The sequence below is a fragment of the Rhineura floridana genome, chromosome 1 (assembly GCF_030035675.1).
Source record: "Rhineura floridana isolate rRhiFlo1 chromosome 1, rRhiFlo1.hap2, whole genome shotgun sequence".
Lineage (NCBI taxonomy): Eukaryota > Metazoa > Chordata > Lepidosauria > Squamata > Rhineuridae > Rhineura > Rhineura floridana.
Genome location: NC_084480.1, coordinates 149,564,467 through 149,625,414, shown reverse-complemented (window position 1 = coordinate 149,625,414; position 60,948 = coordinate 149,564,467). Strand labels below are relative to the sequence as shown.

The following is a 60,948-nucleotide window of genomic DNA, read 5'->3' as shown; positions in this document are numbered from 1 at the left end:
AGAGAGGCAAGGGATGCATACATAGAGGAAGCAGAAAGGGGGATATGTGAATGAGGGGAAATATTGAAAAGAATAAGGGGGGAAGGAAAGCTTTGATCTCAGGACAATGTGAAAAAGTATAGGAAAAACTGAGGAAGGCGAGGATGACAAGAGAATGGATTATGTGGGAAAAGGAAGGTGTTAAGAAGAGGTGGCAAAAGCCAGGCTTCATACATAAGAACACACATCTGAAGAGCATTAAGTGTGCTTCCTGCCCTTTTCAGCATCCTGAACACCTATCCTAGCAGGAACATCTTTTTTTTAAAAAGGGGAAAAAAGAAAAGTGGGGGCCTGATTTTTTGTCATCTCTATAAAGGTGACCTTGGCTTCAGACTTCAATCACTTGCAGTTACTCACAGGAACTCACTTGCACACTCAAACTAAGCAGAAAAGGACTGAACTCACCGCTGATTGGCTCATGAAGTTCAATCCTGCTTGATCACTATCTCCGCCAGCCCAAGGGCCAGCTTTGACAGGTGGGCAGGACTACCCACCTGTCTACCACATGATGTCATGATGATTGACAGATGGGCAATCCTGGGTTGGGGAGGAGATAAGGATCTGGCCCACTGGATCAAAAAGACCCCCCTGCCTTAAGTGAACCCTAAAAACAATAAGATGAAGCTGGCTTTAAAATATTGTGGGCTAAGAACAGCTCACTCGCACTCCCCAACCATAATACAGTTACTGCATCCCTACTTATCCAGTTTACTTTGTTCCTCTTCATTTACTCCTTACAAACTGCTTTGCGCTCTGTTTCTACTTCTCTGCAGTCATTTTCCCTTCTCTGGCTGAGCTACACTTTGCAGTTTAATAGTGCTTGCCTCACTTTACCAACCCATTTTTCTGACCCCATCAATTGCGGGCAGAAGTCAGCAGCTATAAAAAGGTTGCCATGACAACATCCTGGGGGGCTATAATTCAGCTGTGATCAATACCAGAAGCAGTTGCTTCAGCGTTTTCATCAAGGAAAATAAACTAATTTTAAATGGAATAATTCTGTCCCTCCTAAACCACTCAACAAAGGTGGTGACAGATGAGTGGGGCAAATTTTGAGGAGCCTTCAGCCAGCAGCGTGAGGACATGCACAGTTGTGGGATTTTTCTCTGGAAAACTGAACACTTTTCCTTCAAAGATTCAAAGTCCCAACCTTTAGAACAGGACATACTCTAAAAAGTACTAGAAGATATGTGTGGGTATAGAGGTGCCAACAGGATTTTCTGGACCCATTACACTGTTGGTGGATTGGGCCTTCTGACCCACTTGCAAAAAAGGACACAGATTTGCATGAAGTTTGCTTATACTTTGTGTCCTATGCAAATCTATGTCCTCTTTTGCAGGTGAAGTCAAGGACCCAAAAATAAATCAATGGCCATAATTGTATTTCCATACTAGAAAGGGCACAACCTGTTGAATTTCTGCCTGCTACACACCTATTAAAAGCACAAGATCCCTGCTTCCCCCCCCCATGCCAACCCTAAACCAAAGTTGCAATCTTGCAGCCATTTACTTGGAAGTAAGCCTATTGAACACAAAGACTTCAGAGTGGGCATGCTTTTGTATTGTAAGTTAATTATACAGCAAATTCTTAATGAGTGCCTGGTCTTAATGTCTGCACAGTAGGAGACAAACCTTTGCAAGTTTTCACATTTGCATTTGCCATTTGGTGTGTTTGTATGTGGGATTCTTTAACACCCACCGACATATAATGTCTAGTAATATTTGCAGAAAATAACTTCTTCTAAGGAGTACTTGAGCTCAGATGAGCCTACTACAGAAAGAAGTATCTTGGTTGGGGGGGGGGGGAGGAAGAGAAAACCGGAGATTCCAAGGCCTAGAAAATGAGACAGGAAGGAAAAGTACATTAACTAATTGAGAGGGGAAAAACAGTAGTTCTTTAGGACCTCAGTGAGGGATTACTGTTGCCTGGCGTACCAAAAACACTGAAAGGTAGGAGCAGTCAGTCTGGCTCATCTCACAGAAATGGCTTTGAAGGGTACCTGCACATTTTGTTTCATAACTTATTTTCTAGAGACTTATTACTTTTAAAAAATGAAAGCTTGGAGTCTGGGGGCCCTGCTGGCTGCGGACCTGGTACATCAGTACCCCTATGCCCACCTTGACTGCTTGTATGGGTGTATGTACGGATGTACCCTTCTTAGTGGTTTCATTAGCTTTTAATTCAATTCTAAGCGCTGCATTTTATATCTACTCTTTTATATCTCCATGGCGCAGAGTGGTAAGCGGCGGTAACGCAGCCGAAGCTCTGCTCACGGCCGGAGTTCGATTCCAACGGAAGGAGGAAGTCGAATCTCTGGTAAAAGAGGTCGAGGTCCACTCAGCCTTCCATCCATCCGTGGTCGGTAAAATGAGTACCAGGCATATGCTGGGGGGTAAAGAAAAGCCGGGGAAGGAACTGGCAATCCCACCCCATATATACGGTCTGCCTAGTAAACGTCGCCAGACGTCACCCTAAGAGTCAGAAACGACTCGCACTACAAGTGCGGGGCCACCTTTACCTTTCTGAGTCAGGACAGGATAGAGAATATGACATAAAAACCCACCCTCAGTACCAAGTTCCTGGGAGCTTTCATTCCGTTTATGTATTTAGAAGATACATGCTTCTGTTAGTTCAGGTGCTAGTGTAATTGTACCCTATTTAGATTTCAAGAAGGCCAGGCAGAGAGGTGAAGCCCAGTGAATAAAAAGAGCTTTTGGCATCAGAGTACTTCTTGGAGAAGGCTGTAAGTCAGTCTTAGACATCCAGAGAGAAATCCAAGAACTAGGTGAAATTATATGCTACCACCTAAAGATAGGATTTTTAATTTATGGAGAAAACAGCATACCCTCCAACCACCCAGTTTGGCTTCTACTAAATTTCCAACGTTGTAGCTATGTTAGTTGCAAAAAACCCACAAAGAGTCTTGTGGCACCTTAAAAATGAACAGATTTATTAAGGCATAAACTTTTGAGGATTAGTATCTGCTAATGCCATACTAAAAGCTTATACCATAATAAATTGTTAGTCTTTAAGGTGCCACAAAAGTCTTTGTTCATTTTAGATGCTGCACTAGACACAACCTCCAGCTTTATCACTTCCTGCTCTCCACTTTACAAAGCAACGCTGCGAGTCTTGATTTGTGCTAGAAGCAGCTCTGAATAACTGCTGGCTTTTATCTTTCCAAAACGAGAGCGCCCATTGTTTCTTTGTCCCAGCATGCTTCCATGCAACTTGCAACCATTTTTTTCTGGGCCTAAACTATTTCAGTCTCTCTCAGAAACACCATCTTAAGGTTGTCACAGACCATAGACCTCTTCACCTTTACCAGCAACATATTTACTCCACATTTTGTTTTAACATCTAGCCTGAGTCCTGTGAAATTCAGAAATTAGCTCACTGCCTGTCAGTTCAACCTAATGATGATGTTGCTGCTACTGCTGATGGGATTTTCCCTTTGATCAAAAGCTGAGGTAAGGCTTTCATTGATTTTTGAAGTTGTATTCAAAAGTTGGGTCACAGACCATTTCACATTTTTCTTTAATTACAAGCCAGTAGGTGCACTGACTGCATTAACTTAAAACTCATTTTATTTAGAAAAGGCAGTGATAAGACTACTGCTAAAGAAACCCTCCCTGGACCCCAAGGCAACCCTGTAGCAAATGGATGCATCCTCCCACCCAAGCTGTGCTTTGTCCGTGCCCCAAGGATTTCCCCCCCAGAAAATTGTCTTTTTAATATGTGACATAACAGAGAATGACAGCTCCCATTTAAAGAATGGCAGGTTGTTTTAAAAACAGGAGCAATTTAAGAATAGGACCCTCTGAAAAATTCAGTAAGTAAAGCACAGTGAATGTACAATAAAAGTCTCATCTGGAAGAGGCCCCCAAAGTCGGCTCACTCAAGACTTTCCCTGAGGGTGGATTTTTCATGATCAGTCTCCCTATAATTACCTAAGTGATCCTGGGGGAAAAAATGACCCTTGAGGAGTTAAATATTACAACTTTATCTTATGGGCTAGAGTTCAACTCCATCCATTGGGCTTTCCTCTGCTTTTCTGTTTCAGTTGTGTTCTCTACCCAGCCAGCAATAAAGAACCAAGTTTGCCTGCAGTAACCAGCTCTATTTCTCATTTTCATTTTATACAAGTGTTTGAAATGTTGAATGGACTGGATGAGGGCCAATAAACTGAAGCTCAATCCTGACAAGATGGAGGTACTGCTGAAAGATAGGTCTGACTGCAATGGCATTAACCTGTTCTGGATGCCTCTCTAAGGGGATCAGGTTCATAGCTTGGGGGCACTGATCATCCTCCAGATACAAAGCTCGATCCAAGTGAGCTGTGGCATGAAGCATTTCACCAGCAGAGGCCTCTCCCGGTCAGCACCTGGCCCCAACTGTCTACCCTATTAACATTCCATTTGGGCTACTGCCATGTGTTGTACATGAGGCTGACTTTGAAGAACGCTCAGAAACTGGCTGATCAAAAAACAGTAGCTACTGACTGGGACCAGGCAAAGGGAACACATCTGATCAGTTTGAAACATGACCACACTCAGTCAGTTTCTGAGCCCAATTCAAAGTGCTGGTGGCATAACCTCTTATAATCCTAAATGGCTTGGGACCGGCTCACATGGAACCTGTAGATCATCTTGGAAAACTGTTCGCCAGGTGTGCCTGCCTTCTGATGTTATGCCGGAGGAAATCAGCAAGGATCTTTTTAATTGTTGTACCTCCGGTTTTATTTCTACTATTATGTTGACTTCTTAAACATTTTCTAAAATTGCTTGATTGGGATACCAATTATATTAACTAATTATTTTGTGAACCACCCTGGCAGTAGAAATACTGGAAGGCAGCCTGGTTTTTTTTTTTTTAAACCCAAAACAAATAGTTGCATCATGTATGATCTCAACTTTTTCTTAGCAAGTCCGGATTGCCCAACCAAGTATTTTTTACTACCATGAGCAGAGCTTGGAAAAGCTACTTTTTTGAACTACAATTCCCATCAGCCCCAGACAGCATGGTCACTGGATTGGGCTGATGGGAGTTGTAGTTCAAAAAAGTAACTTTTCCAAGCTCTGACCATGAGGTAGATTCCATGTCTAGAATTTCTTGAAAAATACAAAAAGCCGATGAAGTCAGGGAGAGAACCAACTAGTGCTTCTCTGGTGGGTGGGCAAAAGACAGAATTGATATTAAAATGTGGAGGAAAGAATAGACACACATGCTCAGCATCTGTAGCCACAGGGGGCATGCCTGGTGCACATCTTTTTTGTCTTTTAGGCACAGGTGAACATATTTCTTCTTTCACAGACTTAACTTGTAATGTTATTATTTTTAACTTAGGCAGTTTGATTTTGCTATCTGGAGAGATTATTTTAGTCTGCTAGTTTTCGTGTACTTACTAGGTTCTTCCTACTTTTGGCAACTTCCCTAGGAACTTTATATCAAGTGTGTGGAATGTAAATAAACAAACATGGATAATATAGCCACCCCTTACCTTTTCCGGCAGTATGAAGACAGACTGGAAGCGGTTAGGGATATGTGAGAACACAAACTGCCATTCTAATTTTTAGAAACAGATTGGCATGAAAATAATTTCTGAAGTTTTTTTTTTTAACATTGTTTGCAATGAAGCTAGAGGATGCTTTGATTATAACACCCCATCCAGCCATGCTTAATTGTTAAAAATTCAACAAGACACAAATCCAGTTCCATGAAGGTTGAGGGCTTTTGGAGTTTATTAAAAAAAAAGTAATGAAATTAAATACAAAAAGTTCTAATGCAATATTAAAGTTGGAAATTTAAAATACCCTTCTCCCTCTGGGAAATGCAACATGAACGTTTTAAGAGTAGCTGAAAATTACTCACACTGAACTGATGTGGTAATTTAATGAGGTATGAGCAAAACAGGAAAGTCTCCTTAATATTCAGTGACTCAAATTCCACTGGTATTCTTCTTTACTGAAAATGGAAAAAATACTCAGTAAAGCATGAACACTACCCAGTGCCTTAAATATTTGGCATTTGACTTGGTGTCTTTTCACTGGCTACCTTTGACACTATCTGTGGAGAAGTGCTTTTATATTCACCACAAGCAAACTTGCGTTGTCACCTCAGTTCCCACACTCTATTTCCCTCAAACCACTCCTTTCTCCGGTGTAGCTGAGAGGTGGGAATGCTGACAAAAAGCCCTAAAGATACAGTAGAGGAGAACAGAAGAGGAGTGCCAGCAAGGGAAAATGTTTTTCCTACACAGGCAAATTGCTTGCATAGTCCACACCTGTTTAGACTGCAGTGCTCTTACCCCAACTCATGTCCTCTTAACTCCGAGCACTAACAGGTAGATGTGATTCTTGCAATTCCCCTCAGGCTTTAATATTTGGGTCCATGTGCGGCTCTCAAGCCTGTTCAACACACAATGGCCCACAGCAGATTAAGGACACTGTGTTTCTATGCTTGGAGAACAAGAATCTCAGCACCCACCCCCTTGCCACCCCCTCACAACTTGAACAGCGAGTAGAAAAGCTTGAGACAGCTGCATGGTAAAAGAGGCAGTAAACTCACAGCTGAAACAAGCCCATAAATCAGAGCATGTAAGTCTGCATTCTCACACTCCCTCATTCCTTTGCATCCATCTCCAAGGCACGTGCACACAATTTTTACTCCTCAAGTGCTAAAGCAGCACACAGATAGTATCAGAGACCTGAAATCAGCATACAAAAGCATCACTGATGCCCGTGTGACAAGACACTTTTATACTACCCCTCTGTAGTCAAACAAATTTTCCTGATTAAAAACCTGTCGACCATAGACCATAACTTAGAAAGGGGGGAAGATATGAATATCTGTACCACAGGCACTGACTCTTCTCATACTTTCATGCCCATTTGAGTAGTTATCATCTGTACACCGCCTTAGTCTCCACACTGACCTGTTGGGGAAACCACTGCATTCTTCATGCCATCAATCTAACCTGATGTTTCTCACTATTTGCCAAGTTTATACAAGTTGCAGGAATTGGTGATACTCTTGTGCCAATGCACTGAATAGATATTAAACATGACAACTTTAGTTACTACTCAAAATTATGACTGGCATATGAAAGCTGGTACACATTTCCCCAAGCAGCTCATTCTCAATCATTCCACCTCTGCCAGGCGCACAGAAAGAGAGGACACACAATTCCCGTAACTCCTATAATGCTTTCAACAATGATCACGGACATTAGGCCCAGATAATTCACACCCCAATGAGAAGTGCAGGATTTTGCCAGACATGCGCATACGCACACAAAAGTGCAGGGACACTTTGTTATAATATTCATACCCATGTCTGATACAGAAACAGCACACACACTCTTATTCATCACAGTCCCTGCAGCCAAACCACAATCTTGAAATGTCTACACGCCTTTTAAATTCAGTGGGGCTGTGTATGGTCCAGCTGTGGGTGGGGAGAGGTGGGTGAAGAGGAGATATTCATCAGTCCTGGTCCATCCCAAATGTGCAGAATTATCAGGTCACTTATGAATTTGTCTTCACACAACAGCTGCTTTCTGCACTAAGGGGAGCAGAGCAGTTTGCATAGAAGGTGACTTGCAATATTCCTGCCGAGCTGGATTGCTGGAACATGCAATCCCCACACTCGTGCCTTGGGTTTATGGCTACTGCCAACAATTCCCAGTACCTTCATTCACATAGAAAGGCATCTGAACCAATTTATTTTTATGCACCAGTATGTTTAAAAGCCACAGTCCTTTACAACTCCCGCTCCCGCACCCTGCGGTATTTGCATGCCCACTGTGGATTTTTTTCCCACTTAAATCCCAGAAAATTAGCTTTTTCCTGACTCCATTTTTGTTTCTGCAATCCAGGTCATAACGAGAACGTTGAAATGATGGCATAGGAAACCACAAGATTAGAGAGAGGGGTGGGGGAGAAGAGAAAATGGGAAAATAACTTGAAGATGGAGAGCAAGAAAGGAGGATATAAATCAAGGATCGAAAATAAAAGTGTGCAAGGATAATGCGTTTTATAAACACAGACAGTTACAGCAAGGACAGAGCAGGCTGGATGGGGTTGGGGTGTGAATAGATATATCTATCTATCTGTATATATATATTTATATATATATATATATATATAAATTCAATGGGGGTTTGAGTCTATTCTTGGGGTTTCCCCCCTTCTCATTGGTCTCTGTGCAGGGGTGGCTGTTTCCACCATCTCCTCTTCTCCACTGTCCACCCTCAGGAAGATGCCTCTGATGCTTGCTGTCCAGGGGTCATCACCTCATTCCAGTTTGCCTTGGTGATAAAGAGAGTGACGGAAGCATCTGGATGATGCGTAGCGAGGAGTAGCTCAACAGTTCCCTTTCCCACTGGCCCCTCAAAAGGTCTCCTTTTGGGGTTGCAGCCTGTGGTATTGGGGGAGGAAGATAGAAGGATCACCTCATTAGCCGCTCTCTCTGGAGGAGGGGACCATGTTCATTTTGGCACGCTTATCACCAGCTACGTTTTTTGGTTCAGGCTTTCTATTTATGCCTGCAGCAGGCTTACCATTGCAATGGAGGTTGAACCACAAACGGGTGTGAGCTGCAACCTGCCCTCCCACCCCACCTTCCTCTGCAGTCGGCTGGAAGAAGGGCAAGTAGACTCAACACCAGCCATCTATCATGTTTGCTTTTAGGCTGATACGGGTCCAACCCCAGCAAAATCCCCTTCCCTATGGTTTTGCAAGAAGGGTACATTTGGTGCCTAGAAATGGAGCAGTAATTGTTCCTCTCCATTCATAAGAAGGGGAGACAAAAAGAGGAAATGCTCTCCACTCGCCACCCAAGGGAAATCTTCAGGAGACTCCCAGCTGTGTGCCCTCATTAACTTGCCATCAGTCAGTGCTGAAGCCCCTTCCATTGACTAGCTTCACCTCATTTCTCATCAGCTTACTAGGTATCAAAGGTATTCCTTTCACCTTATAAAGTGACAGAAATGGTGACTTTCCCTTGATAAACCAAAGATTGCTTCCTGAAGTGGAGGGCCCCTCTTGCCAAAAGGAGCTCTTTCCACCCATCTAGGGCATGCTGTTGTGCCTTTTGAGGCACTAATGGTCGATCCAAAGGGCAGCCAACTTAATGGACATAAACCCCATTACCATCCCTGCCCCCAAAGGGAAGCTGTAGAAAAAAAGAGGCCAGAGGTTGTTGCTTGAGGAGAGGCCATCGCACAAGAAATGCCCTTGGGCACAGGTTATGCACAAGAAGTTTTCCATTCCCCTCTGCCAAAGTCTCTAGGAGCTGGAAAGATGCTCCACTTGGATGGTGCTGGTGCTAACCGTGAGACAGATGTCTTTGTGATGTTCCGAAGTCTTGTAAGGGGTAAGGTCAAAGGAGCACTGGGGTGGGGGGTTGGGAGGGTTGTCTCCAGAAGGGCCCCCTGCTCCCCCACCACCTTGTGATTGGAAGTGCTGCTGCTGCGAGGCCTGTGCCTGAGCCTGGACTTGAGCCTGGACTTGAGCCTGGACTTGAGCCTGGACTTGAGCCTGGACTTGAGCCTGGACTTGAGCCTGGACTTGAGCCTGGACTTGAGCCTGGACTTGAGCCTGGACCACAGCCACCTGTTGCTGGGCATCAGGAATATTGTGTTTCCGCATATGCTTCATCAGGTACGTCTCCTGTAATTGAAGGGAGATGGAAAATAAAACCAGAGAGAGACAGGCCAACTATCTCCTCCACTTCAACAGAGAAGCCAGGGGGAGAGGGTACCCCAGTGGGAATCTTGCTTCCAAAGCACTGATGCAGCAGTGCCTGTCTGGTCCTCCAGCTGCCTCTCTTGCAACCCAGGCGGTACTTACTGAGGTGTAAGCCCGATTGCACATGGAGCAGTTGTAGATCTTGGCATGCTTCACCGTGTGGGTGGCCAGATGAACCTCCAACGAGGTGGCATCTGTGTATGCACGGTGGCAATTGTGGCACTTGAATGGTTTGTCTTTGTTGTGCTGCCGTCTGTGAGACTAGAGAGTTTGAGGGGAGACAAAGTGGAATGAATTGGAGGTTAGACTTCATATTCCTTCATCCCCACTCTTGATACTACTTGTGATTCAGCAATCAGGGTGGAACTCAGTACTAAACGTTTGTTGATGAACGGAATCTGTCAGTGTGACAGGGAGGGGGCAATTGTTCATAACCCTCCTCGCCCTGTGCACTCCCAACATCTGGTCAGGAGGGTTGGGGGATCTTCTGGAGCAGATTCAGAGGGGTTGCTCCAGGAGGAAGGAACAATCACAGAAAAATGTTCTCTTCCACATTCTGATATAAGATTATTTAAGTCAGCAGAGAATTCCACCCTTAAGAACAAGCACTAGTCTTGGTATCATAGGCTCACTCAGCCTGCCATGAAGATCACTTGTGACCTTTGTCCAGTCTCTTATTCTCAGTCTCTCCTATCTCACAGGCCTGAGCTCCTCAAAGGAGAAGATTAGTGAAACAAAGTGTGGGGGGTTATGCATGCCACCCTGACCTTTGAGAAAGGTGGGATGTAGATGATATAAATAGCTTGCCTGTCTCATAAACATAAATGTATGCAAATATATTGGTTGACATCACTTTGAGTGCCTTAAGCACAAAGGCAATTAACCAATAGCAAGAGCAAGTTTAAAGTCTCAGATGTGTACGACAAAGGTGGGGAACCTCTGGTCCTCCAGATGTTGCTAAACTACAACTCCCATCATCCCTGGCCCTTTGCCATACTTGCTGAGGTTGATGGGAGTTGTAATTCAGCAAACATTTGGAGGGCCAAGGTTTTCCACACCTGATGTAGGGTTCTGGAGGATGTGGAATCTGTTCCACAAAAGGTGTCATTCCACTGGCCAAGAATGCTGGATATCACCCTTCGGCAGGAACCTTTAACCTCCTCTCAAGGGGATACAAACAGGGCCACAGCAAACAGTTGACCATTACAAAAAGAGAACAGCCAGAGATGGCTGCCAAAGGCTGCTAGTGCTGAGAAGACAGGTGATGGTGGCAGTGGCCCAAAGCACCTTGGAGAAAGAAGGGCAGGGCAATGCAAGGCAGATAAACGGGATCTAACAGCATATCAGGCTACGGATGTCTGTCTGGGCTACGAAGGAAGGAGAGTCATCTCCTCTGTCTGGTTGATGGTACTGGCAAAGAGGCTACTGTTTGAACCTCCAGCCCTCAATTAAAGAATAGTCTCAGTTTAAGTGGACAGTGTGCTGTGATTTCGCATCTGTCCAGGGGAAGACCGGTCTAACAAAATCTTGCTTCAGGTGTTGTGTCCCAAGTTCAATCCTGGGCCAGGTTCTCCTTCTACCCATCTCTTTTCTCATCCTCTCACTGTATTTTCTCCCTTATCCATTTCTTTGGTTTTTAACAATGTTGTAAGTCACATGGATAATAGTTTTCCTGCTCCAAACTCATATTAATGTTCAAGTTGATCAGTATAAAAGGATACAAGTACACCCTAAGGCAGGGATGGGGAGACTTCAGCCCACAAGGCCTTTTTGGGGAAGGCACACCTACCCACCCCACACCTGACATCGCACAACATTAGGTGTGGGGCAGGTAAGGGCGGATTGTTCCAAAGGAACAATCGGGAGCTTAAAGTGGGTTCCCAATTGCTCCCTTACTAGAAACCTCCCAACCACCCAACAGCTGATGGGCGGTAGGAGCGGACCTTCCTAAAGAAGGAAAAGCTGTTTCTGTTCAATGAAAACCACGTCTCCCTCCCAGTGTGCTAACCCCAGTGGCAGTGGCAGCAGGGAGAAATAAGTCTCCACTCCCTTTCCCCCCATCACTGCTGTGACCACAACAACAGGATGAGGGGCAGAATTCTTTCTCTCCTTTGTTCTACCCTACCCCCTGCTGGCCAATCAACCTGTCAATCATGTGATATCATAGTGATGTGATTGACAGATGAATGGCCCCACCCACCTGTCAAATTTGGACCGTAAGGCCAATACTGATAAGGATCTGGCCCATGGAACCGAAAAGGTTCCCCACCCCTGCCCTAAGGCTTATTTTATCTATCTATCTATCTATTTATTTATTATTTGATTTATATCCTGCCCTTCCTCCTAGTAGGAGCTTTCCACAATCCTCAAGTCACTATTTTAATTTTTAGAAACAGCAATATTCTGTAATGCATGATTTCCCCCTGCAACTCATTCAACTTGTAGATATTTATGTTAACAAGCAGATTTCACACACCTCCAAGAGTGGTTCACAATAAGCAACAGCAGCTGTTTTGAATTCAGCACCACTTAAGGTTTGGCACCATTCATACCCATGATAGCCATTAAATTTTCTAAAAGATGTTCCTAACTACCTACCGCAACAGCCTGCATCTACTGATCCTCCTATGATCCAAATCAAACTACACCACAGTAACTGGACAAAAGCCACACATCAGCATCCTTGTCTTGTTAAACACTCAAATTTCTTGTAGTTTTTCAGGCTACCTATTTTGATTCAAAATTGTAAGCCTGTAGCAGAGGAAGACTGGTTTGTTTTATTTATTGTACAATGCCTAGCGAACCCTTCAGACACTTAACGCAGTATTACTACTAAAACAGTAATACTGGGATGGATCCAGCTGTTAGTTGAACTTGGGTCCCACAGAAATCAGTGAGGAGCTGTCTTCCCCCCAACCCCCAAAACAGTAAGTCTGGGGACTTCAATATGTTCACTATTCTTCTACATCTTGATCAACTTATCCTTATACTAAACAAACTCCCTGCTCATTCTATGCTGTTCACACAATCCTGGTCACAACCACATAACCCTGTGTTTCATTCCTGCATTCTCTTCCTCAGCACAAAACCACAAGTAGGTCAGAGCATGATACAAAGGACAGCCACAGTGATACTCCTGCTGCACTGGAGAATGAACAAATAAGAGATGTCTCCTTTTGTAACTCCAATGCTCTCCACGCATGACCCCTTTCCATCAGTCTGCTCTGGGGCACAGAAGTGAGGGACTATATAGTGTCCCACTTCAAACGAGAGTATGAAGCAAGTTTACAACCTTACCTGCAGGTTGGAGAGCTGTGTGAAAGCCTTTTCACACCCAGGGTGAGCACATTTGTAGGGCCGGTCTCCAGTATGAATCCTACCACAGAAAGGAAAAGCACAAAAGGAAGATTAGCAGAATAAAAACCCAAACAGAATCCCACTCCCAAAAGATGCCCTGCAGTTGTGCTAAGCAAGAGATGAACTACCCACCACCAAGCTTATTCATTCACTTCCCTGGTGAGCACCCCCGTCATCCACTTCCTCATTCAACCTCGCTAGCTAAGAGGGAAAGCATGCACGATCATGCAAGAACAAAAGGAGAGGGACAAGCAGCTCATGGGCAAAAAGTAAGCTCAGCTATCACAGTCACCTGTGGCAGGACCAAAGAACAAGACTTCTGTTCAAGCTGATGTCTGCGAGTTCTTTTATTCTGCCCTCCACAACAGTGCCAAAGGACGATCCCACGGATCCATTAATCTGCCTTCCCTTTCCAAAACACCAACACCGCCCTCAATGCCAGGCCAACATTGCTAAAGAAAATTGCACACCTTGCTATCCCCTGAAAAGCCAATGGAAGCTTCCACACACACTTACTCCAAATCTTGCCCCCCCTCCACTGTCCCTTTGGTTGAGACCCTAATGGCCCATGTCTGCCCCCCCTCTCTCTCTGTGACCCCCTGGGGGAGAACTGAAAGGAGAATTTCCCCAGGGCCAGCTCATGCCTGCCTCTGCCCTGGCATGGTCAGTGTCTCTTCTGCAGTCCCCACTCCATCCTCTCTGGTGGGCCGCTTCCTTCCAATTGACAGGGCTGGTCACATCCCCCGCCCGCCCCCTGCATGCTTGGCGTGCGTGCTCCAAAAAGGTGCATGCTGACGGCACGGGGGGCCAGGCTGGGCCCCCAGCCTCCTTGGCCCTTACCGTGTGTGCTGCTGTAGGTGGGAGAGCTGGCGGAACGCCTTCTGGCAGTAGCGGCACGTGTAGGGTTTGACCCCCGAATGGATGCGGAGGTGCTGGGCCAGGTAGGACGTGTTGGCGAAGCTCTTGGAGCAGTGAGGGCACTTGTGCGGCTTGACAATCGCCGTGTGGAGCTTGGAGTGGATCCTGCCGAAGAGGAGGAGCAGGGGCAGCAGTTGGACATGACCGCCAGCGGGCTAGCAATGACAACATGAGGAACAGCACCATGCTGTCTGGCTACAGTGGAGGAAAACCAAGTGGGATTCTTGCCCTACACTCCAACAGAGGGAGCAAAAGACTAAGGCCGAGCTACACCAGGAGGTCAGAGAGAGGAGTTATGCGGTGGCAGCAGTGTGTGCATCGGAAGCCCAGGGCTGGGGTAGCTTGGGGGCTGTTTTTGGCAGTGTGGGGAGGCGGCCAGTCCTCACCTACAGATTTCTGTCTCCAACAGATAATATAATATGAATCCCTGTCTGATGGCTCAACAGCCCCTCATCACAGGTTGCTCTTCAGTAGAGGATCACACACCGAAGGGTGCCTTTGCTTGCTGCACAATCGAAGGGTGGAACCACGGGCAGTAAATGGCAGAGCCGCCCTGAGCAGCCTCTCCGTGGGTGCTTGGCTCACACTAAGAAGCTGGCAGCATGCAGCGCAGAGGCCTCCCCGCCCCCGTCTCCTTGGCCCTTACCGTGTGTGCTGCTGTAGGTGGGAGAGCTGGCGGAAGGCTTTCTGGCAGTAGCTGCAGGTGTAGGGTTTAGCCCCTGAATGGATGCGTATGTGCTGGGCAAGGTAGGAGCTGTTGGCGAAGCTCTTAGAGCAGTGAGGGCACTTATGCGGCTTTGCCTCGGTGTGGGATTTGGAGTGGATCTGCATCTCTGACTTGGAGTAGAATGTCAGGGAACACATCCGGCACCTGAGACCAGGATGGGAAGGAAAGAGACAGCATCACGCATCCATGCCCCCAATACCCTTCACAACCCCCCCCCCCAAAATATCTATGATTCACTTCCATTTCCTAACTAATTTCTGATGAAGCAGACACACAAACAGGCAGATAACAGCCACAATTCCAGTAGGTCAGGGGTGGGAATCCTTTTTCAGCTCAAGGACCACATTTCCTTATGGGCAACATTCTGGAGGCTGCATGAAATAACTGGGTGGGGCCAGAGGCAAAACTGATGGAGCAACAAACGGGCTAGGCTACATTCAAGCCACAAAAACACAAGTGGTTTCTACAGGCACCATTAGCTCAGAACAGGGGCAATGAGAGGTGTGACTTAAGGAGACTGGGGATGGCCTGGGCGGAGTTCCGAGAGCTGGACAGAGAGGACTTGAAGGCCACATGTGGTCCCCAGGGCCCAAGGTTCCCCACCCTACACTAAAATGTAGAGCAAAAGAAACCATGACAAATACCCTAGATCAGCCTTTCCCAACCAGTGTGCCTCCAGATGTTGTTGGACTACAACTCTCATCAGCCTCAGCTAGCATTGCCAATGGTCAGGAAAGATGGGAATTGTGGTCCAACAACATCTGGAGGCACACTGGTTGGGAAAGGCTGCCCTAGATGAATGCAAATTGAGACACCCAGTTACATGCAATTGCTTTCTGGTCCCTAGGGTTAATTGCTCATTTTACCCAACAATGCAATCTGACTCCATAGCCCATAATGTAATGACAGGTGCTTATCTTTCCAAACCATAGAGCTAATCTCTAACCTATTCCTAACACTGCACAAGCATTTAAAATTATCAGCACTTGATGGACTACCTTCAATGTTATCTGCGCAATCCACCACTCCTTTTCAGGTGGTAATAGCCACAATCCCAAGGATGAGAAGGGTTGCCGCTCAGTTGTGCAAAGGATAGCATGCAAATTGTTCCTTTTCTGCAGCTGATAAATAGGAAGCCCATGTACTTAGTCTTCAGTACTTTGGATTTCCCCTAGTACTGGATGGTCAATGTTGTTATGGCTGGCAGTGGGTCCAGTTTGGTCCCAAGATGGGGTTAACAAAGCCTGGTTTAAATTAAAGCCTAGATATTACTGGGCCTCCGAGTAGAAAAGTTAGTAACAAAACTAAATGGGTAGCTGTTAACTATGTCTTAATAAAATACAAAGAAAATTGAAGATTCCACCCCCAGATAAAATAGAAACACAAACCTGTGATTCGTTTGATTTGCATCTAGTCAAAATTATAGAACCCTCATGCCTATAGAAAAAAAAAACCTCAGCAAATACACACTCTCACGTCAAAATCAAAATCAAAACAAAAATAAGACAATATAAAGTTAACAAATTCTGAGATGTTAGGATTAAGCAGCTCACATTTATCTCTAGGAAAACTGGCCTCCAAACTGGGGCTGTCCAAACTGGGGCTGTCCAAACTGGGGCTGTCCAAACTGGGGCTGTCCAAACTGGGGCTGTCCAAACTGGGGCTGTCCAAACTGGGGCTGTCCAAACTGGGGCTGTCCAAACTGGGGCTGTCCAAACTGGGGCTGTCCAAACTGGGGCTGTCCAAACTGGGGAGAAGAGGCAGCCCCACCAGAGAATTGTAAACCCCCTCCAGCTTTGCACAGTTTAAGTGAACACTGAGAAGAGAGGGCCACAGTGGGGATCTGGAAGGAAAAGGGGCAGGCTTCTGCCCTTTCAAGCTCCTGTTTTCCCAATGAAGAAACAGGGCTCAATTGGGCAGTTATCCAGTTTTTACTTTGAACTAAGGTATCCACCTGGAACCCTAAAGACAACTGTTACGTACTTTAAGATCCTCAACTAGATACTCCTGAACTCGAAAGGACATGCATAATTCATGCTAACTCTTGAAAAACCTGAGAGTATGATGTATGTTCATATGCTGGGAGAGCAGAGAAATAGTACCAGAAGTGATACTGGGCCCAGAATTCAAATTCTGAAAGATCTCAGCAGAGTCCAAGCACAGTATCCAGTGAGCAGGTACAGGGGGATCAGTGCCCTAGAAAGATCCTTTCTCCTCCCCCAAGACTAGCAATCACAATATAAAGTATGCAAATAGTGAAAGTTGAAGAATTATGCAAAGTCAGTATGCAAATCTGCTCTATTTGCACAATATATGCACCATCATAGAGCACAACATTTCTTGGTACAGAATTGAAAATGCCTGGGCATAGGCGCTTGCTTTTAAAAAAAATCTGACGATGAGGCTGCCCAGACTTCAGAGTAGGGCAAAGGTTTACCTCGGTAGTTCAAAGAAACCCTTGACCCTTTCCAGAAGAGGTGATGACTGCATCTCTCAAGCCTTGCTGCTTTTCTTCCACAGCACCTGCCACCTTTGGAAAGCTTTCGAGGAAATTTACAATAATGCCAGGCAATTATGAAGCATTCATAATTTTGTCTTTCACTGTCAGCTTCCCACAATCCAAGGTTTATGTATAACCTAAGCTATGAATATGCATGCACTGACTCACAAGAAGAAAACCAAGCTATAGGAAGGAATGAAGGACAGGCCTTTTCTAGTGTCATCACAATCAACATGAACCTAACATTTATATAGTGCAGCTTTCCCAACGTTTGGGTCCCCAGATGTTGCTGGACTAGTTCCCATAATCCCTGATCATTGGCCATTCTGTCTGGGACTGATGAGAGTTGTAGTCCAGTAACATCTGGGGACCCAAAGGCTGAGAAAGGTTTATACAGTGCATTTAATACCCTAAAATAACCACACATTATAGGTTTTTGTAAGAATACAATAGGGTAAAATAGGTCAGTATTAGCCCCATTCTGTAGGTGGTGGTGGAGGCGCTTAAGGCCAACTACTGAGTTGAGGCAAGAGGCAAGATTCAAACCAAGAACTTCTCAATTCATAGCTCAGCCTTCACCCTCAGGTACACTTTTAAGGTAGGAAAACATTCTTCACAAGGAAGATCACATTCAGTGAAGTCATGTGAACAGAGTTTCCTTTTCATTCTGCTTTCGGAGGGGGTTGCTCCATGATGGCTTGAGGCTCCCTAGCAAGTGTCAGAGAAGGCCCTAACTGGCAATGGTCACCCAAATTAGTTCAGGAATAGTAAGAAGTAACTCTCTTTTCAAAGAGAAGCCTGTCCTCTAGATTGAACCCTTCAATACCTCAGTCAGCAGAAGCAGAACAGAAATTTGAAAGTTACAGGTCTGTTGAAAATGAAGTGACATTGGGCCTGTCACAGTATCTTAGCCGACCTACCTCACAGGGTTGTTGTGAGGAGAAAATGGGGAGGGAGAGAACCATGATGCCACCCTGAGCTTCTTGGAGAAAAGATGCAATATAAATGTAATAAAAAGTTAAATTCCCATGGCCATAGTTAACAGGGGTGTGCATCTGCTCCAGGTGAAGTTTGAAGCCGGAAACAAAGCAGATTACTTTGGAGCAATTTAGATTTTGTCCAAGGCAAGGCAGGGCTTCCGCTAAAGCAGTCTGAAGCATTTCCCCATAAAGTTCTCCATAAAAAGAAAATGGCAGGCATGGAGAAAGGACAGAAGGTGTAGTTTTGTGACTTAAAGTTCTAACTTCCAACTAGAATAACTTTGCCAGGGTTATCCTTTATACTTCCAGTCACAGTCCTTTTGAGAGGGATGTAGAAGGAACCTCTTGGTGGTAATTAATTGAGGAAGAAACAAAAACCAAACCTCTAACTACTTTCAAAATATTTTAATATTTTTCATTAAACATAACTCACCCTTGCACAATCCTTCTGAAATTGTACAAATTATTTACCAAAGGGCACATCTGCAATGTAAACAATTTTCATACAGACTGCCCCAAAATCACAAGGGTATGTATGTGAGCAAATCTATTTCCCCCAAACTTTAAACTCCCTTGCTCAAAAACCCTGAACCTGTGTGAAATTTTGCAGGCTCCAAAGTGGCAAATATGGCTGTAAATTCCACCCAATTTTGTCAAAACATAAATTTATAGGCAACCCCTTTAAAAAGAAATCCTCAAACTGCAAAGATATCTAGGACAGACATCCCTGCACCCATCTGTGTTAAATTTGATTCCACTCAGAAGGGACCAATATGTCTGCAAATTTCATCCAATTGGAGAACCATGTATACCACCTTGACCTCCCTGGAGGAAATGTGAGATATAAGTATAATAAAGAAATAAAATTCTGTCAAAAGGTTACAGCTGCTTGTTCATTTCCCCATGTAAACCAAGGGAGAGACATACAAAGCTTTGGACTTTCCAAAACAAGACTCCACTTTGGACCTGAGGTGCTTAAGAGTTAAATTGGCAGGCTTTCCAAAATGGAGCCCAAACTAAATCTTGTCTTTGGTGTAAGTTAACAGATATTCATACTTTTAAAAAGCACTTCAGTACTTAATAAGTAGCCATTTATAGTTGTAAGTGGGTGCTGGTCACAGGAAGAAAAGAGGTCCAAAAGGAATAAGAGACAGGCATCAATTCTGCTGAAAAGTGAACAGCAACATCAAAAGGCACAATGCGAGTTGGCGCGCACACAGGTTACATTTTCACATTCAATTTTGATCTGCTAGAATTTAGAAGTAATACTTTAAGTACCACCAGAGGTTGAGAGCAAAGCAAGGTGAGGATGGGAAGAGAAATGATACCAGAATGATTGGGTGAAAAACATTCCAGACCAGGGAATCTTGGTCATCAAAAGAGATATATCCTGTTTGTGAAGTCAGGATGGAAAATGAAGGTATAGGCAGATCAGGAAAGGAAATCAGTGGTAGATAACTTGTCTCTGCCAAAAAATGATGTTTGTGTGTTAACCCGCCCGCAAAAGCTTGAAAATCTATCCCCCACCCCTGTTCCCTTCTTCTAAGCCCAACTCAGACTCTTCCAATCATTATGTTGGAAGAAAGGAGGAGGAACTGGTTGAAAGGTATGCCCGTCCCTGCCTTCAAAACATGTGCAGCCAATCTCTACTGAAGTTTCAAAAGCAAGGTGACTGAATCAGTTTCAGTGGTTGGAGCAAAGCTATTCTGTTCTTACCTCACCCCTCCATGACTAGCAAAACCAGAATTATGCTAAGAGTAGCAATTTCTTATTTTGTATAATTTCTACGCACAATCATTTTTAACTTTTCTTGGTGCAGAACTTTTTTGCAGAGTCTACACATTTTATAAACTTCATGTGCCTCCCATCATTGTCTCCTCCTCCATGTCAGCTGCATGTCTCCATTATAAATCCTTAATTGTCTGCTCATAAGAAAGATACCATTTTATAGTACCACAGAATTTAGGGATATATGATATCCCTTTTCATTTTACTTTTCCAGATCATTTGAGAGAAGCAGAATGACACTACATGTGCATATGGCATTAATAAAAGAGCATTATCTATATTTTACTCTGCCAACAGTATCTATTGCTTGCCTTCTAAATAGGTTTTGAAACATTTCATGTATCAACTCACATACACTCTTTTCCATGCAGTTAAAGCTCCCGCAGTTACACCGCTTAGCTGCAATTTTTTTTCCCCTTCCAGAATAGCAACCAGTACATAAGGGTTGGCTTGAATTTCTAGGATTAACTTTTAAAAAATCCTCTGTGGTGTCTGATAAAATTCAACAGCTGGCTTTGATTATGCAAAGCTTTTTAAAAACAAGAGCCTCACATAAAAAACCACTCACTGCAGGTTTGAGTGTAAAGATCTCACAACTGGATTTCCTATAGATAGAAAATTCTTGTCATAGCTAAGCTATTAACTCATTTTCCCTTTTCAACAGCATAACAGTCTTTAGGAACACAGCTGAAATGGAGTTGGCCTCTAAGAAATTTTGCATGAACATTTCTCAAGGAACAAGCGAATACCAGACTTAGCTGCTTTGAGAAACAAGAGGAGTTTCAGTCTCAAGTTTCCTTTCCATTTTTGTTAACAATTACATAAAAGCTATCTTTAAAACTCTACTTTTCTTTCCTCAGTATTTAGAAAGCTTTGTGTAGTTCCCAAAATAGCTTTCTATAAAGGTTGCCACAATCATCCCAGCCTCTTCAGCAGGCAGGACTTGGATCAGCCATGATGTTGCTGACTGCACAGAGGAAGGAAATGGTTGTTAGGGCAGGCGCAGAGCTTGGAAAAGTTACTTTTTTGAACTACAACTCCCATCAGCCCCAGCCAGCATGGCCACTGGATTGGGCTGATGGGAGTTGTAGTTCAAAAAAAGCAACTTTTCCAAGCTCTGGAGGCGTAAGACAAACCATGAATGTGAAGACAGAACCATCAGACTCCTTCATAAGGTATCCAGGGACCACAGAGACACTTCTTCAGTTGACTGATCTTTATGTGTGAAGGTTCTCTCCTCTAGAAGTACAGATGCAGAATCAAAACTTTTTAAAAGTGCAGTTCTGTATCCAGTCAATGTTTTAGAGGAACAAAAACAAGATGGATGGAAATCCTTGTGATTTTGTATTGTTCTTGATTTTATTTTATCTTCTTGTAAACTATCCTGGGAATCATCTGGTGAAAGGGCAGTAAGTAAACATTCAATAAAACAATCTTTTCATGGTACTGGGTCAAGCACAAAAAATTGGAGGATGCGATTTAAAAGAGAGCAGGAAGGATAAACCTGTGCCATGTATGTTTGAATATACTTCAGTAAAACCCACAGGTCACGTGGACTGAAAAGGTCAAAGGCACAGCTCCTGCTGGGATAGTCTTTAGCTCAGTGGGAGAGCACATGTTTGGCATGCAGATGGTCCCAAGTTCAACCCACTGAGGAAGGTCCCTGCTTGAGACCTTGGAGAGTCAGTGCCAGAGTAAACATTACTCAGCTAGGACCACCAATGATCAGTTTCATATCCGTGTTGTAAACTTTCTGACCCTCCTTTATGCCCACTACAATCCTATGTACTTCTCTAAGCCATATAAAGCCAGGATTTTTTGGATCTCTATGCGGGGATCTGAGAGAGAGCGTATACACCCACAGTTGTTATAACTATAGCAGCTAATATTGCATACAAGTAAAGTAGTAACATTAGAGCTGCTCTGTGGAAGGAGAGCATACCTTTCAAAATCTAGTAGCCAAATAGGTAATACTTACAATGGTTTTATGAGGAAGGTCAGCCAGTAATATCTCCATATTTCAGAGAGGAAGGGAGGAAATTAAGCTTACTGAAATTTGACCTGGAGATTTACTGATCCAAAACTCATGCTACATAAACCCATAAACTCAACACATATTTGGTGATTAGCAACTTTTTAGGCACTGAATTCTTCTTTGCTCTTGACTGAACAGATCTTTCAAAGCAAGAACCATGAACCAACCACAGAAGAAACACAAGTATTTGCCCTAATTTAACATTTATCATCAATTTCAAGTGTTGCAGGCATCTCTGTTTGTCCCTGTAAATGCAGAAGCTGTGGGCTGTACTCTGAAGAAGACAATAAACACTATCTTTCCTCATTCATACGCATGCCTAAACAAGCTGATTTGGCAAACCATTTGATATTCTGGCAGTACCACATTCAAACCACTGATGCCAAATATCCAGGCACAACGCCCACTAACACTATCAGCAATCAAGCTACAACAGGGTACAAAGACAAGTGCCCTACAGGAATAGGGAGGAGCCATAATGGGCAGAGTGGGGAAGGGGCAGCTCAAACAACCACTACCCAATAAGCAGCCTTTTCTCCCTCCCCCAATAAACGTTGAGATGGATGTGGGTGCTGGAACATGAAACATCAAAATGGTAACGGGACCCTACACCTCTCTTGGTTAGTAGGGTCGGAATTTATAGACGTCACACACAAGCATGCACTGATGACTGGAGATAGGTCCTGTGGCTCCAATGAAATGAGAAGTAACTGCCCTAACACTATTCCTTCCCACAAACTGGTTAACCCTCAAACAGCTTGGGGATTAGGCCACATGAAATGGAGTGGGGTGCCAGTGTCAATCCAATGGAGTAGCTCTAGCCACTCCTGCCCTTGAAGTTTAAAAAGTTCCTCACCAAAGACTTATGGGATAAGAAGCAACGTCCTCATATAGATCAGTCATTGGTTAGAGCAGGAAGCAGAGAGTGAGAATAGACTCTCTTCACAATGGAGAAATGTAATCAGGTCCCCCCCCCCAAAGGATCTGTGCATTTTTAACGTATTCAAAAATGATCTGACACCAGGATGAGTAGCAAGGTGGCAAAGTTTGCTGATGACACCAAATTCTTCAGGGTGACAACAACAAAAAGGGACTATGACGAGCTCCACATGGATTTCTGCAAACTCTGCTAAGGGGGCATTAAAATGGCAAATGCAAATGAATGTAAGCAAGTGTAAGGTGGTGCACACTGGAGCAAATATCCTAACCACGTATACATGATCAGGGTCCAAGCTGTCTGTGACTTATCAGGAAAGAAATCTTGGGGTAGTGGTGGGTAACTCAATGAGAATCCAAGGTGCAACAGCTGTGAAAAAGATAAATTTCATGTTAAGGAACACTAGGAAAGGAACCAAAAATATGATTGCCGTTATCGTAATGATTGTCTGTGTGGCTAAACTTCTATGTGTGACCACACTTAGAATACTGTGATTGGTTCTGATGGCTGCATCTCAAAAAGGGATACAGTAGAGTTGGAAAAGATGCAGAAAAGGGCAATCAACATAAGGGGGTTAGAGCAAATCTTGAACAATGGACGATTACAACAACTGTTTGAGGCTTTTAAGTTTAAACAAAAGCAAGTAAGTGAGACACGACAGAGGTGCATCAAATTATGCTTGATGTAGGGGAAGTGGACAGACACATTTTTCTCCCTCTCTTGTAATACTAACATCTAAGGTTATCCAAAGCAGCTGAATACTGAAAGATTCAGGACAGACACAAAGTATTTCACTGTGGAATTTACTGTGGTGATGGCCACCAACTTAAGGCAATTAGAAAATAAATGGAGGATAAGACTAGTGGTCATGATGGCTACTGATGAATACTAGTTGCTAGGGAACAACAGCAGGAGAGGGCTATGCACTAATGCTCTGCCTCTGGGCTCCCCATAGGCATCTAGTTGGCCATTGTGGGAAATAGGATACTGGACTAGATAGGCCTTTGGTCTGGTTCAGAAGGGCTGTTATGTTCACTGCAGACTATTCAGCACTATAATCATGTATCCCTTTTCTCCAACAGGCAGGAATCCATACATCGAAGACAGTTCTCCAGCTAGAGAGATACAAGGAATGAAAGAAGGCTCAACAGCAATGGAATACCGTAAGATGTTCCAAAGAAAAAAAAGGTGGGCTGCAACAAAACTCAAAAGCAGGAAAAGGCAGAGCTTCAAAATGGTAGCAAAAAAATCTCTTTATCAAATATAGCACTTCTTAAGTTTTTTAGTATTTTACAGTAACTATTATTTGATAGAAATTGGCACCATTTGAGGCTCCACCTCTTCATTCACTTCCTCTGTGTGCTGCTGCAACTTACCTTATACCTAATGTTCATTATAAGCCTTAGCTGCTGCAGACGTCTATTCCTAATTTAACTGTGGACGCACAGGGCTAGCATTCTTAAATGTGTCCCGACATCCTCACAACTGGACATAATCCCAATAATGGGGAGCATCTACCTACACTTGAAATCCTCTCCTTTGGCCATACTTGGTATAGCTGAATACAACTAACCACCCTCATACTGAAAAAACAAGGGCTGGGTAGGCCCCCAGCCATCAGATAGCTAAGACTTATAAGACAAACATGTGCTGTCCCAATAGGAGGCGGCAGTCTCTAGGGACATCTGGGAAAACCACCGTGTATGACAGGCAACACAAACTATTCCACCTTGCCTCATCATAGGGACTGTACAGATAAGAAACATCAAACCGAGCCTAGAGGACATGAGAGATGGTGGGTGCAGGGCACAGAGGGCATCAGGAGCTGCCGGAACGAAAACTCTTGGATCTGTACGCTGCTTCACCATATGCTGCACCACGTGCTTTGTAAGTCAAAGGATTCCCCAGCTGCAAAGTATAATTTGGCTACAGAATGACTTCATGCAGACAGTCTTTTGGCTTCTCCCCGTACCCAGACCTGAAAAGTCCACACAAGTTTTCAGGTCAGGCTAGGACCTTCCCTAGGCTGGGAGGGGGCATGGCTGTGACTATCATGAAGGGACTCTGCACTTCTGAATTTGCCACTACACTACAGCTTACGGAATTAACTGGCCTCAAGTTGATTTCCTTTAATTGTACAAAGAATGCTGGACATCAACCTTTGCTGCCTAAACTTGATGTAGGTAACTGAAATCTCCAAGGCTATTTACCATTGTTCTTTGTATTCTGCACCACCTCCTCCAGATGTGATAATCCCCAAACACTAACCCCTATTTCTCCTTGAATAAACACTCAGAAACAATCACTGTTTTGAATATCAGCAGTAACTCAAAGCGATATTTTCCATGACAGAAAGCAGAAGCCAGGAAGTCCAAGCTCTGGCAACTATAGCAAGTATTAATACAGCCAGCACATCATACAGACCATTTAGTTCTAGGGTCCCCAGGGATCCTGGTCAACAGACAGAAGGATTTTCACAACTGAATTTTAGAGGAGCAGATGCAGTTGGGAGAAAAACCAGTTGTACTTTGTGGTGGTGACCTCATGTCCTGTGCAGAACATTAGTTTATAAATTGGGTTGGCATACTTGCTAGCAAAGATTGGGTCAAGAGAAGACCCAGCATATCTAAAGACCATTAACACCTAGGCAGCAGTTATTCTGTTATATCAATGCCAATCCCTTTAAGCCCTCACTTTTATAGGACAACAGTTTCAGTGAGCCATCACCTCTTCTTGCCATCTTAGTATGGTCATGTGAAACTGCTGGAGGGATAGTAAATCACAACTGGCAGAACTCACTTCCCATGCAATTCTTAAAAGGTACAAACAGTCCTATCAGGATTTAGCAATCTTATTCTTCCTTTGCAACTTAGGCCAGTCTCTAGTTCTGCAAACCACAGCTGCTTGCCTGCTTGTTTCCTTCCACTGTGTACTGTTTCCCCCCAATCCTACTTTCTCCTCTCCCCCCCCCAATTATACCCCACCAATAATAATTGTTGCCTTAGGTTGCTGCTTTTTAGCCCACTGACTACTTTGTTCAATTTCCTCTAGCCTAGGGGTGGGGAACCCCTGGCCTCCAGGCCAATCGTGGCCCTCTAACAGGTCCAATTTGCCTCAAAATATGCCCACCAGCTAATGTCACTAATGAGGGTGGGCTCTGAGGCATGCTGCCATCCACCCTTCAGCTCACAGGCAGATCAGAACACACCTTCAATCACCTCCACCCTTCTCCTTCAAAGGTATACAGAGGTCTGAAGTAGAAGTGCAGGGGGGGGGGAGCACTTGAAGGAGCTCTCCCATCCACTCGTCAGCTGATGGGCCAACTGGAGCGCACTTTTAATCTTCACCATGCAAAGAGTATTTGAAGATTGGACAGAGTGGAACATGCCTTCAGGTTTTCTTTGAACTCCTGAAAATCAGGGCTTCAAAGGGAAGCATCACCTGATAACACTATGACATCAGGTGATTGATGGGTGGGCAGCTGAACCCATCTGTCTACTTTGGCCCACCAGGGTTTGGCGAGTTGAAGATCTGGCCCTCCAGCTAGAAAAGGTTCCCCACTCCTGCCCTTGAAGTTTAACAAGATCTCTTTAGAAATCCCCCCTTCATCTGCCCTTTCTTCCTTCAGCTCCAAGATGCTTCTGCTCTTCAGGCCATTCCTCCTTTATCTATTCTTCCCTCCTATTTCTCAATTCATTATCTACTTTGCATCTTTCTTTCAGCCACTTTGACTCTGGGCTTCTTGGCCCCAGGGACCTATCACCAGTATTCAGCCTGTCCCAAAGCTGGTCCTTTCCTTCCAGGGCTTGCAAGTGTTAAACCCAGCCAAATTGGCAACATTCCCTTCTTTTACAGAAGTTGGACTGAAAACATTCTAATGCTTTTTTCCCTTGAGCAGCTAGAATGTTCTTGATGAGAATATGCTGTGCAATTATACCTGTTCAACCAATTGATGCTAGAAACTCCATAATTTGTACCGTATTGGAGTGAAGAGCCAGAGGTTTCTTTGACTTTTCTACCAAATACTGACAAGGAAACCCACTTTAATCTGAAAAGCAGTTTGCTTCTTCAGCAGTCCTAATAATCTACTGTAAAAAATTCAAGAAACTACAGGCTGCATGCATGGTACACCCCCATCTCCATTTATGCCTAGTTTTGTTGGATTATGGTCACAGAGGCCAAAGTTTTCACTTGGAAACCCTTTCTAATGTCCTCCCATATGATAAATGTAGAACAGCTGCTAACAAGCAAAGAACAGCAATCCTCAGCAGCTACAGGAGAAGTTAACAATGGAAGTAAAAAGCTAGAGAGCAGCACAAACCGTGCTATGAATCCAATTGCAAGAACAACAGGATATGGTAAAACAGAATTAGGCTTCGCCACAAGTGCAAGATCATGAGGTCAAGACAAAATAAACTTGCCTGCACCATAACTATGCTAGATGTAATCAAACTCTTTCACGCCACTGAGTAAAAATAAGTTTAGTGTGCAAGTTTTACTTAAGTGGAAAGGAACCTTGCGCTACAGACAGCAAATGCCCCCACACAAACACAACCTATTTGGCCACATCATGTTGGAAAGCCCAGCACAAGAGACAACTGGAGTTATATATGAGAGACAAGTTCCTCAGAAGAATTACAGAACAGTCAGACCAGTAGTCCAGCTATGCCAATATACTGAAACTGTGGGCATCAAATATTTGGAATCCACCCCAAGACAATAAAGGTATGATCATCCAGTCTCTCCTACCTACGCCTGACTTCCAGCAGGTGGAGTTAAAGACATCCTCAGCATAAAATTTTAGCCCTTGGTCATTTTCACTAGCTTCTCAAAAATCCAACAATCATGGATTATTCCAATTAACACTGGAATAAAATCCTGGGAACATAGGCACATTGGCTAGCAAGGAATAGCCCAATCTAGCATTAGAAGGACAGGGTCATTGTTATCAAGGAGCTCAGCCTCCCTGCCATCTTTTATTAAAATGAGATGTTATGCTAAGCTTGGCTGAAGCCCTCAGGAGAAGAAGAAAACAGCACCGTGCTACCTTCCTTTAGTACATTCACTACAAGTTACTTCCACCAGTTGTGCACAGGGGCATGAGTACTCCAAAATACGCAGATGCCTTTTTCCTGGCTCCTACCACAATCAAGGCATCCAAAACATGCCCACTAACAGGCCACCTCAGAGCTCTGGTGAAGGAAAATGCCATACATGAGGGACTGCAACCACCAGTCAACACATAAACATCCATTAGCATCCATTAAGGATATTAGGAATCTCCACCCACAATGTATAAATGAAACCCCGTTTGCACTATACAGTAGGGCCCCGCTTTACGGCACTTCGCTAATGCGGCGGTCTCAATTAGATGCAATTAGTCTAAAGCCCCACTTATACGGCGCTTGTTCCACTTTTACGGCGGTTTTCAGGTGTCGCGCGCCATTCTATTCAATGAGTTCCGCTTTTCAGTGGTTTTCGCTTTTCAGCGGGGGTCCGGAACGTAACCCACCGTATGAGTGGGGCCCTACTGTACAAACCTTTGCACTCAGCACCCATGGCAGGAAAACAGAGATGTTACGAGTTCTCTAGGTACCCCCCTCCCACATAGGTCTAGGCAAACCCTCCCCTCAGGTACGAAATCTATAAGAAAAGTAAGCAACTAGAGTTTGATGTCCTGCTTTAGTTCATTTGACTGAGGTCAGTCCAGATTGAATGAACTCTGTGCATCCCTGTGCCATTTTCTCTTCCCTCTCTAGTTTCCTCTTCTCCATCTAATATTTTTTCTTCTGTTCTACTCAGGGTTGTAAGGAAACACATAGCCTTATGTTCCCCCTCATACCTGTGCCTTAGTTTCTCTTCCCTTTCTAATGCTGCTTTCTTTCTCCCCTTTTGAAACTCACAAGCAAGTTACCTGTAATCTCTGCCAGTGAAGCATATCCACTTTTGAATTCCTCCTTCTAAACCGATTAGGCTCTCCATGTGTCTTTTTTGCTTCTATTGCCATCCTGTTCCCTTTCCATATTTGGTATGAGTCTTCTCATAGCACCAGCATGTTGTTCCATCTGTCTTGATCTATAGATTTACCCAAATAGTTGGTCTAATCTGAGTGCTGCTTCTGTACCTAATCTTTTATTTCTGCAATAACCTGTAATCTTTTATTTGATTATTCCAGTATTGGCTCCTTGTATCATTGCTAATTCCCTTAGTAATAAGGTCAAGGGGTCCCTGAGGCTTGCTGTGACTTTTGGCTCAAAAGCTAAACATGAGTTCTTCCACATGCAATCAGACATTAAAACATGTTTGTAGATTAACACATGTGGTACAATGATAGAACAAGCTCTTATTGCTGGAGCAATTCCAATGCAGCCAGGAGTGGTAAAATTGCATTCCCCACAACTGGGGCATTACTGCTATGACTAAGCATCCGACACGGAATGAGCTGCCCAAGGAGCTTAGCCTGATGTACAGCTGCATGGCTCTATTACTAGTAACACTATGAGTTAGAAATCATAATGTTATAGAGTGGATAATGCTTGGATTCTATCATCTTCCGCAGTTGGCACAGTATCTCTGAAGCTCAAGGCCAGACAGGTAAGAGTCTTCTTTTATGCGTCTCTCATCTAACTCCACTACAACTCTGTACTTCCCCCTTGCCTAGACCATGATTAAACCAAAACCAATGAGACCGAGTGAACCAAAATAACATAGAGTGGAACAAAATGGTCACACCAGAATTCAAGGGAAATACTAGCTGCCCATGTGCAATTTCAGGTCCCATATTCACACCTGTATGTCTTGCCATCTTTGTGCTGGTCTTCATCATCCTCATTTGATAACACAAAAGGGTCACTCATCTCTGGCAGGCCAGATTCCTGTAGCCGCTTCTTTTTTCTACCTCGAGGAGCTTTTGGGGTTATACCTCCAGCACCACTGGCTGCCCCGCCCTCTGAAAGAACCGTAGCCCCCTTCTTGGAAAGGTCAGGAACTACTTGGAGAGTTGCCTGGGAACCAGGGGGAAGTGCCGAGACAATCATCGGTGCCGAGATGGGAAAGGTTTGCACGGAAGAGGCTGTGGTCACCAGAGACCCAGAGGGAGAAGTAATCACCAAACCAGGACCTGCAGTGAGGAGAAAGGGTCAGATATCAACTCCACAAAGAGTATCTATCCATCTTTCAAGATGTCCAGAAAAGGAAGCCTTGTACATTAAATCTTTTGGTGGTAGGTAAAGAGTGGATGTCATTCAATGAAACAGTTGAATGAAGGGGGGTAGCCCAGAATGACGAAAAATCGTAAGTAAAAAGTCACAGTTTTATTCCATTTATGTAAATTAAAATTGTAAAAAAAGCCCAACGCATTTCAAACTCCAACTGAGATCATTTGAGACAAACTATATTTTACTCTGCAACTTCCAATAAACATGCATACAAGATTTTTCCCCGTTGTAAATACACGTAATAGTAACAAGATCCCTAAGAAACGAGAGGCTGCAATCACTCAACAATTACGAACTCTAGCTGAGAGCATTTGAGACAGACTATATTTTACTCTGCAGCTTTCAACAAACACGCTCACTAGATTCGGCCTGACGAACGTGCTGCTGATAGTCTACAATCTTTTGAACAGAATTTGAATCATCATTACTTTGAATGAAGAATTTAAAATAAGCATGTGGGTAAAGAAATGTATGTACTCCCATCCCACCCTCCCCTTTTTCAAAAAACAGAAACTGTAAGTTACAAGTTTGTACAGAATGTTTGGTGATTCCAATGTATATCTGTCTCTTTCAGCCCCTGATGAAGGCTATATAAGATTAGCCGAAACGCGCTGGGCTTTTTTTACAATTTTAATTTACATAAATGGAATAAAACTGTGACTTTTTACTTACGTTTTTTCGTCATTCTGGGCTACCCCCCTTCATTCAACATTAAATCTTTTGCCACATAAGGTATTCCATATGCTGGAACAATTAGTGCTGGACTAGGACTTGGGTTGCCAAAAGGATAAAATAGGGGGCAGGGAGAGGAAGAGCCCTGTATGTTGATTTCCAACAAATCTGCTCCCCACAATGAGTGTGGTGCTGTCTTCTGGCAAGCATGACAAGCAGCTAACATTTATCTCCGCTTGGAAGATGCAAAGGTGGGCAGAGATAGTTTCCTGGCACCCCCCCCAAGCTCCGAAGTTGAGAGGAAGGCTGCGAATTGTTGGCAGCTGCATGACACAAGTGCCCAAAGAGGCTTGGCAACCCAGGGGCTAACTGGCAAATCCCCCTCCTGTTCCAGAGCAGGAACTGGATGCTGCAACCTGAAGATTGTCCGGCTGACCTTCAGGCACCGGCATCCAACAATGCAAACTCCCCACCAAACTTTTCCCAAGGAAAGCATCAAGTGGGTGGGAGGTCAGAGAGCCAATGACCACAATTTTTGTAGACCCCTGTATATATGATACTTTGAACTACTTGAGGAAAATATAATAAATAAATCCTAGAATACAGGGCTGGAATAGAGAAAGCAAGTGAGTAGGTAGATATTTTATGGTACAGAAGCATTCGGGTCATACTGCCCGTTTGGACAGAATATTATTTTTTCACCATTTGAGACAAGGATTCACCATGCTCCTTTACTAAAAACAACTCAAACCCTGTTTCTTTGAGCTGTACCCCTCCACTGCTACTGCACCCTCCAAATTTTCTCACCTGTTGTCATGAGGCCAGCAGACTGCACAGGCACCACAGTGATGTTCTGAGTCACAGAAGCCTGGCTGTGTGGAGTAAGCTGTTCCGGCTTGGTGTCAGAATCCATAGAAATGTTCGTGGGAAGGGCCACAGAGGTGGGTACAGTCAGCAATGTAGGATAGTGGGGGGGAGCCAGACCACAGCCCTTCTCTGAGGGCAACAGTTGCTCCTTCATCTTGTTAAGGAACATACTGTTGTCAATCTACATTGAAAGGAGGTAAGTGGGAGACTTTAGAATTGCTATGGGTAAACTCTGCATGAAGCACGTTGAAATTCAGATATTCCTTACCTGTCCTGAGACTGTGGGCACTGCTGGCCAAAAATACGGAGAGGAGTTGAAATGAGATTCTTCCATTCTAGCTGAGGGAGAGAAAGACAGAAGGCTTGATGTCAAACCAAAGAACATTTATATCCGACTACTGAGACACAGCACATTTCTCAATAGCCCCAATTCTGCTTCTGAGGTTCCATGAGCCTGCTGAACAAACTGAGTTCTGCTAATGTGCTCTGGTGTTCCTAAGCTTCAGAAGCCCAAATTAGCCCCCAAATTCCTGAGTCTCCTCTAGAGAAGAACAGGGTCTATATGCAAAGTAATGATCTTCTCAGAAACACAAGAGCTTTTGCTCTTCAAAATCTAACATGTCAGAAAGTCAGGGATCTCCATATTTCCCCCTTTTCTTCTGAAACGCTGTCAAGATGCCAAACAAACCACAGCAGGGGAGATGTTGCACAAATGCATACAATTGCAAAGCTCCTAGAATGTTAAACAAAACAAACAGTTGCAGCTTCATCGGTGCGAACATTTGATGACAGAACTACAGAACAATCCCTAACAACTCAGGACACAGACAGCAGATAGGGAACTCTGGATGTTGTCGTTCTGAAGTCTATTAATGACTGTCGAATCATTGGGAGTTTGAAAAAGCAGGTCTCATTTGCTTCAGCTCATTGGGATACAATTGAGGTGGGGCCAAATATTGTTCAAATGATCTGCTGAAAACTTGTATATGTAGTTGAGCCCAAACTACATATATCCTAGCTCTGAATCCTGTATGACAGGGGGTCCCAAACTGTAGTCCATGGACTACCAGTGGTCCATGAGCTTAATTCAGGTGGTCTGCGATGCGCCTGTGAAGAACAGGAACAGCGGCTACTCTGGGATGACCAGAAGCAACTTGAAAGGGCTGGAGAGAGGATTAAGAGCCACAAACACATTGTATTTTATTCTATTACAATTTAAATTCTTGGAATTCAAGTTGTAATACAAAAATCATACAGCACCTAGCGCAGCACATTACAATTGCTACAACAGGCAGAAAAATCATTAAGTGGTCCTTGTGATGTTCCTGCTTATAGTGTAAATATGGTAAGTGCTGTTTATATAGAAGACATATGGTAAGTGGAGTGAAAGAGGAGGGGGGAAGTACATGAGCAGTAGAATGCTGGATGATTGGCTGAGCGTTTGAATGGCTGGGAGTATAAATGGAAGAATGACAGTTGAATCTGGGTGGATGTTAGTAGGGTGGAGAAGAAGGTGTTTGGTGGTGGATGTTGGGAGTGTGGAGAAAGAGGTGTTTGAGGGTGGAGGTCAGGAGTGTGGAGAAAGAGGGAGTTGGAGTTCTGATTAATAAGTCAAGTACAAAACAGGAATAGATAAAACCATACGCTTGTGAAACATTCTAGAACTAATCTTGTTATTTCTGATATTTAATAAATACTTATTTGGTTTACCAAAGGCCTGATCCTTGGCTGGGGGATATACATACCAGAAGGGAGGGCAAGGTAATTACCAAGGCTGAACAGAATCAGTATCTAATGGTGGCAGAGGTGAAGGGAGGAATAATAACAATTCAAGTATCCAGAGCAACCCAGAGTTGTATGCGTTATCTATAAAGATACAAGGGGGTTGGGAACAGCATAAGCACGCAGTCACAAAAGTAACCAGCTAGAGAGAGACTCAGGCAAAGTCTCTGGGAGTATTGGTTATAGGATGTGACTGGTGGTGCTGCCTAGCAGGGGGATCTAGTGAGATCTGTGCTAGAGCGGAGTGAGAAACCATATAAAGGACGGTCCGGACTAGTGGTATCCCTGGTGGTGCCTAGTGAAAGGCAGTAGCCACAAGCAGGTGGGAACCTGACAGGGAGAACCAGAGAAGGATGTCACAGTCCTCCAAGACCCTCAGCAGTTTTCAAGTGGTCCATGGGGAAAAAAAGTATGGGGATCGCTTTCTATGATCAACAGGACATAAAAAACTCCAGATGTGCCAAGACTGCAAGAATCCTGGGTCCAGACTCCCTATTTGCAGTCACTCCCACGCAGCTAATACACAACTCCCTAAAAAAAATTTCCCTTCAATCTGCAGACCTTTGAAAGAGCCTAAAAACAGAGATTTCAAAGATCTGTAGAACTCTGAAAAAAAACACTCTCACTAGAAGAGCCAAAATATTAAGAGAAACCCCCACACAGAACATGCAATGGTGAATGTGAATACAATATAACTTTGATCTTATGGTAGGAAAACAAGATGCATGGTCTGGATGTTCCACCTCATCATACAGCCTTTACATTATATGACACAGACATACCAGGAAAATATTACTTTCCTTTATTAAAAAAAAATCCATCCAGAATAATTCTCGATCATATGTCTGCAACAGAGCTTTGTCAAGAAGTACCATTAGTTGATCCTGAATTTAAATGGGAGCTATAGCGAAAGAAAGACAATTCACAGGATGTTCCAAAGTAAACAGAGAGAAAATATGAACTATGACACCACTTATCACAACTTCCATAAAGAAAAGTTTCTTTAATATGATAATGCATACATATTCAGTAATGCAATACCAGCCTCCCAATGACTTCTAATGACCAATGATTACAATCCTATGCATACTTTCTTGGTAGTAAGCCTCATTAGGCTCAAGTAAATTTGCTCAGGATGTGATTATAAAAGCTTAGGATCACCTAATGTTCTACTAAAAAGTAATCGTTTCTGTTGTCAAACCAAACTAACTTTCTTCTCAACTGCAGTCAACCATCAAGAGTTACCTGTGTAGTTCTCAACCAAACAAACAACTTACAAATTCAAATACGTGTTTATCATCAAAACGAATTTAACAATTTGCAGATAGAATGCTACTACACATGGCCATCTCCCATTTCAAGATCTGGATTTCAAGTGGGTACAGATCTGAATAACTCTTTGGCAATATGGATGAGGGTTTCAAGTTACAGCCAACACCAAATATGCAAAATATGAAAATATAAACTACTGACATACTGCCACTTATCCAAACTTTGCTAACCTCATAACTGTGGAGTTCACAAGGGATTTGGTTTCTATCCAAGAATACTACTAAGCATAACTAGAGAAGCCATGTCATAGAGCAATTAAAAAACAATTACTCTTGATTTCACTGACCGGTTAAATCAACCAAAACTTATGTGTGCTCCAGGCTGGAGCATGAAGTACCACAGACAATGAAATAAGCCATTAGGAAGCGACAGCCTATTATGCAGCAATAAATTAAATATACTCAGCTATATTTTTGTGGATGGGAGGTAGCTACAAGATTACATGAAAAATCTAGAGGGTAAGGTGAGTTGGTTTTTATGGTAAGACTCCAGCATAAAAGTTATAAAGTTGCAAATGGAAACACACCAAACCACCGTGCAAACAACTCAAATTGTGGGGGAGTTAGCAATCTTACACTGCAATACTAACATTTAAACACTGATAATCACGAAGTCATTGGAACCCTATTAGACTCTGCCAAAACATTAAAAAAATAAGAGAATAAAGCCTTAACTTATTCAGTGGGTGAGAACTACCTACTACAAGACCTCTCCTTGCCAGAAATCTGTGCTTTGTCTCCCCCTTCCAGATACCACCCACTCCAATCCCACTCTAGAAGACAAAACCAGTTCAAGAGCCTAAGTTTTCAAACAGGAGTGTAAAAAAGAAAGAAGACGCTTTACCAGAATTCCAAGTGTAGCTTACAATAGACCTCTACCACACTTAAAACTGTGTGCAGAAACCGAGGATAATTGGGGGAGGGGTGACACAGGGGTATTGACTCTGGGAAATAGTTAGGTGACGGAACTGGCTCTGCAACCCGTTTATGACTGTGAGGAAAGCTCTATCAGACTAGACCACAGGTCCACATAATCCAGCTAATTGTTTCAGAGAAACCCACCAGCAGGGCATAAACCCTCCTTTTTATACACAGCATCTGTTATTCAGAAGGATGCTGCCTCTGAACATGGAGGTTCCACATAGGTACCATGGACAATAGCCACCGACAGCCTTATCCTCCATGAATTTATCCAATCGCCTTTGAGAACCATCCAAAACAGCGTACATCACATCTTGAGGCAGCAAACGTGCATGATGTGAAAAACGACTTCTTTTTCTCAGCCCTGAATCTGCGGCCAATCAATTTCACACAGTGAGAAAGCCCACTCTCTGCCTTTGAGGAACCACATCTGAATTGCTAGGGGCGTGAGGAGAGCGGAGGGGGAAAGCCAGAGGCCACCACTCCCTCCCCTCGGCCGCCCACCACCACCCCGCCGCCGTGTCCTTTCGCTCGCACTGACCCCGCCCGCGGCCCCTCGCTCTCCGCCCCGGCCGGGCCGACGCAGGGAACAGCGGCCGGGCCGACGCAGAGTCCAGCGGCGCACGGGCCACCAGCTGAGATGGGGCAGCCCCGGGGCCGCCTCCGCCCGCCGCCACCACCGCCGCTCCGCCGGACAGCCAGGCGGACAGCAGACAGCCCTTATCTTCCGTTTCCGGGTGACTCAGTCCCGGAAGCGCCCCTTGTCGAGGAAAGCCACTCATATTTTCCCGCCCGCTGCCCATTCCCCAGCCTCTCCCGGCCCCCGGAGACAGCCCCCCGGCTCTGGCCCTAGTGGCGGCAACGGCAGCCTCCTTCTCACCGGAAAAGAGAGCTAGAAGTTACTTCCGAGTTCAAGAGAGGAGGGTCTGAGTTAACACTTCCGGGGCGCCCGGCTGCTGGTAGCTGAAGATTCCCTTTGCGCGCCGGAAGTTATGTTCCTTGGCGGCCAAAAATTGAATTTCGAAAACAGAGAGCGCAGAGCTGAGCGCGCGCGAAGAAAGATTCCACGCGCAACAGGTTCCGATTCTCCTGGACCGCATCGGGCGGGGTAGCCTCTCTCGCCCCCCTCCTCTGGCAGGAGACCAGTCACGCCTCCGAGGGTTCTGTTAATACGTACACTTCCCAGAGTAAATCCATTGAGGGCTGATTGACACGTGTTGCTAGACTCCTCCTTAGCTCTTTCAGATCCTTGTAGACCGAGGAAGAAAAAGGGAGGACCCAGGGCCTGCGGGGGAGGGAAAGGGTGTGGGTGGTGTATTTTATTCAGAGGTGATTTAGGGAAATGATTCGCCTTCTATGAAATGGGTGTTATGTTGGAGCAGGAGACTGGGTTCGCAGGAGTGACATCTGGAGGATATCAACATTCATGCCGAGGCCACCTTATCCAGGGCAGTTCAGGATTTCATGGTCTCCATGACAACTATGACTGTCCCAATATGCCATTGGCCCAACACATGTAGCAGGGCATACTCTAGATTTGGTTTTTGCAACTGGACATGGAGTTGGTGATCTGAATGTGGGGGGGGGGCTTACATCAGTCCCTCTGTCATGGACAGATCACTGCTTGCTGAAGTTTTGACTTACAGTGGCTTTTCCCCTTTGCAAGGGTGGGGGACCTATTAAGTTGGACCGCCCCCAGAGACTAATGGATCCGGATGGTTTCCGAAGGGCTCCGGGGAGTTTTCCGGCTAATAGGGCTGGCACTCCTGTCGAAACCCTGGTTGAGCTGTGGAATACAGAAATGACCTGGGTGGTTGACATGATTGCTCCTGAGCGCCCTCTCCTGTGTAGAGCTCGTACGGCTCCATGGTATACCCCGGAGTTGAGAGCGATGAAACAATATTGGAGACTGCTTGAGTGCACATGGAGACGAACTCCTAGTGGATCCAATTATACACTGGTAAGTGCCTATGGTAAGCTGTATTTAGGGGCAGTAAGGGCAGCAAAAAAACAATATTTTGCTGCCACTATCAAATCATTAATCTGCTGCCCAGCGGAGCTCTTCAGAATTGTCCAGGGGCTATTACACTCTGGCCCCAGGGACATGGTAGAACCATCTAAGGCCCGCTGTAATGAATCTGCTATTTATTTATGTATTTATTATCATTATTTTTTACCCCGCCCTTTTTCCAAAACGAACTCACAGCGGCTTCCAGATAAAAGCACACATATAATTAAAAACATACAAAAGTCTAGATTAAAATCGAATTAAACAATTTACAGTATTAAAACCATACATACAGTTAAAATAATTCAAACTCACTTTAAAATAATACAATTAGACAATAGCAACGCAGCACCCTTCAAGTCCTGTCCTTAACAGCTTTCAGTTCCAAAGGCTTGTTGAAATAAAAAAGTCTTTGCTTGCTGACGGAAGGACTGCAAGGAGGGGGCCATTCTTGCTTCCCTAGGAAGGGAGTTCCAAAGCCTAGGGGCAGCCACTGAAAAGGCCCTATCTCGCGTCCCCACTAGTCGTGCTTGTGAGGACGTAGGTATTGAGAGAAGGGCCTCTCCTGAGGATCTCAAGGCCTGGGCAGGCTCATATAGGGAGATACGGTCTGACAGATAGCCTGGACTTAAGCCATATAGGGCTTTATAGGTCATCACCAGCACTTTGAATTGTGTCCGGAAACAGAGTGGCAACCAGTGGAGCTTTTGTAACGGGAGTCGTATGGTCCCTGTAACCAGCCCCAGTTAACATTCTGGCTGCAGCATGTTGCACCAACTGAAGTTTCTGAACAGTCTTCAGAGGCAGCCCCACATAGAGCGCGTTAAAGTAATCTAAACGGGATGTAACTAAGGCATGTGTCACCGTGGCAAGATCAGACGGCTCAAGGAACGGGCGCAGTTGGCGCACTAACCTTAATTGTGCAAAAGCACTCCTGGCCACCGCAGAAACCTGGGCCTCCAAATTTAAAGCTGAGTCCAGGAGCACACCCAAACTGCGAACCTGTGTCTTCAGGGGGAGTGTAACCCCATCCAGCACAGGCTGAATCCCTATTCCCTGATTTGCCTTTCGACTGACCAGGAGCACCTCTGTCTTGTCTGGATTAAGCTTCAATTTGTTCGCCCTCATCCAGTCCACCACTGATGACAGACACCGGTTTAAAACCAAGACAGTTTCCTTGGAGTTAGGTGGAAAGGAGAAGTAGAGTTGGGTGTCATCAGCATACTGATGGCACTGAACCCCAAACCCCGGACAACCTCTCCCAGTGGTTTCATGTAGATGTTAAATAGCATGGGGGACAAAACAGCCCTGAGGGACCCCACAGGCCAATGGCCAAGGAGTCGAACAGGAATCCCCCAGCACCACTTTCTGGGTTCGTCCCTCCAGGAAGGAACGGAGCCACTGTAAAACAGTGCCCCCAAGTCCCATCCCAGCAAGGTGGCCCAGAAGGATACCATGATCGATGGTATCGAAAGCCGCTGAGAGGTCCAGCAGAACCAACAGGGACATACTCCCCCTGTCCAGTTCTCTGTGTAGGTCGTCCACCAAGGTGACCAAAGCCGTCTCCGTCCCATAACCAGGCCTGAAACCAGACTGAAATGGATCTAGATACTCAGTTTCATCCAGGAATCTCTGGAGCTGGGAGGCCACCACACGCTCTTATTACCTTGCCCAAAAATGGGATATTGGACATTTGCTAGGCACTTCCAGGATAAAATCTTTAGCATCCGCCAGGACTTAGACTCCAGTGTTATAGCAGGTGAATCAAGCAAGGTATCCAGAGCACAGCCTTGTCCTGATTTCTTGGATGAGTTTCAGTTGGTACAGCTTGAGGACGTTGACAAGGTGCTTGGACAGGTTCGTGCAACCACTTCTGTGCTGGATCCTTGCCCTTCTTGGCTAATAAAAGCTAGCAGGGATGGAACAGCCGGCTGGGCCAGGGAGGTGATTAATGCCTCTTTGCGAGAGGGGGTGGTCCCTGGCTGCCTGAAAGAGGTTGTAGTGAGACTACTGAAGAAACCCTCCCTGGACCCAGAAAATCTTAAAAACTATAGGCCGGTAGCAAATGTTCCATTCCTGAGCAAGGTCCTTGAATGAGTGGTTGCGGGCCAGCTCCAGACACTCTTGGATGAGACCGATTATCTGGATCCATTTCAGTCAGGTTTCAGGCCTGGTTTTGGCACAGAAACAGCCTTGGTCGCCCTGTATGATGACCTTTGTCGGGAGAGAGACAGGGGGAGTGTGACTGTTGATTCTCCTTGATCTCTCAGCGGCTTTTGATACCATCGACCATGGTATCCTTCTGGGGAGACTGGCTGAGTTGGGAGTGGGAGGTACTGCATTGCAGTGGTTCCGCTCCTACTTGGCAGGTCGCCTCCAGAAGGTGGTGCTTGGGGAAAATTGCTCGGCACCCTGGACTCTCCAGTATGGGGTTCTGCAGGGGTCAGTTCTGTCCCCCATGCTGTTCAACATCTACTTGAAACCGTTGGGTGTGGTCATCCGGAGCTTTGGAGTGCGTTGCCATCAGTATGCTGATGACACGCAGCTCTATTTCTCCTTTTCATCTTCAGATGAGGCTGTCAATGTGCTGAACTGGTGCCTGGCTGCGACAATGGACTGGATGAGGGCTAATAAACTGAGGCTCAATCCAGACAAGACTGAGATGCTATTAGTGGGTGTTCTTCTGACCAGATGGTAGATGTCCAACCTGTCCTGGATGGGGTTGCACTCCCCCTGAAGGAGCAGGTTTGTAGCTTGGTTCTCCTAGAATCATCTCTGTCACTTGAGGCTCAGGTAGCCTCAGTGGCACGGAGTGCCTTCTACCAACTTCGGTTGGTGGCCCAACTACGTCCCTATCTGGACAGGGATAACCTGGCTTCAGTTGTCCATGCTCTGGTAAACTCTAAATTAGATTACTGCAATGCACTCTACGTGGGGCTGCCTTTGAAGACGGTTCGGAAACTGCAGCTTGTGCAAAATGCAGCGGCCAGATTGGTCACAGGGACCAGACGGTCCAAACGTATAAAACTGATTGTGGCCCTCTTGCACTGGCTGCCTTTATGTTTCCGAGCTCGATTCAAGGTGCTGGTTTTGACCTATAAAGCCTTACATGGCTTGGGACCACAATACCTGATGGAACGCCTCTCCCAATACGAACCCACCCGTACACTTCGTTCAAGATCAAAGGCCCTCCTCCGGGTGCCTACTCCAAGGGAAGCTGGGAGTCTGGCAACAAGGGAGACGGCCTTCTCAGTGGTGGCCCCCAAATTATGGAATGATGTTCCTGATGTGGTGCGCCTGGCACCAACACTGTTAGCTTTTCGGCGCCAAGTCAAGACTTTCCTCTTCTCCCAGGCATTTTAGCATGTGTTTTATATTGTTTAAAATTTTTTAATTGTGTTTTAAATTGTTTTTTAAAAGATGTATAATTGTATTTGTTTTTAGTTACTGTAAACTGCCCAGAGAGCTTCGGCTATAGGGTGGTATACAAGTATAATAAATGAATAAATAAAATAAATATCTCGGGACTAGATGGGCCACTGGCCTGATCCAGCAGGCTCTTCTTATGTTCTTATGACTCATATGCATGGAATTGCACAATAGGTACATTTAACATACGTGAATTCAATAATATGTGCTTGGGTAAAAAGAAAAAAAAATTAAATATTACAGGCAATTCTGCCTGCTATTCCACTCAATGAGCGTATGCCCGAGCGTGAGATGGGAGACGTGAATCTGCTGTTCCCTCAGTCTGTCTCAGTTCCTGTGTGCCTCTCATAGTGTGAGCATCTCGCTGCCCTGAGTGTGATTCTGGTGTTTAAAGATGCATATTTTTTGTACTGTGCTTTATGGATTTAAGGGATTTTCAAGGGTAATTTTGACTATACACAGTTTTCATCTTACGCACTGACTTTAGAACCTAACCCCCGTGTAAGATGTGACTCCACTGTGCCTCACCTCTGCCATTTATTAAGGCGCTTGGAGAAGTTGTTATTATCATTACAATGATTAGATTTGGTAGTTGCTTATTACCCAAAGATCTCCAAGCACCTTGTTATTGAAACCACAAATATATCATATAAGAAAATCCCAAAACAATAACACAGGAACAACCCCCATAAAGCCACAGAATGTTTTGGCAGCACACTAATAACAAGCAGTATCCCTGTAGTTAATCAAAAGCCTGAGAAAAAATGAAATCTTTACCTGGCATTGAAAAGATGTCCATGAAGGTATCAGGCAGACCTGGGAAGGGCATGCTACAGATGGGGGGCGCTACAAGGCCCTCTTCCTTATCACCACCCTCCAAGCCTCTTTAAGAGGTGGGACCTGGAGAAGGGCCTCAGAAGAAGATCTAAGGGTCTGGGTGGGAGCCGTAAAGACCTTTATAGGTCAAAATCAGCACTTCGAATTGAGCTCAGAGGCATACAGGCAGCCAGTGTAATTGGAACAGAATTGGTGTTATATGATCTGTTTGCCTCAAACTCATCAACATTTGGGCAGCTGTATTCTGTACTACTTGAAGCTTCTGAACCATTTTCATAATGTGCATTGCAATAATCCACCCTTGAAGTTACTACAGCATGGATTACTGTACAGTAGCCAGGTTATCCCTGTCATAGGGTCATAGTTGGGTCACGAGCCTAAGCTGATGGAAGGCACTCTGCACCACCAAGGCTACCTGTGCCTGAGGTAATGGCAATAAATTCAGGAGAACCCCCAAACTACTAACCCAGTCCATCAGAGGGAGTGTGACCCCCATCTAGAGCAGGCTGCACACCACTCAGCTGGTCAGAGGAACCTCCTCTGTTGTTTTCCCTTTATGTGCTACCCCTGGGCAACTGTATTTGATCTCATGGCCTTCAGTATCATTTGTACAGTATGCTGATGTCCACCCTTGTATTATGGCATGCCTTTCAGACATTTCAGCCTGGATGCTTCATTGGTGCCTAAAACATAATATGGCAAAGACAGAATTGCTCATCTTTCTCCTAAGCCCTTGTAATATACATTTTCCATCACTGTTAACAACGTTCCTCTATCCTGTGGGGGAAGCATGTGGTCTTGGTTTTACTTTTGACACTTTCTTTTGCTCCCCATATTAAGGCTGTAGCAAAGTCCTGTCATTTCCCCCCCCTCTATAATATTGCTAGAATCAGGCTTGTTTGTCTCCTCTGCAAAGATGTTCATTCATGCTTTAGTTATTTCTCACCTTGACTATTGCAATCTTCTTTTGACTGATCTTCCATGAACTTACATCAGTCCCTTGGTTTCCATTCAACACTCTGCTGCCAAGGTCATTTATTTGGTCCATTGTTTTGACCATGTTACTCCACTTTTGAAGTCCTTTCATTGGCTCCCTATTTATTTTAGGATTCAATACAAATTTAAAGTTAAAACAAGAAGCTTTATTTGATCTGGGTCCTCCTCTCTCATTTTTCATGATAGCCCTGCTTGAGATCTCCACTCCTCAAACTCTGTGCTTACTCATCCCGGGGTTGTTTGCTTTTTTGCTTGACTCCGTCCATCTTCTCTTGCTGCTCCAGATTCCTGGAACTGTCTTTTGGAGCACTTGTGGTCTGCTCCTCAATTTTGGTTTTTAAGTTTTATCGAAACCCTTTTTTCCAAACCTTGTGGGACTTAATACTGGGAACGATCTATCGTCCCCCTGATCAAAATGCTCAGGGAGACCTTGAGATGAGATATGAAATTGAGGAAGCATCCAAACTAGGAAATGTGGTAGTAATGGGTGACTTCAACTACCCGGACATAGACTGGCTGCATATGTGTTCCAGTCATGACAAAGAAGCAAAGTTTCTAGATATTCTAAATGACTATTCCCTAGACCAGTTGGTCATGGAACCGACCAGAGGGACGGCAACCCTGGACTTAATCCTCAGTGGGGACCGGGACCTGGTGCGAGATGTAAGTGTTGTTGAACCGATTGGGAGCAGTGACCACAGTGCTATTAAATTAAACATACCTGTAACTGGCCAATTGCCAAGAAAATCCAACACGGTCACATTTGACTTCAAAAGAGGAAACTTCACAAAAATGAGGGGATTGGTAAAAAGAAAGCTGAAAAACAATGTCCAGAGGGTCACATCACTCGAAAATGCTTGGAAGTTGTTTAAAAACACTATATTAGAAGCTCAACTGGAGTGCATACCGCAGATCAGAAAAGGTACTGCCAGGGCCAAGAAGATGCCAGCATGGTTAACGAGCAAAGTCAAGGAAGCTCTTAGAGGCAAAAAGTCTTCCTTCAGAAAATGGAAGTCTTGTCCGAATGAAGAAAATAAAAAAGAACACAAACTCTGGCAAAAGAAATGCAAGAAGACAATAAGGGATGCTAAAAAAGAATTTGAGGAGCACATTGCTAAGAACATAAAAACCAACAACAAAAAATTCTATAAATACATTCAAAGCAGGAGACCATCTAGGGAGACAATTGGACCCTTGGATGATAAAGGAGTCAAAGGTGTACTAAAGAACGATAAGGAGATTGCAGAGAAGCTAAATAAATTCTTTGCATCTGTCTTCACAGTGGAAGATATAGGGCAGATCCCTGAACCTGAACTAACATTTGCAGGAAGGGATTCTGAGGAACTAAGACAAATAGTGGTAACGAGAGAGGAAGTTCTAAGCTTAATGGACAATATAAAAACTGACAAATCACCGGGCCCGGATGGCATCCACCCGAGAGTTCTCAAAGAACTCAAAGGTGAAATTGCTGATCTGCTAACTAAAATATGTAACTTGTCCCTTGGGTCCTCCTCCGCCCCTGAGGACTGGAAAGTGGCAAATGTAACGCCAATCTTCAAAAAGGGATCCAGAGGGGATCCCGGAAATTACAGGCCAGTTAGCTTAACTTCTGTCCCTGGAAAACTGGTAGAAAGTATTATTAAAGCTAGATTAACTAAGCACATAGAAGAACAAGCCTTGCTGAAGCAGAGCCAGCATGGCTTCTGCAAGGGAAAGTCCTGTCTCAGTAACCTATTAGAATTCTTTGAGAGTGTCAACAAGCATATAGATAGAGGTGATCCAGTGGACATAGTGTACTTAGACTTTCAAAAAGCGTTTGACAAGGTACCTCACCAAAGGCTTCTGAGGAAGCTTAGCAGTCATGGAATAAGAGGAGAGGTCCTCTTGTGGATAAGGAATTGGTTAAGAAGCAGAAAGCAGAGAGTAGGAATAAACGGACAGTTCTCCCAATGGAGGGCTGTAGAAAGTGGAGTCCCTCAAGGATCGGTATTGGGACCTGTACTTTTCAACTTGTTCATTAATGACCTAGAATTAGGAGTGAGCAGTGAAGTGGCCAAGTTTGCTGACGACACTAAATTGTTCAGGGTTGTTAAAACAAAAAGGGATTGCGAAGAGCTCCAAAAAGACCTCTCCAAACTGAGTGAATGGGCAGAAAAATGGCAAATGCAATTCAATATAAACAAGTGTAAAATTATGCATATTGGAGCAAACAATCTTAATTTCACATATACGCTCATGGGGTCTGAACTGGCGGTGACCGACCAGGAGAGAGACCTCGGGGTTGTAGTGGACAGCACGATGAAAATGTCGACCCAGTGTGCGGCAGCTGTGAAAAAGGCAAATTCCATGCTAGCGATAATTAGGAAAGGTATTGAAAATAAAACAGCCGATATCATAATGCCGTTGTATAAATCTATGGTGCGGCCGCATTTGGAATACTGTGTACAGTTCTGGTCGCCTCATCTCAAAAAGGATATTCTAGAGTTGGAAAAGGTTCAGAAGAGGGCAACCAGAATGATCAAGGGGATGGAGCGACTCCCTTACGAGGAAAGGTTGCAGCATTTGGGGCTTTTTAGTTTAGAGAAAAGGCGGGTCAGAGGAGACATGATAGAAGTGTATAAAATTATGCATGGCATTGAGAAAGTGGATAGAGAAAAGTTCTTCTCCCTCTCTCATAATACTAGAACTCGTGGACATTCAAAGAAGCTGAATGTTGGAAGATTCAGGACAGACAAAAGGAAGTACTTCTTTACTCAGCGCATAGTTAAACTATGGAATTTGCTCCCACAAGATGCAGTAATGGCCACCAGCTTGGATGGCTTTAAAAGAAGATTAGACAAATTCATGGAGGACAGGGCTATCAATGGCTACTAGCCATGATGGCTGTGCTCTGCCACCCTAGTCAGAGGCAGCATGCTTCTGAAAACCAGTTGCCGGAAGCCTCAGGAGGGGAGAGTGTTCTTGCACTCGGGTCCTGCTTGCGGGCTTCCCCCAGGCACCTGGTTGGCCACTGTGAGAACAGGATGCTGGACTAGATGGGCCACTGGCCTGATCCAGCAGGCTCTTCTTATGTTTTTATGTTCTTATGTTAGCTTAGGTCTTTTTTCAAAAATATGTTTATAATTTGTATACCTAGGGTATGTGTATTTGAGTCCTCACTTTGTTTGTTTCCCCTTCCTTTGTTGTCGTTATTTTATTTAGATTGTACGCCTTTTTGGCAGGGACTGGTTTTTATTGTTTTATTTTATGTACAGTGCCATGATGGTGCTAAATGATAATAACAATAAAAATTCTGGTGCTTCCCACAACAACAGCAAGCCCTGGCTTCCTTCTTTCCCTTCTGGTGGTAATGATGGCACGGGGTTGGGGGACACACAACTCCCGTCTGCTGCCAGCAGCGGCATAAGGGAGAGTAGGAAGCCAGTGAGGTTCCCAAGCACCTTCTGCTGCTGCTGTGCAAAGCACCAGAAGAGCTTATTTATTGCATTGCAGTAGCAGAAGCTTGGGAACCCTCACAAGGGATTTTGACAGGCGGGTGACCATACCCACTTGTTAAATTGGGCCCATGAGGCTGATCTTGAAAAGGATCTAGCCCATGGAGCCACAGTGGTTCCCCACCAGTTTTACTGTTTTAAAGACATATATAGAATTCAACTACCCCACACACCTTGTGAGCAAGTCGCTCCCTCTGTAAATGTGTGCCTTTAAGAGAGATTAATACTCACTAAATGTAAATGTACTGCCTTCAACTCAATTCCGACTTATGGCAACCCTTTGAATAAGGTTTTCATGACGCTGAGAGGCAGTGACTGGCCCAAGGTCACCCAGTGAGCTTCATGGCTATGTGGGGATTTGAACCCTGTAGTCCAACACCTTAACCACTACACCACACTGGCTCTCTAATACTCACTATGTAAAATATTATATCATCTAAATTAACATCATCAAAATCAATAGGGTGTATTTCAGAGAAAATATGTTTAGGATGGGACATGGGAGCATTAATTTGAAAGTTTGCTGTTTCTCTTTCAGAAGTCCACCAATAATGCACTTTGTCCCTTCTGTACCACCCTCAGAAAATTTTTTGGTGCTGCCACTGAGTGTCCCCACCATGTCTTTAGGACATTTTGAAAGTGGATCTGCCAAAAGAAAGACAAAAAAGGCTTACAAAAGGAGCAATAAACACTCAAAACTTACTCAATTTTTTTTCAGCGTCTCCTGTCTCAGAAAGCATGCTAACAGTCTTTGGAGAAGATCTTGCCTCCACTCAGAGATCCTTCTCTCAAAATTGGTTATGTGCTGGTGGCCCAGAACTCCCAAATTCCAAAAACAATGAAAACCGTATCTCTGAGTCTAATTAACCAGTAGAATATCTCCTCCCTGTCAGCCTTCCTCATGTGGATAGAGATCCTGCTAAATGGCCTTCAGAAATTACTGAAGAAATTCAAAATTTGTCCAGCAGAGGGTCTGAATATTTTCAGAATGTTGAAGGAAAGTCCGAATCTTTGGCATGAGTTTATTCAAAATCCATGCTGTCATCCTCCACATTTGTGCAAGTGTTAGAGAAAGGGAAGACACATTGTCAGAAGTGGCTGTTATATTCTGTATCAATAGCAAACATTTTCTGTTTTGCCTGCAAACATTTTCACTCATCTGGAGCACTGTTCTTCAACCTCGGGTCCCCAGATGTTGTTGGACTATAATACCCATCAACCCAACCAGCTTAGCCAATGGCCAAGGATGATGGGAGTTGTAGTCCAACATCTGAGGACCCAGTGTTGAAGAACAGTGATCTAGAGGAATGAAAACAACCTTTGTGGAAGGAAATTAAACTAGAAAAAATGTGAAGAAAAAATCAAGGAGCATGAAAACAGAATTCCACACCAAAACTATTATGGCCTGGATTTTAAGGAACAAAACAAACAGCGGAGGAACATTTTCAAAGCATGTGTGTAGAAATCAAATATTGGAAAGAAATACTGAAGCAGGTTGTTGCTGATGTTATCTCTCTTGCAGAAAGAGGACTTTCATTCTATGGTGGCAATCAGACTTTTGGATCACGCCACAATAGAAATTACCTTAGAACATTGGAAGTTATTGCCAAGTTTGATCCTTTTCTTGAGAAGCACTTGAGAAATCATGAAAATAAAGAGAAGTGTCATGCTTCATACATTTCCTCACTGATATGCGATGAACTGGTTGAGCTAATGGGGAATGAAGTTTGCATGAACATCATCCAGGAGATTAAAGAGGCAAAATACTTTTATCTTATTGTTGACTACACCAGATATTTCTCACACAGATCAGCTATGCATTGTCTTTAGCCACTGCTTGAATGGAGAAGTGAAGGAGCCATTTTTGTGCTTTGTGGCAATTGACAGCCACACTAGATAAAATTTAATATGAAACTGTCATCAGCATTCTTTAGGAGTATGGTATTTGCATCAATAATTGCAGAGGATAGACATATGCTAATACAAGGAATATGAGTGGTCAATACTTGAATCTGCAAGCTCACATAAAAAGTATGAACTACGCTGTGTTTGTGCCATGTGCAGGTCATACCCCAAATTGAGTTGGGCAAAACAGCAAGGATGATAGCCTTTACGCAGTGAATCTGTTCAAATTTCTTGATGCTTTATATGCTTTTTTTTAGGATCTACCCACGGATGGAAAATATTTCAAGATGATATTGATTACTGGTCCAAAACATAAATCATAGATCACCTTGAAAAACCTGTCACAAACAAGATAGTCCTGCAGACAAGATGCCACACAAACTGTTTTCATCAGTTATGGCTGTATTTTTGAAGCCTTAATAAAGATTGACGGCGATTCCAAGGAGAAAGTAGTGGTTAAATTAGAAGCAAACTCTTTGGTAAAGAAAATGAAAACCTTTGAAATATATTTCATGGCAGTATTTTGACATGAAGCCTTTCACAGATTTGACTGTATCAACAAAATCCTACAAAAACCAGGCCTTGATGTTGTGTCAGGGAAAACATGCTTTATTCCCTCATCACCTTTATTCATGACATGTGGAACAACTGTGAAGAATTTGAAGAAGAGGCAAGGAAAATGAGTAATCCAGTGGAAGCCACGTATTCAGATGAAAGATCAACAGCTTGGTGGCACAAATCAGTTTTCCCACATAGAAAAAGTAACTAAACTAACAAGCAGGAACAAATGCAGAATGGCAACATACTACAATGTCTTAGATGAACTTCAGGTGTCACTGGAGAAGCAGTCTTGTTACACAGAAGTTGTGAATCTTTATGGTTTCCTGGCAAGTCTGGATTATTCTTCCCAAGATCATTGTACACTGGAAAGGGATGCAGAAGATTTAGTGAGAGCTTACTCAAACGATCTGTAAATTTCTCTGTCCTCTGAACTAAAACATTTTATTTATTTCTTAAATACTGCAGAGAACGATGATGGATCTGAGACTACTATACATAGTTGTCTGAAGATAATTTACGGTAAGGACCTGGTTGAAGCTTTTCCAAATGTTACCATAGCTCTCCGGCCTTTATCTAATCTTGCCAGTTTCTAATTGTGAAGGAGAAAGAGCATTCTCCATATTAGCATTTATTAAAAATAAGTTATGTCAGAGCTTGGAAAAGTTACTTTTTTGAACTACAACTCCCATCAGCCCAATCCAGTGGCCATGCTGGATGGGGCTGATGGGAGTTGTAGTTCAAAAAAGTAACTTTTCCAAGCTCTGATATGTTCCACAATACTACAGTCAAGACTGTATTATTGTTCTATCTATAGAATGGGATCTTATGAGAGCAATATATTTTGTGATAGTCTCACTTCCGAATTTGCTGACAAAAGTAAAAAAAGATGAGAACATTTAAAATATTCCGATAGTAGTTTGTCATTGTGTGTAAATTTTTTTTTAACTTTAGTCATAAAATCTTAACATTCGGATGTCAAAAATAGCTGTTTTTAAATGTATTCTATATATACTTTTTATCCAGTTGAGGGTGAAAAATGACACTAACACAAGGTGCTGTGAGAAGGAGGTGGTGGGAACGGCCTCAAATAAACAGTCTGTCCCAGGTTTCTCAGTATCTTAAAAAGGCCCTGAGTAGGGATCTCTGTTCCTCAGGGATATTTTGGATCCTTTTCCTGGATGTGCAGCTGCAATTTTAAAACAAACGTTTACCCCTATTTCCTTTGGTTACAGATATATAGGGGGAAATATAGTGGCAATATTTCTGCCTAATTCCTCACAAAGGAGCAAATCTGTCCTCCAGTTTTTTTAATGATTTGTGTTGTGTGTGAGGAATTGAATTGTACCAACATAGAAGGTTCCTCAGAGGCAAAAATGCTCTTGGCAAATGTTAGCAAGGAGCAGTCCCAAACCATTTTGGTACCTGAAACAGAGAATTCAAATGCCACTGTTTAACATACACAACAACCCACTGGTCTCTTGCACAAGTCACGCTGAAACCAATGTGGACTACATCTGTTCATTTCAGAGAGGCATTATGGAGGGGAAAGTGTGAATTGTATTCCATGTTAAATAGTGGAAGTTTGTATAGCATTTAAATTCCGTTTCAGGCACCAAAACGACTTTGGATTGAGGACGATTTCAGATGTTCTCCTCATGTGTCACATCTGGCTTCTACCCTCTTTTTTTAAAACAACCATTAGCCAAGACATTCCAGTGGAGCCTCAAAGACTATAGAGTACCTCTTGCCGAATGCTCAGGACAGCGACAGGGCATAGCTATGGTCCAATCCTAGTGGTTTAGAACCTGCATTGGATGGGTCAAGCCAAGTTCACCTGACAAGTGACTAGGAGGCAGAGGGCAAGTGTCATTTATAAATACAGACCATCCAGTGAACTGGAATGGGCAACAGAACAGCTCACGACAACTTCTACCAACACATTCAAGAGCCAGACTGAGGCCCATATAGATATGGTTTGCACTTACATCTTTTGTTTTAACGGAGCTTCAGGGTAGAGAGTGATCCACATAGGGACCATCGGAGGGGGAGGGGAGGGGAGTGCACTTTTGAATTAAATTCTGATCAGCTCCAGAAGGTGGTGCTTGGGGAGCATTGCTCAGCACCCTGGACTCTCCAGTATGGGGTTCCGCAGGAGTCAGTTCTGTCCCCCATGCTGTTCAACATCTACATGAAACCATTGGGTGTGGTCATTCAGAGCTTTGGAGTGCGTTGCCATCAGTATGCTGATGACACGCAGCTCTATTTCTCCTTTTCATCTTCATCAGGTGAGGCTGTCAACGTTCTAAACCAGTGTCTGGCTGCAACAATGGATTGGATGAGGGCTAATAAACTGAGGCTCAATCCAGACAAGACTGAGATGCTATTAGTGGGTGTTCTTCTGACCAGATGGTAGATGTCCAACCTGTCCTGGATGGGGTTGCACTCCCCCTGAAGGAGCAGGTTCATAGCTTGTGGGTTCTCCTAGAACCGTCTCTGTCACTTGAGGCTCAGGTAGCCTCGGTGGCACAGAGTGCTTTCTACCAACTTAGGTTGGTGGCCCAGCTACACCCCTATCTGGACAGGGATAACCTGGCTTCAGGTGTCCATGCTCTGGTAACCTCCAAGTTAGATTACTGCAATTTACTCTACGCGGGGCTGCCTTTGAAGACGGTTCGGAAACTGCAGCTTGTGCAAAATGCAGCGGCCAGATTGGTAACAGGGACCAGGCGGTTCAAACATATAAAACCAATTCTGGCTCGCTTATTTATTTATTTATTTATTACATTTATATACCGCCCCATAGCCGAAGCTCTCTGGGCGGTTTACAGCAATTAAAAACAATAAAAACAAATACACAAATTTTAAAACACAAAAAACAATTGAAAAACACAATTTAAAAAAAATTAAAAACAATTTTAAAAAATCTGTCCTTGGCCTGCAAAAATGTAACTACTTGCTTGGGATGGGAGATGAAGAGGTCTGTGTGTGTGTAGAAACATTGCATTGGCTGCCTGTATGTTTCCAAGCTCGATTCAAGGTGCTGGTTTTAACCTATAAAGCCTTACATGGCTTGGGTCCACAATACCTGATGGACCGCCTTTCCCAACGTGAACCCACCCGAACACTACGGTCAAGATCAAAGGCCCTGCCTACTCCAAGGGAATCTGGGAGTCTGGCAACAAGGGAGAGGGCCTTCTCAGTGGTGGCCCCAAATTATGGAATGATCTGACGAGGTGTGCCTGGTGCCAACACTGTTATCTTTTCGGCACCAGGTCAAGACTTTCCTCTTCTCCCAGGCATTTTAGCATGTTTTTTTTTAATTGTCTTTTAAAAAAATTTAAATTGTGGTTTTAAATTGTTTTTTAAAAAATGTGTTTTTAAATTTGTATATTTGTTTTTAATGTTTTTAATTGCTGTAAACCGCCCAGAGAGCTTTGGCTATGGGGCGGTATATAAATATAATAAATAAACAAATGAATAAACAAATAAGTTCTGTGACATACAAGCAAATGGCCACATGAAGAGTGGATAACATGCTGATGACCTGGTTTATATAAACAAGTGGAAGGGTAATGGAAATCCGCAGTGTAACGAGTGGGGCAGAGCAGCTTGTCCCATGTGTGTGCCTTCAGTTAAATCAGGAGGGAAAAATGATAAGAGGCAAATGCTTTTTAATATGCATGTTCATCTTGTGACAAGTGAGGCAAATACCAGCGAAGAAATAAATAAAAATGTGTGAATAATGATCTTATCAACAGATGGAAAAAAATGCAAAGGAAACAGCCCTCTTGGAGCATAAGCTGGAGAATGATGGCTATTAAGGAGGAACCTTCCCAGTGGGCTTATTTCCAAAGCTGTCGTAATCAATATTTTAAAGCTGGTGGCTTTCACGATAACAAATGCATAAGAGATGATAAAGGAAAAGGAAAAAATGCATAAATTTCAGGTTAAAAGCAAACAACTGATATATTTTAACTACAGGAAATAAGCATGAAGTCCCCTTGTGTACTGACTATTAATATGTTTAGCTACATAAATACTTCTGCAGTTTAATTTATTACCATATTATTATTGAAAATTGCTGTTTAAAAGCAGCTAGATTATTAATGTAACACATTTTGTTGTTTTAAAATTTGCAGACAAATAAGTAATGACACTGACTGCCTACAGTGGTTAACCAAGAAGAGGTAAAAACTGGATATTTATCAGTGTCTTTATAGCTAAGCTACAGTACATGTTATATAACTGAAGCACATCAACTAGAATCATAAAAATTACTATTTAGGTTTAAAACTTTTTAAAATAAAAAAGTATAGAGAAAAGATTGATTTATGGTGCCATCCTATACCTGGTGCTGGCTGAGGAGCTAGGATTCAATGGAAGCCCCACTCCATTGACAGAATATCAGATATGCTGCTTGCAGCAGAAAGCCTCAAATATCATTATTTCCATTTATAGACCGCTTACTATCTAAAAGATCTCAAAGCAGTTTACAGTAGAATACACAAGGTACAATATAAAAACATATCAAATTAATTTACAAAGCAAAATACATAAACAATATCCATATACATAAACACAGTATAAAAGTCAGAATTCACCAAGGGAAGCCCGTAAGCCGCCCTCCCCACTCTATGAAAGTGTCAGAAAACTGAAATTATCTTGACCATGGAGGAAGGCAACAAGCAGGTAAAAGGTTATCGCTCCCCTGATGCGGCTTGCCGCCATTTCTCTTGCCTCTCCTTCCTCTGGGGGCGGGGGGAGCACTCGCCAGCTACGAGGCTCCAGGACTGAAGCCTCAGCCGGCCTGTGTGTCCATTGTTCTGAAGGTGGAGCATCTCTCCGAGAGGCAGGTTGTGATCAGACAGCAGGACAGGCTTTAGCTGGGGGCCAAAGAGGGTGGCTGTCATGTTGATGGGGGAGTGCATGTGACTCCCACAATAGGGAAAATCAGAGGCCCCCTCGGCCTTGATTACATAGCTCCAGTGACTGGTCCCATGGCCATGAGGACCTGCCTCTGAGTGTGTCAAAGAATTGTCCCCCGGGGTCCCTTGCCCTCAGCACCCCAAGGGGGTTCTTTGCTTCTGAGAACAGTCCCAACTCCTTTGGGTCTCTGCTTCCCAAGCAAAAACTCCCTCCTTATTTATTTATTTGTCTATTTATTTACTTACTTACTTACTTACTCACTCACTTACTCCTTCAGGAGTAATTACTAAGTATACTGCCACCACCCCTCTTCCTGGTTCCTTTCTCTGAGAGAAGGGATCTCAGAGACCTATGTGAATCCTAAAGGGATTAACCCTCATTAATCAACCGTAATCAGTAGTGTTCAGCAATCAAGGACTAGATTAGAATCCTTAGTTCCAAGCCAATACACACCATTTATAAAAGGATAGTTTATTTAAAAGTAAATAGAATAGAATATACAAAAGAGAACAGCAGTTTGATTCCTTAAAGCTAATCACCCTCAGGCGGGTTACATTGGCATGACAAAGGTGAGAGGTTCAGTACAGAGCACGAAAAATAACAAAGGACTTTCTAAACTAAGATCCTATACTCACAGTAGAATAGATCCTACTCTTCCAGTAGAATAGCCTGGTTCCCAAACGGCTTTCCTCTGTCAAACTTCAGGCGAGTCAAGGTAGATGGAAATAGGGAACAAAGACTGAAAAAGCATCCTTCATTTTTATGCAGTTTATTGGTCAACAAGGAGGGGGGAGGCAAATAGCCATATTCCGCCCCTGCTGGGATCCATTCCTTTGATGCCTTTAAAGATAAGGGAGCTAGACAGCATCACCCAGGGGTCCTGATCTACAACACCTACAATTATCATCTACAATGACTTTCTAGGGCAGACGATATGGGCACACACAGCTCTGTCCACTCCTTGCCCTTTGGCATTTGCCACTGGAGGCGGCTGCCTCATTCTTAATGGTAGGGCTGGCCCTCCTCCCACCCGCCCTGCCCCTCCTCTGTTCTGAACCTTCCCAACCCATATCAAGATGCATGGTATGCAAAGGGATGGGGGAGGAATTCAGTTCAGTCTGCATTTAAAGATGAACCTCAGCTTACCAAATCTGCACTTTCCGCAACAACGAGTGAACAGAAATACAGCCATACCTCTTCGAATTTCGAGATGTGGTTCTTCAGTCAAGCAATGTGTACAAAAATGCATATATTAGGATAAAGTGTACGTGAAAATGCATGTATTCATGAGAATAACATTCAAATATGTGTTACGTTTGGGAAAATTGCTCTGCCAAAATGTGTGTATTAGAAGAAATTCTAAAATGCTGATGAATGTTCACCGGGACTTTAAGAAAACACTGGAAACTGATGTGGAAATGTGGAGAACTGAACTTAAGACTGGGGAAATGAAAGACGGAGAGATGCCGATATTGGCAGATTTGCCCATCTCTGTGCATGTGTAACAAGTTTTCCTCGGGGATTGTTTGAAAGAGTGTCCCTGCATTCATTCATGTATCTCCACAATAGGGATCATAGAATCAGAGAATAGTAGAGTTGGAAGGGGCCTATAAGGCCATCAAGTCCAACCCCCTGCTCAATGCAGGAATCCAAATCAAAGCATTCGCGACAGATGGCTGTCTAGCTGCCTCTTGAATGCCTCCAGTGTCGGAGAGCCCACTACCTCTCTAGGTAATTGGTTCCATTGTCGTATGGCTCTAACAGTTAGGAGGTTTTCCTGATGCCCAGTCAAAATCTGGCTTCGTGCAACTTGAGCCCATTATTCCGTACAGGGCCGGCCCCAGGCGTGCCAGGGCCCTTGGGCAGCAGCCTGCCCCAGGCCCCTGCACTCCCCTTCTGTGCTTCGTGGCAGGATTGGTACTGCGGATCGCAGGGCAGGAGATCCCAAGCCGCCCCCCATTCCCCTGCTCTACTTTCCTTTCTCTCTGCTGTTGTTTTGGCGGTGCACCTGCATGCACAGGTTTGCCTTCAATCAAGATGGTGGCTGAGGTTTCCCTAAGGGGCTGAAGCCTCTGCCTCCATCTTGGTTGATGGCACGCATGCGTGCTACACGCATGCATTGCTGCCATCAACCAAGATGGCGGCAGAGGCTTCAGCCCCTTAGGGAAACCTCGGCCACCATCTTGATTGATGGCAAACCTGCATGCACAATGCGTGCAGCCGCAAAAAAAAGCAGAGGGAAAGGTAGGTGAAGCGGGGGAATGGGGGCAGCTCTGAAGCTCCTGCACTGCTATCCGCAGCAGCAATCCTGCCATGGCTTGCGGAAGGGGAGCGCAGCAGCCCTCGGCCAGTGCCCCACCTGGCCGCCCTTTAGAACCAGCCCTGATTCCATGTCTTGCACTCTGGGATGATCGAGAAGAGATCCTGGCCCTCCTCTATGTGACAACTATTCATGTACTTGAAGAGTGCTATCATATCTCCCCTCAGTCTTCTCTTGTCCAGGCTAAACATGCCCAGTTCTTTCAGTCTCTCCTCATAGGGCTTTGTTTCCAGTACTCTGATCATCCTTGTTGCCCTCCTCTGAACCTGTTCCAGTTTGTCTGCATCCTTCTTGAAGTGTGGAGACCAGAACTGGACGCAGTACTCAAGATGAGGCCTAACCAGTGCTGAGTAGAGGGGAACTAATACTTCACACAATTTGGAAACTATACTTCTGTTAATGCAGCCTAATATAGCATTTGCCTTTTTTGCAGCCACGTCAAACTGTTGGCTCACATTCAGCTTAGTGTAAAACTTTGCATTTATCCCTGTTGAATTTCATTCTGTTGTTTTCAACCCAATCCTCCAGCCTATCAAGATCCCTTTAAATTTTGTTTCTGTCTTCCACGGTATTAGTTGTGCCCCCCAATTTTGTATCATCTGCAGATTTGATAAGCATGCTCTGTACTTCCTCATCCAAGTCGTTAATAAAAATGTTGAAGAGCACTGGGCTCAGGACCGAGCCCTGTGGTACCCCACTCATTACTTCCGCCCAGTTTGAGAAGGAACCATTGATAAACACTCTTTGAGTACCATTCTGGAGCCAACTGTGGATCCACCTGATAGTTGTTCCATCCAGCCCACATTTAGCTAGCTTGCTAATCAGAATATCATGGGGCACTTTGTCAAAAGCTTTGCTGAAGTCGAGATATATTATGTCCACAGCATTCCCACAGTCTACAAGGGAGGTTACTCGATCAAAAAACGATATAAGATTAGTTTGGCAGGATTTGTTCTTCATAAATCCATGTTGGCTCCTAGTAATCACTGCATTGTTTTCAAGGTGCTTACAGGTTGACTGCTTTATAATCTGCCCTAGAGTTTTTCCAGGGATTGATGTTAGACTGACTGGTCTGTAGCTCCCTGGGCTACTCCTTTTTGCCCTTTTTAAAGATAGGGACAACATTAGCTCTCCTCCAGTCATCCAGCACTTCACCAGTCCTCCATGATTTTGCAATGATAATAGACAGTGGTTCTGAGAGTTCTTCAGCCAGTTCCCTCAATACTCTAGGATGCAGTTTATCAGGCCCTGCCTATTTGAACTTGTTCAAAGTGATTAGGTATTCCTTGACCATTTGTCTATCAATCTCAAGCCCCAATCCTGCCCCTTCTACTTCATGTTTCCTGGGAGGGTCATAGAGCGTTTTTGGGGAGAAGTCTGAGCCAAAGAAGGAATTGAGCACTTCTACCTTTTCTTTGTCATCTGTTGTCATTTTGCCATCCTCACTGAGCAGCTGTGCCACCATTTCTTTTTTCTGTCTTTTACTATGGATGTACCTGAAGAAAGCCTTTTTTGTTGCTTTTAGCATCTCTCGCTAACCTCAGCTCATTCTCAGCTTTAGCCTCCCTGATGCCATCCCTGCAATTCCATGATACATGTCTGTACTCTTCCTCTGTGGCCTGGCCTTCTTTTCACTTCCTGTATGTGTACTTTTTTGTTTTCAGGTAATCTCTAAGCTTTTTGTGAAGCCACATTGGCTTCTTCTACTGTTTTCCCCCAATTTTCCTTGTTGGAATTGCTTGCCATTGCGCTTTTAGAATTTCCATTTTTAGAAACTCCCACTCATCTTGGACTCCTTTTCTTATTAGAGTTGCTTGCCATGGAACCGTACTTACAATTGTTCTGAGTTTATTAAAGTCGGCTTTCCTGAAGTCCAGGGTGCGCTTATGGCTACTCTCAGCTTTTGCTTCTGTTAAAATCAAGAATTCAAGTATGGTGTGGTCACTTTCTCCCAGAGTTCCCGTAACTGCAACTTCATCCACCAAATCATCTCTATTGGTTAGAATCAAGTCCAGGATAACTGATCCTCTGGTTGCTCCCTCCACTTTCTGTAGGAGAAAGTTATCTCCAACACAAGTAAAACATTTCTTGGAGGGGCCATGTTTGGCAAAGTTTGTCTCCGAACAGATATTGGGATAATTGAAGTCCCCCATTACTACTACATCATGCCTCCTTGAATCATTGGCAATTTGCTTTTCAAAAGTTACATTCTCCTTGATTGGGTGGTTGGTAGTAGACTCCAAGCATCACATTCCTTTTATTACTTGCCCCATTAATTTTAATCCAGATACTCTCGGTGGAGCTACCAAGCTCATCTTCCTGTATTTCTGTGCAGAGATATATATTTTTAACATATAGCGTGACTCCACCTCCATTTTTATTCCTTCTGTTCTTTTTGAAGAAGTTATATCCTTCAATTGCTGTATTCCAGTCATGGGACTCATCCCACCAAGTTTCAGTTATACCTATCAAGTTGTAATTACCCTCCTGTATTAAGAGTTCAAGTTCGTCCTGCTTGTTTCCCCTGCTCTGTGCATTAGTATACAGACATCGAAGACCATGTGATTTATGGCTTGGCTTCCTTACTACATTTTTCTGAGGACTGTTACTGGGCCCTATTAGACCTGATCTCTCTGTTCCCATTACTGTACATAAGCCTTCATCAGTTGTTACCACCAAATTTATGTCTCCCTCCCCCTTAGGATTCAGTTTAAAGCCCTCCTGATGAACTTCTCCATGCTGTGGCCAAACACATTCTTCCCAGTCCTTGTGGGATGGGAGAGAATATCCACTAAATCGGACTTAGAACCAGATTCCGAATGAATTCAAAAGTCCGCTATCTTTTTGGACTGGCATGGATTTCTTGCAGTGGGCTGCGGCTGTAATCAGCACAGATTTTTTAAAAAACTTTTCCCCGATTTTACATAATTATCTGTGTAATTTCATCTAAGTTGATGCATTCGTTATAGTGTGTAGGTGTGATAAATAGGAAAAAATAAACCACGCGGAACACCGTGATCATTTACATAGGCATATATGTTAAAAATCACACAATTATTTTTGCTGCTACCAACCAACCAACCAACAGCGGATCGGATCAGGAAGTGCCAAACCAAGTGGGAACAAAAAAAGGGTGGGTTGGGATGGAACGACGGACTATCGGAATACAAGTGGATCAGAACTAGGCAGCGAACCCCATTCCTACTCCACAACCATCACAACCGTTCCCTTTCCAATAGATGATGGCTATTAGGAGGAGGGGGTCAAAATCCCGCTTTGGATTTGAACCAACAACCTCCTGAGCCTGCTTTGCAGACTGTACTGCAGAGTTCTCTTCTTGTTACTGCTGCTTCGCTGTATGTCTTCCTTCCTTTGGTGCTGTGAAAGGGAGGGGAAATGTTTTGCCCAAGGAAGGAGTCATACCAGCAGTCTCCTGCATGCGTTTTTCCTTGCTGCAACAGACAGCACCCTTGGGCTCCTTTAGCTGTGCCTGTGGCTGTTTCCTAGTTCTCTGCATGTGGGGTTGGGGGCATGGTGATGTGGCAGATATGCCCTTGGCTCGGTCTGCGTGGGTTGGTTCCTCCATGTCTGCACAGAATCTGGGCATTGTTGCTGCTACAGTCCCTGACTGGTGAGCACTGGCACTGTTTCCAGGGATGCTGGGGGCATGTGCATCTGCTGTTTTTCTGGCATTTTGGCATTTTCTGGTTTGGTTTTCTTCTCCCTCCCTGGGCTAATCACACACTGAATAAGGTGGACATTCCACTGGTGTAGCACGGGTTGGCATCTCTCCAATCCCGGAGTATGCAGAGTATAGAATTGCTCTATTCAAAGCCAGAGCTGCATGTTAACATATTAACAATGTTAACAATGGCACCCACAAAGACAAACTCTACCTTATATTGCTCATTTTCTACATGCCTGGGCCAGTCAATGTGATATTTTAATCCCAGTGATAGTGTTTGGTATTATTCTGTGGGAAGAATGTAATGAAAACCTTAGGATACCCATCTGTGCTCTCCCCCTGCATCACCCACCCTGGAAAGATATGTAAGCATCAAAGATGCTGCCTCATCACCACATCTCTTTTCTGAAAAAGTCCACTTGGGGGCATACCTACACTACACATTTGTGACGGCTTTATACCACTGCCATGGCTCCACCCAACAGAAACCTAGGAATTGTTGCTCTGTGAGGGTGCTGAAAATTCTCTGTTAAGATTTCCACTTCCCCAGCCGCTCTCTAGAACTACAGTTCCAAGGTGAGAGAGAACGTTTATCAGTCTGTGCCGCAGGTTTGCCCTTGGATTCGGACTTGCAAGATCTGTTGCAAGGGAATCAATTTGCTGTCCTTGTTTCAGAGCTCTCAGATTCTCAGGTTTTGTTCAGAAGCCTCAGATGGGTGGGTGGGGGACTTTACTGTAGCTCTCCTCCTACACCTCGCCACCCTTTTCTCTTCACCCCAGAAAAGCCCACGATGGCTGCCGTGTTCCTCATAGGTTTCTCTTTGCACACCATGTACCATTAATTATCTCACCATGGTGCAAGGCAATAACACAAAGAGGCTGCATAATGCATGTGGGTTAAACAGTGGCTACAGCGTCATTGGCTACAGTATATCAGGGGTTAGCATGGCACAGGACAAGGATCCA

General features: G+C 44.1%; 1 protein-coding gene across 5 annotated transcripts; it reads right to left on the bottom strand.

The window, feature by feature from the left end:
* Window positions 1-5,747: 5,747 nt before the first annotated feature.
* On the bottom strand, window positions 5,748-36,765 carry ZNF384 (zinc finger protein 384). Of its 5 annotated transcripts, none has more exons than XM_061637193.1 (9): window positions 36,702-36,765; window positions 32,056-32,126; window positions 31,728-31,968; window positions 29,821-30,151; window positions 14,711-14,935; window positions 13,987-14,169; window positions 13,087-13,165; window positions 9,892-10,050; window positions 5,748-9,711 (listed from the first exon to the last, which is right to left on the bottom strand). In XM_061637193.1, exons 2-9 carry the CDS (start codon window positions 32,119-32,121, stop codon window positions 9,328-9,330), a joined length of 1,668 nt encoding a protein of 555 aa, XP_061493177.1. In that variant the 5' UTR covers window positions 32,122-32,126; window positions 36,702-36,765; the 3' UTR covers window positions 5,748-9,327. The 5 variants fall into 5 exon arrangements, with proteins under 5 accessions (XP_061493177.1, XP_061493150.1, XP_061493167.1 ...); XM_061637166.1 differs by lacking the exon at window positions 36,702-36,765 and adding an exon at window positions 36,363-36,689; XM_061637183.1 differs by lacking the exon at window positions 36,702-36,765 and adding an exon at window positions 36,050-36,278.
* Between the last annotated feature and the right edge of the window lie 24,183 nt (window positions 36,766-60,948).

Bases quoted from the DNA above. Each gene is read 5' to 3' on its own strand.
- ZNF384 (XM_061637166.1), bottom strand. From the start codon at position 36,624: ATGGGCAGCGGGCGGGAAAATATGAGTGGCTTTCCTCGACAAGGGGCG. The intron at 31,969-32,055 runs GTAAGGAATATC...CTTTCAATGTAG, and splicing joins TGCCCACAGTCTCAGGACAG to ATTGACAACAGTATGTTCCT. The intron at 14,936-29,820 runs GTGTGAATATGG...TCCTGGTCTCAG, and splicing joins AAAGATGGCAAGACATACAG to GTGCCGGATGTGTTCCCTGA.